The sequence below is a fragment of the Conger conger genome, chromosome 8 (genome assembly GCF_963514075.1).
Source record: "Conger conger chromosome 8, fConCon1.1, whole genome shotgun sequence".
Lineage (NCBI taxonomy): Eukaryota > Metazoa > Chordata > Actinopteri > Anguilliformes > Congridae > Conger > Conger conger.
The window spans coordinates 19744177-19816265 of record NC_083767.1 but is presented as its reverse complement, the minus strand read 5'-3'; positions in this window follow the sequence as shown (position 1 = coordinate 19816265).

The following is a 72089-nucleotide window of genomic DNA, read 5'->3' as shown; positions in this document are numbered from 1 at the left end:
CAAGTTGACACAAAGTGCTCGCTTTGCCATGTCATCCGGATCTTTGGGAGTATTCTGATGCTGCTCTACCTTCTCCTTTCAAAAGGGCTTTGCCTTAAAAAAAAAAGATCCAGTGCAACAAATTTTATCGAAAGCAAATGGAGAAAGAATCATGTTCCTACATTCATAATCTACAAAACAGTACAATTTAGGTTATGTTCACCTGTTTTACTATTCACTTTATAGTACATGATTATTACCTTCCGATTATCACCTTTCTAAATCACCATTATTACTTAATATATTATTAGACGCAATTACTGCTATGTCCCAGTAATTTTGGTTCAAAGGTAGCAATGGCATGAAGCAAATTTAAAATCAAACAAAAAGAGTCGACCGTAGCTAAGGAAACTAAAATTTTGAAGGCAACTGCTGTCGTTGATGAATGGAAAACTATTTATACAAAACCTGACGAGGGGCTCTGTTTAATGACAGCTTTCATGAAAGGGGTCTTTTTGTGTTGTACTAAGTCATTCTCCCTCTGGCACAGAAAGTTAATTTCTTCCAAACTTTGTGTGTGTTTATGTGGCAGAAATGCTATTTAAAATGTGTATAAAGGTATAAATTCATGGATTTTTTTGGTTTCATGGCTTAGTAATGCCTGTACCCAAAAATTAAATTTTTAAGTGTACATGTAAATCTATTCGGCAAATGTTAGTCTCCAGTGACTATATCCGGACTACATTTATAGCCAATGATCAAAGGAGATATTCATTTAAACTGTGAAGTTAAGCCTTTTCAGCCATATTTCCCTTTTTTATTTCCAATGTAAAGATTTTAACTGCTCACTGTATATAAGAGTTCTGATACACTTTATTCAGTACACCTGCACACCAGCATGTTGATTAAAATATCTAATCAGCCAATCATGTGGCAGCAACGAAATGCATAAAGGCATGCAGATGTAGTCAAGAGGTTTAGCTGTTTATCGGACCAAATGTCAGAATTGGGAAAATTTTTTATCTCAGTAACTACTTTGACCGTGAAATGAGTATTGGTGCCAGGCAGGGTGGTTTGAATATATCAGAAACTGCTGATCTCCTGGAATTGTCATGGACAAAAGTCTAGAGTTTGCAGAGAATAAAAAAAAACAAATAAGCAGCATTCTGCGGCAATAAATGCATTGTTAATGAGAGAGGAGAAGGGAGAGACATTTACATTTTTTTACATTTTTGTCATTTGGCAGACGCTTTTAATCCAAAGCGACTTCAGTTCATAGGTTCTACCACAAGTCAAAGCATCACATCCAGAACTAGGAAAATGCACATGGAATGCTGTTGTAAACATATAGTCGTCATCATAAGTGCTTTTTTTTTTTTTTTGGGGGGGGGGGTTTAGACAAGGATAGGGATATCAGAAAGGAGGGGCGGGGGAAATCAGGAGGGAGGACTAAGGTAGAGTTTGAACAGGTGTGTTTTGAGTCTGCGTCAAAATAGGGGGAGGGATTCTGCGGTCCTGACAGTGGTAGGCAAGTCATTCCACCACTGAGGAACCAGAACGGAAAACAGGAATGAACGTGCAGCTCGACCGCCAGGTGCACGTAGTGAGGGAACCATAAGGAGACCAGAGCTGGCAGACCGGAGTGGTCTAGCTGGGGAGTAGGGAGTGATCAAGGATTGTATGTAAGGTGGGGCAGTCCCCTTAGCAGCCTGAAATGCCAACACTAGGGCCTTGAAACGAATGCATGCGGCAATAGGAAGCCAGTGGAGGCCAATGAGAAGCGGAAGAGACTGGTCAAAGCTGACAGGAAGGTGACAGTAACGCAAATAACCAAGCATTACAACAGTGGTATGCAGAAGAGCATTGCTGAACACACAATGTGTCAAATCTCTAAGTGGATGGACTACAGCAGCAGAACACATAATATGTCTAAAAAATAGGTCTAATAAATACCTAGTCCTCAATGAGTGTATATTGTCTGCCAAACGGGTGTTTAAAAAAATATACAACATTTGTGTTTGAGAGCTCTTTGACAGAAGGTTACTGCCAAAGCCTGAATTGGACCACCATTTTATCTGTATGCAGACTCTCTATTCTTGATTGGTTGCTGTCTTTCTCCTTTTCAAAATAAAATCAAGAAACAATTAAAGCAGTTTTTTCTTCTTGGCCTTTGTTTTATGCTGCTGTCGGCTTTTACAGTTGTCTGCGCGTAATTTTGGTCGATGCTCAAGTATGTAACAACGTAGAGCCCCACCATATCTGTAATGAAGGCCAGCGACAGGAAGAGAAATAGGTGGTACAGAAGTGAAGCATCACGATACTGCAATGAGATAATGAGAGCACTAACACAGTGTGTTAAGACAAATGAAAAAGTATTAAAAAATAGTTCCTTTTAAATAGAGCATGAAGCTCCTTTATTGGACCCGCTTTCCTGTTGCTGAACAAGTCAAGACTGTGATTGCATACTTTCTGTTTCTGGATGGGACTAAGCAATAAGATGGCTGCCCTCTGGGCATACAGCAATACCATTACTCTTGATGGATTTCTGCTACTTCAGATATTCTCAGTAGATGTAAAATGCCACGAGGCCTGATTAATGTATGTCATGAGGCTTCAGGCTGCGGATGATGCTTTGCAACCAGAAAAGGATCTCTCTCTTTTTTAAAAGGATCTTTTTTTTTTTTCGCATGTCAGATTGACTGTTTGTCATCCAGTTCATACCACAGAAGGTATTCTACAATTCCATTGGTCATCTGACCATGACATGTTGACTGAGTGGATATACATAGAATGTACACAAATGCGATACTTCTCTGCCCAGACTGATGAATCAAGCAGATTGCCATCAATATTGTGTGCTGAGAGAGTCAGGTGCATTGTGCATCAATGTTAAAAATATCTTGAAAACATTTGAAATGTAAGATGAAACAAAGATGCCAATTTATTTTCTACTTTTACAACTGAAAGTGTTTCATTAAAATTGCACCCATGGTTTGCATTATCTTGACATGGTTTGCATTTCAAATTGCAACATACTTTATTGAACTATAATGCCTGTTCTTCATGTTTATACAAATATTATTTATTTATGTATTTAGCTTTTAGCTTCATTCAGTTTCAAGCTCACGTCCTCTTTGTGAGAATGCTATCCTTGAATAGATTTCACCAGAGAAAGCCAATAGAGACTATCCCCGGTAGTACACTGGTTTGGATCCATTCAATACATCTCGCAACCCACAACTAATTGTTTCAGCGAAGTGAAATCATTACAAATACCACGTTGATAGTAATAAATAAATACACAATTTGACAGACAAGTACTTATGTTTCTGCCCATCTGGCTGTCTTTCTTGCGTGTGTATTTTGTTTGCTGAGATCACTTTTTTTATCTGTCACCACCCACCAACACCCCACCCCCAACAAGACTAGTGCAAGTTTCTCTGGTGACTCTAATTGGAAAATAGCTTCAGGCTTTCCCTGGGCAGTAACCTCAAATGTCTCATGTTGATTAGTAGCAACTTGAAAAAGTTGAGAAGCAAGCAGAGGGCTCCAAGATTTATTGTTTCTCTGGAGGGTAATCCTTGTGTCTCTTTGATGTGTGAACATTGACCAGTATGCCAGAAGAGAGATTGGTTCCGTGACAATTAATGCCCACTACTCGTGTTTAAGTTCAGTGACTTTGAGTGATGAGGGATACAAGTTATTTTCAGTTACTGAGCATTACAGTACGTAAATGGGACGCCCAGTATTTTTGCTTAATGTTTAATCCAAGATGAGTAAAAGGCCTGCAATCATAAAGTATAATTGTTTCCAATTGACCTCCCCAGAATATAAACCCACAGTGGGGCACTCAGAAATATTGTTTTATGGTGAGCACACATTCAGTTACCATAGATGATCAAAGGTAAAACGATGCAAAGTACTATTCTTGAACATGTAATCTAAATATAGAATACTGTGGGTGTTTACACATGAAGACTGTTTTACATATACATTTTTACAATTGATGTTTCCTCTTGCAACACAGTGCTGCAAATAAAATTTTATGGAATTATTAAATCTGCACTCATTAATGACAACATCAGTTCCAAATTCATTTCAGGCTTGTCGTAATAGATTATAATGAATAGAATTGAAATAGTGTAGTTTATGCTTATTCCGCTTGTGTCTCTGCATCAAATGCCCATACGGCTTTGTTGTGAAACTGTGGATTTCTTGATTAATGTTCATTAGAGTAACCTGTCAATTATGTGTCTGACATATAATTACTTATACTAAATAACTTTATATTTCAACATATTGTCTGTAGCCTAATGAAGTACATATGTCAGCACTGGTGACATTTAGCATTTGTAGGGCCCATTTCTTAGATTAGTGACACTGATAGCCACTACACAACATATGGTAAGCTCTTGCTAATTGCTAACTGTCATTCCAATTTACATTTTAGGGATATTTATAGTAGATGGAGCCAACTCTGTATTTGCTCTAAAATATGTTTACATTCACAGTGGAGAAACTGTTCCGGTGATGTTTACCCTCTTGCAATTTTTCACAATAAGAAAGTCCTTTTTTTGTTGTACACACACAATAATACATTTTAAAAGCACCCTAAAATCTGAGCCTCTATTTACTACAGATGTTCTTTATCATTTGTACAAACTACGTAAACTAACAAAAGCAAACAACTGACATTGACAAGAATGATATTGATTGTTAAACAACACTTCGTAGCACACGCATTTTAGACATTTATATTTGCAGAATAAAGGATGAATTAGTGAGTGGGCTCGAATCTCATGTTGGAACTCTATATCAGTATGCTTTCCTCTGAGCATTAGTACAGAGAGTAACCTTCAGCGCAGTGACTAACAATGAACATTTTCTGCATTTTGTTATAAAAACGGGGGTTGTGCTGCATTGGGCATGTTTCTGGCGCTGATTCAGTAAGCACTTGCATCGATAATTATTTGTGTAGATAACTATTTGATGCAATCCTTACCATGGCAACATATTGTAAATAATGGGCTCTCAGCCAACAAAAGCACAATAATAGTGGGTTAATGTAAATTCTTTGTTGAATCCCAGCATTGTCTGAAAGCCTTAAGTGTAATCTTTGAAAATAAGTCTCTCCAATATTTAACGTGCTCAGAAACTGGTCAATGAATGGTCTGAAATAACTTTCTCTCATACATATCTTCCATAAGTATATATTTAAGTTTGTAATTTCAGAAAATGCACGATGCAGACTCAACACACACATACACACATGAATAAATAAATAAACACCTAGCTTACAGTATATGCTATACTTATGGTAATGTGTAAGTATCAAGCTTGCATAAGATGAAAAAAAAGGGACAAAGGGAACGTATTATTATTATTCAACACCATAAATCCCATAAATACCACCATCATCCACATTCATTCATTCATTCATCACACAAGGCTCATGTACGAACTATGCTCTGTGTATCGCAGTGCATTTTTTAATAAAATGTTTTATGTTGTTTTCTTTTTACATCAATGTCTCATGTACTTCCACTGATACAAGTGACATGGTGCTTGGCTGGGCCCATGCTGCTGTTGTCACGCTTTGGTGCCTAATGCCTACCCTGAGGTGTGCTGTTGTAGAGGCTTCGTTTTCGCAAAGGACAACATCAAACACCATCCCTGGCCTCCGCCTTGACTTTGCGGGTGAGCAAGTGGTGCGAATGGACTGTTATCAAACTCGATGTTCCCGCTGTTTTTTGCAACTGCTGCTTATTAGTCCATTGGTATCACTTTGTTTTGGGGCAGTCTGGTATTGATGTTTCACTCTGGCAGGTAAACAGATGAGAGATGTGAACAAAAGGCGGGAAGTTCATGGATCTGTTTCAGCGACCGATCTGATTAAAATCTTGGGGCTATCAACCTTATTTCCAAGGGCCCCTTGTTATTCATTGGAGGAGTAAATTAAATGCTCAAATCAATATGCTCACAACTCATTTAACTAATGAGATGTGCAGTGGCCGGTGGGGAAGACATTTGTAGGAGTTTTTTTTCCTTTTTTTGCATTTGTGTACAGTAGTCTTGAAGTTTGCTTTCATTTCTAATGAAGGAGTGCACAACAGCAAGCAAATTAGCAACAAGCAAATTAAACACAAATTAAAAACACACAACAGTAATGCACACTTGTAGGGAAAGCGGGCTCAAGAATGATTGGCACCCTTGATAAACATGCACATAAAATGCTGTAAACTCAAAAATAATAGTTATTGACATAAGCTTTCTTTTCCAACATGTGTAAAGCAGTCTCACAGTTTATTAACACTTTGCCCCCCCAGAGAACAATTCCCAGAGAGACTCGTACCATTCAGAAACTTGAGACAGTGTACACAAAAGTTATACTAAAATACAATACAAAAAAAGTGTTTGCAGTTCTGCAGACAGAAAAGGCTTGTTAATGAGAGACGTCAGAGGAGAATGTGTAGACTGGTCAAAGCTGACAGGAAGGTGACAGTAACGCAAATAACCACACATTACAACACTCTGAACACACAACACATCATAACACTAAGTGGATAGGTTACAGCAGTGGAAGTCTAAAAAATAAGTCTAATAAATACCTAATAAAGTGCTCACTGAGTGTAAATGAGAGCATGTTTTTTTTTAAAGCTAAGAATCTAAAGTGCTGTACTCGCAATGAGAGAGTATGTTTAATAATCGGGCATCACCGTCACAGTCATTATCTTTTAAATATGAACGCAACACTAATTTGGAACGTCGACGTCTCAACAGCATGATTGGGGTTAATGAGTTCATGGAATCAACCAAAGTCCTACATTTTTCAAATAAAAAAACTGGTTCCACAATTATTGGCACCCCTGGTTTAACACTTTGTGCAAACACCCCTGGCAAAGATGACGGCCATGAGTTTTTTCTTAGAATTTGCGATAAGGTTAGGGGCAGCCTGGAGCATTGTGGTTAAGGTAAATGACTGGGACACGCAAGGTTGGTGGTTCGATCCCCGGTGTAGCCACAATAAGATCCGCACAGCCGTTGGGCCCCTGAGCAAGGCCCTTAACCCTGCATTGCTCCAGGGGAGGATTGTCTCCTGCTTAGTCTAATCAACTGTACATCGCTCTGGATAATCTGCCAAATGCCAATAATGTAATGTAATGTAATGTAATGTAATGTAGAACACATTTGGAGGGATTTTTGACCATTCTAAAACTATAATGAAAAACCTTTCAAAAACATTGTTATCCTTGGGATACCCCCCTCTTCAGTTCAGGCCACTGGTTTAAGTCTGGAGACTGAGATATTGCAGAACATGATTATTGTTTTTACTTAACCATTCCTGTGTGGATTTTGATCTGTTTGGAGTCATTGTCCTGCTGGACAATCTACCTATGACCAAGACTCAGCATACTTGCAGAGGCAGCCAGATTTTCAGCCAAAATTCAACTTTGTTGAATAGTTGATATTAAATAGTGCCCCTGGACCACTGGCAGCAAAACATGTCCAAAAAATCAATGACCAACCACCATATTTGACAGTAGGTATGAGGAGCTTCTTGTATGCATTCCATTCAATGTTGGTCTCATCTGACCAAAGCAGTTCTCTTCCAGTCATAATTCCAATGAGCAAACTCAAGATGCTTGGTTTTGTTTATTGTGCTCAGTAATGGCTGTCTTCCTGCCTCCATACCAAGAGTTTGTTGGTATGGAGGTGACATTTCATGTTTTTGGTTTTTTTTGGTGACCCCAGGACACAACCAATCTCTGCAATTCTTAAACTGTGATCCCTGGGTCTCCCTCACCATCTACCTTACCATCCATGAGGATAATAAGCATGTACCTCCTCTTCCTGGAAAATGTGCGCACATTCCCTATGATTCACGCCTTTTTATTATTGCATTTATTGCCAAGTTGTATGTCTAACCGTTTATGTACTTTATTGTACCCATGACCTGGCTGTGTGAGTTATTTGGCTTTTCCCATGCTGATGGTTGACAACGGGATTTTGCATGCTTGTCATCTCATTTCTATCCTCTAATTGTTTTGCCAATTTCACATTGTTTGATTTTAAACTTTTAGGGGAGCCAATAATTTTGACACTGGTGGTTTTCAGAAAAAAATCATAAATAAAAAAACATTAAAACATGAGAGTAAATGTTCTGAAATTAAAGTATAATTTTCCTGTATGTTCGATCATAAAATATAGATCATTATACATTGTTTATTATATGCAGCCTTTTTCTAAATTTTTATTAAAGATGCCAATAATTCTGGAGCACACTGCATTTCTGGCTCTCCCAAACAGTTCATTTAGTTTCTATTTAATTTAGAATTGATAAATAATTACATTGATAGCATACGTATGGTTACTGAGCTGGTTTAGGACTGTAATTGGACATTATTTTGGTAATTAAGTAGAATACATCCCTATACTGTCGTATATACTATACATACTGCTTTGGAGAGCAATGATGCATTTAGGGAGATGCCCTCTCTCTTTCTCTGCAATCAAACAGTTTTGTGCAACAGCTAGTCTGGCTCATATTTTCAATGCTCATATGTGCACATATTATTGGACCAGTGTTACCCCTTGTTGATTCAAACAGGTTTAGTGCAGACATCAAAGTACCAAACTGGGCAGAGCAGAAAAAAAATTGCATTGGCACAGGATGAAATTCTAAATTCCACTCATGCCCAAAAGTGGATGATGTAATGATCCCCATTAGCTCTGCCTGTTTTAGACTCTTGATTACAGAAGCAATGCTTTGTTCTTTAAAAAAATTTCTTGAATTATATTGGAAATTTAGAGGGATAAAATGGTGACTGCAAGCTTTGGTGACTGCACGCTTTTACTCATATCTAGATAAATTAATCTTACAGATCTTATCAGTGAGTATATTTCTGTCAATTATATAATAATAATAATAATAATAATAATAATAATAATAATAATAATAATAATAATAATCATCATCATCATCATCATCATAATCATCATTTCAAAAAGTCAAGGGATCAAAAGTGATGGCATAGGGATCATCATGATGTGTTTTATCGTCTGACAGACGTATTTGGCCATTATACCACATCCTACACTTTTAAGTGGATAGGAGGAGGTTAGATGTGTGGAATAAAATTGCATTCCATCCCATCACCTCAGCAGAAATTGCATTGAGAGCGCAATCCCATCTTCTTGACATCTTGTGTCATTAGCAGGCCAGTTCACGCCGTAATGCCATCGCTGCGCTGTGATTACAGCAGGGGTTTACAGAGGCAATGGGATCAGGCTTAAAATGACCCTCCATCAAATGGAGAAGTTATTGACAAGCAGCTGCCATTGTGCTAAATGAGTTCCACCAAAACTAAGGGAGCAGGAAATATTTCAGGGACCATAAAATATTGATATCGGTGGGTGGCTCATATTATATATAAAAATAAATCTAAGGTTTACATTAATGATAAATAAAATAAAAAAATACAATGCATGGCCAATGGGTCTCTGTGATACACTATGCCTCAAACATGTTTTATTACGCAGATATTTATTTATTTATTTATTCAAGTCATTACATTTGACAAGCTGTCAGAATCAAAGCTTTTCTGAGCCCTGTTGCCTGGAGTGGCTAATAACCATCGCTCCCAGCGTTTGATATTCTTTTTCTTTTCTTAAAGAGCATGCGACTGTAATGGTATTTCACAGTCGGTCCTCTGGGTGCAGAAATATGTATTGTTCTTTTCAGCTATTTCATGAGAATGAGGTGTGGTACAGGGGTCTTCACCGGGGAGACCTTGTCTTTTGAAAGTACCTTCATGACAGGAATGTTAATGAGAAATTTGAGGACAAGCTACTATTCAGAACCACCTCTCACCTTCATTTGAGTCGGAAATATCTTGCCTAGTAATTAGTTGTGATCTATTCCAAATGCGGACCAGAGTCAATACTATAGTCGGCAGTTTACAATGTTGTCATTACTTATTACTAGATCCTCACACATTTTCAAGATACGTAACAGTGACAGCATAGGTGAAAACATTGTCATAACTTGCATACTGGAAGAGCATCTAAGATACAGTCCCCTCAAAAAGTATTGGAACAGCAAGGGAAATTATTTTGTTTTTGCTATATACTGAAGACAATTGAGTTTGAGGTCAAAAGACGGACATGAGATGACAGCTTAGAACATATCACCTTTTGTATCAGGCCACCCAATATTTCGGTGAGCAAAAGTATTGGAGCATGTGATTGACAGGTGTTTCTTGTTGCCCAGATGTATCCTGTTAGATTGATTGGTTAAACAATACATAGTTCTGAATGTCTACTCTTGGTTTTAGCCTTGGGTTTTACCTGTGAAGACTGCATTTGTGTTAGAAAAGATAAACAAACATGAAGACCAGAGAGCTGTCTTTGGGAGAATAGCTGCTGTACTGAGCAACAGACATCGAACAGGTTGACCAAGGAAGACAACAGCAGTTGATGGCAGAAACATTGTGAGAGATAAAAACCCACAAAACATCTGTCAGTCAGTGGCATCACAAACAATCTCCACAGGGCAGAGGATACGGTATCTCAATAAACTGTTCAAAGAAGACTCAAAGAACAGAAATATAGAGACTATACCACAAGATACAAACCGTAACAGGTAACAGTCGTAAGAATTGGAAGGCAAGATAATTGATGCAGTTATTGCAAGCAAGGGATATGCTACTGAATATTGGAATATTGTGTTATTTACTTTCATTTACTTAAATACTCTCTGTTCCAATACTTTTGCTCACCTAAAAATTTGGTGGTCTGATAAGGTGCTAAAGTAGTTTAACACATCCAGGAGTAAATAAAAGCTGAAATTCTGAATTCTTGTCTCTTGTTCATCTTTTTATCTCAACCCCAAATGTATTCAGTGCATTGCAAAAACAATTAATTGGCCGTGCTGTTCCAGTACATTTGGAGGGGACAGTATATCGGCAAGATTCATTGATTGCCTCCACCATTTCCCCTGTCTCAAGTAACACATAGTTATCCATTTTCTTTTGTTCATGAAAAACTTCCTGATGTCCATAGCGAGACACACTGTGAGTAGGCAAGTATGTAACATATACCACCTATATTACTTCAGGTGTGTTTGCAATGCAGAATGAAAATGTCATTTTTCAAGTTTATGCTAACAAATTCAACATAATTGAAACTGGACAAAGCACCAATTTAGGTTATTTAGGCAGCTTGAGTATCCTTTCGAATCAACAAAAATGTAACCTGTAGAAGTAGTAGAAAGAGATCACTTTCCCAAAACTGCAAATTAAAAACTGCATGATTACATCTAGATAGGTAAGATACAGAAAACAGTGTTAAATTAATACACATATATCGTTGTACTGTTTGCATTTCTATGGGAACCTTGGATGCACTATTTTAGAAATAATGGGTTAAATCCCTTGCTGCCACAGAGACACTCTGGACTCCTCAAAAGGTTGAGAAACATTATACAATTATACATGGTGCCAAAAGATGCTCACTGAGGGACAGTGTTTTTCTATAACTTTCTGCTGACATATAATGACTGAATCTACTTTTGTCAAAAATATTTTCAGAGAAAAATGTAAAACTTTTGTATTTATAAAGCTGACTGTATTCCATTGTAACCATAGCTAAAAGCTAAAAATGCTAAAAGCACCACCTTTTTTAAGTCACATGCTAAAAGCTGAGTAATTTTTGTTCAACTGAAAATTTGTTGAAATTTGGTATGTGAGGTTCTCTGACTTTGAGATTTTTTAAATTGACTGAGTGTCTGTCTGGAATTTACAAAATTAGGCTGGAGTGGACTGTTTGCAGTGATAACACTGTGATAATGCATGGTTGAATGGGCAGTTTGATTTGGAAACCATATGGCAGAAGTCATTTTGATGAGGCCCATCATTGAAGAGAAACATTGTATGACAGTGCAGCATTCAAAACAATAAATTAACTAACCACAACAAATATGAACATAGAGTGAGAATAAACAGAAGCAATGAACAAAAACAAAATAGGAATCTCTAAAAAAAATATTTACTTTACTGTCTTGACAAAGTTAATCCAACTGAAAGCACATAAAACAGATAAGTACCAAGCTTTCTCTGTACATATACTGTAGGTTCTGATAAGCTTAATGCTAGTCGATGGATCATTATTCTCTCATTTAAATAAGCCAGTCACCTCCGCATTGGCTCATCTCCTTTGTGTGAACACTATTAAAAATGGCATCACCCAATGTCTCCATCCTATTAATAAGGTGACAAACTGTTAGTCCTGAAAATAAATCTGTAAAGCTCTCTAAAACTTTTCTGTTTTTGAGTTAAGTCAAGTAAAAATATTATATTGATACATTATCATTATACAGGCATTGTAAAACAGGGAAAAATCTATTTAACAGATTTTCATAACAGCCAGTTAGTTTGTCCGTATGGTGCTACATAAAAAATACAAAATAAACTGTATCTGCTTAACTTTTCAGGTAGAAGAAAATGTTGTACAAGCTGTGTAAATGAAGTTGAACAGTTTCCACTTGAGCAAGTGTGGTGTTTTCCACCTGGGTGAGTCCTTTTGAGTAAACACAGGATAGCATGTCTGTTGTATATTATTTCTCACAAGAACTCATTGCTGACAAAAGTCGTAACATTGCAACTCTATGAACCTAATGGGCATCACTTCTATTCTGTGTAGTCCTGTTTTTGTTGTGTGGGCATAGCAACAAGACAAATTTGGATAGCTGATTTGTGTCACACACATATGGAAGCTCCATGCTGTCGAGGTCCCATGTTTTTGAACAAATGCCTCAGTTTGAAATGCATGTTTACAAAATCCAAAGCGGTGAACCTTTATGCTTTCGGCTTTATTATATATGTACCGATGGATTTTTAGAAATCTTATTAGTGTGGAGTCACAGCACTTTTTCAGTTGGACTGCTCACAAAGACCATGGTGATGAATGACAGTACAATATCATTATTTTACTCTTGGTAGGTGCATGCACCACTGTATCATTACCTGTGCATATTTTACAGAAGCTGTGTATAGTACATCCTCTTTAGTGTACAATAAAACAAATAAAAGAATGATGTGCCAGGCTGGCAATCAAATAATTCACTGCAGGATAAAGGAAATCTCATTGAATAAGTTAGCAATTTGTTCTGATGTTGTAAAACACAGTGAAGATTTTAAACAGTGCCTTGGGCTGGCTCTGTGAGCAATTAAAATCCATGACAACAAGCATTTATAAGAGTCATCGATTTGTAGCATGCTAAGCACTTCACTTTTCTTAATTTTCATATATGTGTGTGTGTGTGTGCGAGTGTGTGCAAGGCTGTGTCAAACTGAGTGGTATTGAGAGAGGCAGCATTATACTACCTGTCATTCAAAGTGCTGGAGGAAATGTCGTTTGAGGCCCATTTGGTGGATAACATTTGGACTGGAGGTGCTGCAGAGTAACCTGGGCCTCCCTGTTGGTATGACTAAGTGAACCATTGCCCCGCAGGCTGGTACTGAACTCCAAAATGCAGACCCTAACCCTGTGAGACCCAGACATTGATGTAACTGAAACAACAATATTGTATTCTCTAGTTGAAAAAGTCCTAAATACAGTATGTTGCTAAAATATAGATTTGGGCCTAAGAAGCTGGGAAATGTTGTCCAAAACTGATATAACAGATAATTGGCAAAAATGGTACCTGAAAAGAAATGTTGCAACACTGGGCCTCACAGGGCTAAGAGGCCATTGTATCTGGAGAGGAAGATAGGCGACCAGGGTCTCAGAAACCATGATCCAACCCGTAAACTGCCTATGCCATTTGCGGTACGTACCGCCACAAGTGTGCAGAAGCTTCGGGGTTGAGCGACAGGCCTTGGGAGGGGACAGCAAATCGGTACCACTTCTTTGATGAGCCAAGAAAGTGCCCGTAGCTCCATACCCCTTGACGGATTTCTTGTCTCGCCCGTGGCAAAAACTCAAAACAACAATAACAACAACAAAAAGAGAATAGGGCTGAATCAGTCACAGGCTCCTGTCCCTCTTGGGGATGACAAAACACCTGGAGCAGAACACGCTTTGTTTTCTTTTCACTTCAGTCAGACTACACCCCCACCCTCCTTCTCAAGTGGGCTGGTGATTTATGACTGAGGTAGCCCCTGTTGAGGTGAGGACCAAGCAACAGCCAAACAGAAGCACGGAACAGAGTTGCTGCAGCCTCGAACAAGGAGAGAATGAGCCGATGGGCTGAAAATCCAAGCCCTGCCGGAGTTACATGGTGTAGACTGAGGCTCAAACTGGGTTAACAGTAAAATGGCCAGTGTCATTTAAACTCTAACAGAGTACAAATGAGTCCAATAGGGACCATACAGTACGTACTCTGCAAGAGTTGATATACGACTAAACATTTTAATATCCTCTGGGGATCTACCGCAAGTTAAAATTTTGTATTGCATTTGCCTGGCTTTGCTTGTGAATTTGAGACTCGGAATGCATTCTGAATATGAAAATTCACTGAATTAAAGACTGTGCCCATTAAATGACCATTGAAAGATCATTATGTGTTTTTACCTCATACTGTAACTTACTTATTCTACATTCATAATCCAACAATCACAATCACTTTTTTATGGTTCCAAAACCATTTACCTTACAATATACCACTTGTTTTCAGGTAGAAAAGTCTAAATTCACTCATCATATATCCTATAGTGAAGACAAGGCAATTATGTTAGCTGACTATTAAAGACTAATATTCGAACACACTTTCTAGAACACAATATATATATATATATATATTATGTTCAAAATAACACATTCAAATGGAACATGAACAAGATGTTCAAATCTGGGGTCAAGGCAATCCACCTTACCTATAGATACAGTTGTGTTCAAATAAATAGCAGTGCGTTAAAAAAAAGTGAATAAAGTGCAAATATTTTTTAATAGCTTTTAGTTCAATATTTCAAAGGTAGTGGAAACATTACACATTCAATTCCAAATCAATTCCAAAATCAAGTCTGCGTTATTCTTTTACAGGAAGCAGAGAAAAGGAATATTAATCTGTTTGAAAAAAATGGCAGTGTCGACATTTTTCTCTTCAAACTGTATAAACTGAAGAAAATTACTGAACGAACATTTAGTTGCATAACCATTGTTGCATAACCACTGCTGCACGTCTGCGTTGCATCAAGTCAACCAACTTCTGGCACGTAGAACCAGGTATTTCAGCCCAGGATGAACATTCCACAGTTCCTTTTAATTTTTGGGTTTTGCTTCAGAAACTGCATTTTTACACACGTTTTCAATGGGTTGAGGTCAGGGGGATTGTCTGACGTCCTGTCGACGACCACTAGACCCAAAAAGAACAATTTTACTCTCATCAGTCCCCAGAATGTTACACCATTTCTGTTTGGGCACATGCCCTTTTTTCAACAATGGGCTTCTAAGTGATAGCTTAGTGATATCAAACGTCTAACGTGTAACAGCACTTACAGGTAATTGTAGATCAGCTTTGATCTTTCTGGAGCTGATGAACGGCTGAATCTTTGCCATTCTGACTATTCTTCAATCTGTTTTAACAGTAGTTGCTCATTTTCTTCCGCTTGTTTCTGGTTTTTGTTGCCATTTTAAAGCATTTGAGATCATTTCTGCTCTGCGTCCTATAATTTGCTGCACTTCTTTATACATTTTCCTCTCTCCAATCAACTTTTTAGAAGGAAATATATTTTATAACAATGTGTGAAACATTTGCTTCCCTTCTTCCTTAATAAAAGACACGTAATGACACCCATTTTTTTCACAGAATGAATGGTCTATTTAAACTTTAAATTTACACTGCAATTATGTTAAACACGCCCCTTTCAATGAATGAGTCAATTACTCCGAACAAGCAGTGAGTCATGACAGTTGGGTCTGTTGTTTTTCTATTACACTACTACATCTACAAGTAAAGTATTTGCCATGCAGAAATATCACTACTACTAACAATAATAATAATAATAATAATAACTACTGCACTGCTATTTTCTTGAACACAACTGTAGGTACCACCATGAGGAGCCATCTGTACATCGAAAAATGTCCTCGGCCACGTTTCCCGACAACGGTGTGTCTTAGAGTTTTAGAACGACTCAAAAGGTATACCTTACTAAAGTTGTTACTTTTCTAAGTATGTTCCCCAAACTATCACTTAGGCGGTTGCTTAAGGCATAGCTTCTACATGCGACGTTTACTAGGCCCATCGACTCGCTCTAAGATCAATTATGCACTCCATGCAGCGACTGCTTGACTGCATTATGAGAGAAAGTAGTGTTATTTATGAATAAAATAATGCAGGAATACTTAAATGCAATGTTTTATTACGACTGGTGGGAACGTATTCATATAATTAAAAACTTTCAAACAAAATTATCCAACTGAATATATAATTTGCCAAATGATACGGTTTGTGACTACGTAATCTAGCAATACGCCTTTTTTGGCATGTTATGTTTTATTTACATTGTTTTAATATCTTTGTCATCATGGTGCCTTAAATGACTTTGCAATCAGGGTTGATTTGTCAGAAGCACCATCACATTACTGGTGTAATTCACTATTTTCTCTGATTAGCTGATGTTTCTGATAAAGCGCACCAACAAGCAAAACGCCCACAGCTTCACCGCAAACGCAATAGAAATATTGTTAGACGTGGCACTGAATAAAGAAATCATCAGATTATGAATATCATTTAAAAGGCAATTAGGCAACATGTTCAATAAAGTGCAACATGCATCCTACATAATGTACAAAACAGTCCCACTAACAAAATTTTTGTCATATTATTAGCCAACTACAACTGTAGAATTATTAGTGTAGGGACTACAACTTCCACATTCCCACAGGAAAATTCTGCGACGTCCACTACGAATGACGTCTAACTTGGTTCAGCCAATCCCGTAATGGCGGGAGCAATAAATGGTCCCGTATAAGAGCAAGACACGTTCTTGGGATCTTTCTTCTGCTTTTTCTGCTTCTTCTGCTTCTTCTCTTCGACGCACCCTTTTTGGCCATTCGCTTCAGCTCATCTGCTCCGAGACTCGGACAGAGGCTGAATGCTGCACAGCGCACTACCAGGCCTACGGACACACCCAGTTACCTCGCGGTAACTACGTGGCCTATAGTGAGTGGAAATTGTTGTACGCGGAACGCTACATCAGTTTACCCCAATAAAGCTCAACAACGAAACAGCAACAAACTTTTACACCTGGAAAAGGACCAGCGGATCAGACGACAACGCGCTGCTAAGACGGGAACACCCCAGCCTGCGCATCTCTCCCGGACACCATTCACAGCACCATCGCCGCTTCTACAAGGACAGCATGTCTTTTGGATCCAGCAATGCGTATGGACTCAGTAAGAAAACAAACATTCAGGCATAGCCAGTGTTTAGTTTAGTCTTAACTGTTTTTGTGAATCTGTGTTTCAATATTTACCATCCTACCATTGTAATGTGTTTGGTTAGCTACATATATATGTACGTGAATTGATTCGCCGTCTTTTGTGCAGAGTAAAATATAGAGTAAACCTACGCCAGCAGTCCCTTCTCACAGCTAACTCTAACTCATTACCACACCCAGAACTCTAGCTTACTCAAGCTAGCTACTCCCACACACACACAAACATGCGCTAACTTAACCTACTAACTTCCCCTACTAATTCCCGTTAGTTCATCTGTTATGTGTTTGTATGTTTGTTTAATAAATATTTTATTAAACCCCAGTGTCCGTTTTGGAATCGCATAGACATGAGAGCCGAGTTAAAGCAGTCTTTCGAAGAACTTCCAACCTTCAGGTTATCGGTATGTTTAATCATTAATATTGGTTATTTTAATTATTAATTAAAGTACTAAATTTGTGGTTAGATATTTCTGATAATAGTAATTTTATGAGACTGATTACTTTTTGCAGTTAAACTGCTACACAACGTTTAACTGGCGCCCCGGTTTTGTAGAGAGAAAAATCCCTGCGTTATTTGGCCGCCCGTGCCAGGACCCTACATAATTTGGAGTCCCGTGCGAGGACCCCTACATTAGTGTACATACTACTTAACTGATTGCGATGTAACTAAGTGCAACAGCTGATTTCAGAGGCTTGCGGTCGTAACAGTGGTGGCCACTAGCGGAGTGAGCTGACAACATCGATAAAGTATAGCTAAGTGTGGTCCAGACCAACCTTATGAAAGTACGACCTACAGAGGTATATTTAGCCAAGAACTTTCGAGAAACACGCTGAAATGTTAAGGTACAGCTTAAGGTACAACTTACAAACAACGCAGCGTTAAGAAGGCTTCGGGAAATGCAGCCCTGTTATTTTTCTCAAAGCTCAATTGAAGGCTTAAACAAATATTTGACAACATCTATTTGCCAAGATTTGATTGACTCCCTTACCAGCCCCCAGCCCGGGTCTCCTGCCAAAGCAGTGTTTTGTGGCGAGATAAAACACGGGTCAAATTTGACCGGGACTAGATCTGTAAGAAACCCTGAACAATTATATACAGTGGTGTGAAAAAGTGTTTGCCCCCTTCCGATTTCTTCTTTTTTGGCATGTTTGTCACTCTTAAATGTTTCAGATCGTCAAACAAATTTAAATATTAGTCAAAGACAACACAAGTAAACACAAAATGCAGTTTTTAAATGAAGGTTTTTATTATTAAGGGAGAAAAAAAATCCAAACCTACATGGCCCTGTGTGAAAAAGTGATTGCCCCCCGTTAAAACATAACTGTGGTTTATCAAACCTGAGTTCAATTTCTCTAGCCACACCCAGGCCTGAATACTGCCACACCTGTTCTCAATCAAGAAATCACTTAAATAGGACCTGCCTGACAAAGTAGACCAAATGATCCTCAAAAGCTAGACATCATGCCGAGATCGAAAGAAATTCAGGAACAAATGAGAAAGAAAGTAATTGAGATCTATCAGTCTGGAAAAGGTTATAAAGCCATTTCTAAAGCTTTGGGACTCCAGCGAACCACAGTGAGAGCCATTATCCACAAATGGCGAAAACATGGAACAGTGGTGAACCTTCCCAGGAGTGGCCGGCCGACAAAAATTACCCCAAGAGCGCAGCGACGACTCATCCAAGAGGTCACAAAAGACCCCACAACAACATCCAAAGAACTGCAGGCCTCACTTGCCGCAGTTAAGGTCAGTGTTCATGACTCCACCATAAGAAAGAGACTGGGCAAAAATGGCCTGCATGGCAGAGTTCCAAGACGAAAACCACTGCTGAGCAACAAGAACATTAAGGCTCGTCTCAATTTTGCCAGAAAACATCTTGATGTTCCCCAAGACTTTTGGGAAAATACTCTGTGGTCTGACGAGACAAAAGTTGAACTTTTTGGAAGGTGTGTGTCCCATTACATCTGGCGTAAAAGTAACACCGCATTTCAGAAAAGAACATCATACCAACAGTAAAATATGGTGGTGGTAGTGTGATGGTCTGGGGCTGTTTTGCTGCTTGAGGACCTGGAAGACTTGTTGTGATAAATGGAACCATGAATTCTGCTGTCTACCAAAAAATCCTGAAGGAGAATGTCCGGCCATCTGTTTGTGACCTCAAGCTGAAACGAACTTGGGTTCTGCAGCAGGACAATGATCTAAAACACACCAGCAAGTCCACCTCTGAATGGCTGAAGAAAAACAAAATGAAGACTTTGGAGTGGCCTAGTCAAAGTCCTGACCTGAATCCTATTGAAATGCTGTGGCATGACCTTAAAAAGGACCTTAAAAAGGTTCATGCTCAAAAACCCTCCAATGTGGCTGAATTACAACAATTCTGCAAAGATGGGCCAAAATTCCTCCACAGCGCTGTAAGAGAGTCATTGCAAGTTATCGCAAATGCTTGATTGCAGTTGTTGCTGCTAAGGGTGGCCCAACCAGTTATTAGGTTTAGGGGACAATCACTTTTTCACACAGGGCCATGTAGGTTTGGATTTTTTTTCTCCCTTAATAATAAAAACCTTCATTTAAAAACTGCATTTTGTGTTTACTTGTGTTGTCTTTGACTAATATTTAAATTTGTTTGATCTGAAACATTTAAGTGTGACAAACATGCAAATAAAATAAAATAAAATAAAAATATCAGGAAGGGGGCAAACACTTTCACACCACTGTATATAACCAGACCAGATACAGGATTATCTTAGAAGAATCTCTTTACCATTGAAGAAGATATGTCTATTTCACCTTGTGTGTGTGGGTATGTGTGCACTCTCTCCTCCATATCATTGTCATGATCAAGGATATGATCAATAACCTCATAGACAGTGAGCTGGCTAAGGTGAGCTGTAACACCACAATAACATCAGTGCAGCTACTGGGCCCCTAACCCCCAAATTGCTGCAGGGGGCACTGGCCCCTGCTTGGTCGACTCAACTCTAAGGCGCTTCGGATAAAGACATCAGCGAAATAATTGTAATGTGCTTGTCTGCAAGAAAAATATATTCCCATGATGCTGTATGTGGGCATAATAGAAGAAGAGCTGCTGTGATGACAGAGCAAGGGGTATTCTTTATGAAGGACAAAGTCACTTGGATCATGTTTTTTCCCCATTATGATGGTTGATGTGAACATTACAATAAGTAGGTGTTATAAAGTAAACATGTTCCTAATAAAGTGCTCGGATAGTGTACTTTAAAATGCCAAATAATGTATTCAAAGGTGCACATAAAATTGGAAAAACATGGTAATTAGGGTCTCTGACTCCTTTCATATTTATGTGCATATGACCCATCGCAGAAGTCAAGTTAATTGTGTTGTACATACATGCTGAATTGAATGGGGCATGGGTATTCTGAAGCATCTGAAGATAAAGTCAGAGGGATAGCACCTTTATGCCATGAGTGACAGGCAAAGTCTTCAAATGCCACCACCCTTGTTAAACTAAGCAGCAGGAAACTGGAAAATTAATATATAAACATCTGAAAAAAAATGAGACGTATGCAAACAAATCAACAAGCTGACACTTGGTTTTCCAAACAATGTGCTGTCAGCCTAGGTTTTAAAAGATTAAAATGTATTTTCCTTGTATTCTGGCTCATTAAGAAATGTCTTCCATGGCTTATTATTGTGGCATATGTTTGAAATTGGTGTATTTCATTCTTGTTCATGGAAATTTGCATTTCCTTTTTTTGAGAAACGTCTTGTTCACCATGTCAGAATAAAGATGTGTTTCACCCACCCCCTCCTTTTTTACTTATTTATTTTCAAGGAAATGTTCCTTTAATTGTGCCATGTTGAAATGTTTATGCATTGAGTTATTGTTTCTCTGGGAATGAACTGAACACCCCGACCTACAATTATCATGTTCATGATGAAAAGTTGAGTCAAAAAAGGGATAAACATAAGGATGATTATCATGGCATCCTTTAATTTTGGTTTCTGGTTGTTGTATTTGCAGATCTCTATTCATACTCATACAGTGCAGATGGGTAAAAACGGAATTTGATGCCGCTCCTGGTTTTCTTTCATTTTAATGGGCCAACCATACTAGGAAGATTGGTAAAACTGCAGTTGAGGATATGGAAAATGGTAAAATTGATTTATCTAAAGTTACAATGAATGCCTCTCATGCACACACACACACACACACACACACACACACACACACACACACACACACACACACTGCAATGGCAATAGCCTTGGACTATTGGGGGTTCGGTGTCTTTCTAGGGGATCGAACCAGCAACCTTCCACCTGCCACACAACCGCTTTTGCTTCCTGAGATAATGGTGACCCCCAAGAGGTAATCTTACACCCTCTGTCATAAGCTTATGCATTCACAGTTGTGTATTATCTTGGTTTTACTTCCGGTTTGCCAGAGATTGGCAACTTTCATTTGCTGTTATTTTCTTTGGAAAGGCCCCCAGTCTTACTGATCTGGGTAGACTAGCACTTCAGAATTATTGATTGCTTTGTTGACTTTGTGTATATCCATATTTTTGTTTGACTGATTCCTCTCGCCTAGCCCTTTGATTTGTTTGCTGATCGGATTTTGACCATTGTTTGGTCCTTAACTACTTTCCTGCCCAGGCCTTTTTGTTCGCCCCAGTATATTACTTGTGTTTGACCCCGTTCACCCACCCTGATTTTGACTTTGTTTTGTTCCTCTGCTCACCGTATAGTGGCTCAGGTAATTTAGAGTGTTTCCAGCTGAATTGCATCCCTCCAACAGGACACTGTTACTTATTTTGCTTTATTATTTTTCCTTTATTTTATTGAATGCAACCACGGGAGGAGACCTGATCTCTGTTGGGGGTAACTACATTCTGCTTAGAGCCTGGTAAGCCTTCGAAGGCTAGCTGAGGTTTATTCAGGTTTGTTTGGCAGACAGGACCCTAGTTACTTGTCGGCCTGCAGTTTTTGTTTCATTCCCACTACCCGTTCTACATTCCATCTCCCAATCCTTTGAGCGAGTACTGCATTACTCGTATCCATTAAACCAATTAAATCATCCGTTACTCGTACTCGGAAGTATGTGTGACGTAACCTGGAAGTGGTGTCATTTAGTCCCCCATACTACATTGCAATTTGCAGTTCATTGAAACCAAGACTTTCACCTGAAACTACTACACTTTTGCACTCTTGTTATTCAGGTAAATCTCGATTAAATCTTTATCTGGTTAATCTTAACATTAATTTAAAAACTGAAATCATCTATATAAAACAATGTGTGTCCGTTTGTGAACACATAGCCGATGAAGCTTCCAACCACTAAAGTTACAATAACCAGCTTATTTCAATCCTGCTACTTCAACATTTTAGGAGCTAAAAATATATTCATTGTCACGATCATTAAAAAACTGTACTTTCAAGTATGACTGATTTATTTAACAACCCCGACCGGAGAATGCAGTACGTCTGACCCAAGTAGAAAGCCATACACAATGCCATTCATGCTTTGAAGTGTTTGGGGCATTATGGGTTTATTCAGCAGAGTAATCCTGCTTTGTGAAATTCCACCAGGTCACACTGCTAGCTAGCTAGAGCAGATGCTGTAGCTAAAATTGTATGCTGTGCTATACACTCAGTTTGCCCTTTATTAGGTATTTATTCAACTTGTTATTTAGACTTATTGGTCTTCTGCTGCTGTAGCCGATCCACTAAGAGGTTTGATGCGTTGTGTGTTCATATATGCTATTCTGCATACCACTGTTGTAATGTGTGGTTATTTGCGTTACAGTCTCCTTCCTGTCAGCTTTGACCAGTCTGGCCATTATCCTCGGACCTTTCCCATTAACAAGGTGTTTCTGTCTGCAGAACTGTTGCTCTCTGGACATTCTCTGCAAACTCTAGAGACTGTATTGTGTGAAATTCCAGAACATCAGCAGTTTCTGAGATACTCAAACCACCCTGTCTGCCACCAACAATCATTCCATGATCAAAGTCACTTAGATCAAACTTTTTCCCAATTGTGATGGTTGATGTGAACATTAACTGAAGCCCCTGACCCATATCTGCATTATTTTATCCATTGCATTGCTGCCACATAATTGGCAGATTTTGATAATAGAATAATAAGTAGGTGTTCCTAATAAAGTGCTCAGTGGGTGTACATGCATGTAGCAACAACAGCAATAAGCCAACAGGGTCCACCAAGATTAAGCGTTTAACGTTATCGTAGATTAACTCACATGAAGGATCAGAAACAGGTGTTGAGTAGTTAAACGTAGGCAAAGAATGCCTTCAGATCACAAGTAGTCTGACCAGAAAAATTGGTAGGACATAACAAGCAAGCTCACTAGCTAGCTACATTAACATTACAGCAATCTAGAAAATCGACTGCAAGCAACATGACCGCAAACAACATGACCGCAACAACAAACAAATCAAGCCGATGGTAATCGCCAACACGTGTCTGAACTAGGGTTGCCATATTTGATTTGTGAAAAACCAGGGGCCTCATTTATAAACGTTGCGTAGGCACAAAATAATGCGTACGCCACTTTCTAAGCAAACTTTGGCATTTATAAAAAACGAACTTGACGGGAAAATGTGCGGTCCTCCACGGAAACTCTGACCCATGCATACGCACATTAACTGGAGAAATGAGAAACTGTGCCTTTAATGCTCGTGACGTAAGACCAGGAAAACGGGAAGTGAAACAGGATGTAAAAAGGTATAAAGATTTGCCGGGAGTTGTGGCTGGGTATGGCTGCTGTAAGGACGTGCGTCGTCCCTGTTATACTTATTGAAGTGTTGTATTGTTGAATCACGCTATTCGGGTTCTCTCCCTTCCTAAGTGCAACACAACATTTGGCGACGAGAGAAGTCGAAAATGATACACAACAGATACCACTGTGTAAAATAAATCGAAATTGATTGTTGTTGATTGTACTCTTAAAGGGTTCTGATTTTCTGCATGTTTACACTAGGACTCGGAACTATACTGTCCTCTCAGGTCCTCTTTGCACTTGTTCTTGTGTTTAATTTGCACTTTGTACATCGCTCTGGATAAGAGCGTCTGCCATGCAATGTAATGTAATGTAATGAAATATTACCTCTCACGTATCATATACGAAGAGTTAATTTGCAAAAACGGACAAAAGCCTCTCTTACAACAAATAAACAAACAGCTGTTTGATTGATGCTCCCTGGAGTGCCCAAAAAATATGATTTAGGATGATAAATATAAACGGAGATGTTGTAGTAAAATAATCCCTCAAATATGTAGACGAATTGTTAAACAATACTTCATGTTATTAAATGTATTCTCATAAATAATATAGTGAACAGTCGGACAAATTGCGCTGCACTGATGCCGTCTACAATGCGTCAGTCGGGCAGATACGAGCATAGTTTCATATATTGTTATCATATTCATATATTATGTTTTATAATGTGTTTATTGTTATAAATTTTTGTTCGTTTTATCTCTTAATTTTGTAACTGTGTTTTCAATGGTGCTAGACAAATAACGTGTATTATTATTATTATTATTATTATCAGGATAATTCCCACACCTGTAGCTTTTCAGAGGCAATAAAATGGCTGAAATCCCTTTTCTTGGCCTTCTTTTCAGCGTTTGCCATTGTTGTCTTCGTGAAATGCATATTCATTAGGGGTGTTTCACTGCCTATTTATAGGCAACTGTGGGCGGGACATGAAGCTGGCAAAGTTGCGCCACATTTAGAGTTGATTGTGATTTATAAAGGAAAACTGGCGTGGGACGTGCGTATGCACTGTTTTATAAATCAGAATATTTTTTTGCGTAGGCACGTCCTAGGTTTCATGCTTACGCAACCTTTTGACGTGAATCCTAAGCACAGTTTTATAAATGAGGCCCCAGGACATTTGACGCGTGACCCGGGGCGTTAAACCATATTTGCAAATATACTATGTTAACAGTTGTAGGCCTCCCTATTGCCTCTCTTAGCTCTGTTTGTCCTGACGTAGATGCACTCTGTGGCAACCAGAGGGGGAATCAGGGAGATGTGCATATAATTTAGAGTGAGACACAAGACTGTTGCAGTTTTAAGCACTCAAGGGTGCGCTCACAAAAAGGAGGCTCAAACTAAAAAAAAAGAAACACAGGTTCTTCCCCTCTTCTGAGGGTATTAAGGCACCTATACATTTTATAAAACCGACAAAATAAGACCAAAATAAATCAGAAGTATTAGGGGATTACCTCGTAATTAGGCTAATTAGGCTAGTAGCTAGCTGAACTTTCCCACGGTGGGGTTGTTGAAGTGAATGCACGCGCCAGCCTGTGCAGCAGTTGCTAGGTGATAAGGTAAACTTTCAGATTTCAGCTACCAATGAAAAATAAGTATAGGCATATGGCCAATCGTCACTGTGTTTTACAAATTTGTACCTGTTTACAGACACGGGATTGGGTGTCTCAATGTAAAGAGGAAAAAACTGAATAGCAGTAGAAGAATCAGGTTTTATTTGGAACTCTGTCATTTAGAAGCACCAAAAACCGGGACAATTTGTGTCCCGGGAGAGAATAGTCATTTTCCGGGGCAGTCGCTCAAAAAAGAGAAAAACCAGAACGTATGGCAACCCTAATCACAACTACGTTCAGCGCAATCCCAGTACTGAGCTAGCTGGCTAGTAAACATGTTTAGAAGTGAATAGCTAAATAACAAGAATTGTGACTGCACCCTCCGTACTTACAATTAACATTTTCAATCCTGGATCATTTATGTCTAAAGTTAGCTCTGTACTGTTGCTTGTTTGAAGCACATGGCTGTGTGTTTACAACAGGTCACATCTTCCCCGTCGGCAGCCATTTCTGTTCACAGCGCACTACCTTTTCAAATTGTAACAGAAAAAAAGTTTGAATATGTTTGCTAATGTTTCCGATCTTGAATGCACCCCTGATCACACGATGACGAGATACTAGTTAAGTAGTTGTATCCTTAAACTACGACCAGAACCGGAAGTTAAAAACACAGTCACTTGACATGAGAGAAGCGAGGAAAATAACAGTAGGCAGTAGTTTTTACTGATCTAAGGGGGAGGAACCAGGGAGGATTTGGCCTATCAGAAAACAGTGCTAACGTTATGTACAGCTACTGCAGCCAATGTAAACATGAAATAAATAAAGCAGGCCAATTCTCCGATCACAGATAATGAATCCTATTACTCGTACAACATTTGTATTCTGAAAAAAGTCAATAATCGTTACGAGTACTCGTCTGAAACAAATAATCCTACCCCTACCTTACACTGTCACGGCCTGACCTTCGACTGGGTCATGGAAAATGCCCATTACCTCTCATATAAACATCAATGTACATTTACAGAACTAAGCAAATACCATCACATTTAATGTTGCATAAAAATTTCATTGTGTTACACTACAATTTATTTAGCAAGCACTTTTATCCAAAGTGACATAGTACATACTAAGGTCATTACTACAGAACTACAAAACAAGTCAGATGAGGTACAATTCACATCAAGACAGTTGTACAGCCATGAATATTATATTTCTAGTGTGTACATACGTAGAGTCCAGTATTCAGTCAACATCTCAATCAAAAATATTTGGAAACCGGAACTAAAACTAGCATGTTTTTTGTCTCCAGAGCAGAGGTGGGAGAAACATTCCACTCAACAGTCAATCAAAGCACCTATGGGGATAGCTGTTACAGTGCCACTTAAACAGCACTTAAGTTAATGCAAGCAATGCTTGAGGCAGTGCTCTCTAAATTGATGTCAGGGTCACAGTGTGAAAAGGCAGATATATACTGTATTTAAAAAATCCCTACGCTCAACCATAGCAGACCATGCTTTTTAAAGAGATTAATAAAGTATATCTTAGAGAATATATATGTCAAGTTTTGATCTCTCAACAGAATAACAGGAAATAGGTGGGATTTGTCAAAGTTAAATTTGTTCTGACATCCGGAAGTGTATTTTTTCACATGTAGAATTGCTAATGCATGAGACTGGTCATGCAGTAGAAGTAGACCTCAATATCAGGCTTGGATCATGTTGGGGAAGTGAAGTTTAAGGTGACATATGGTAACTTTCCGAATCCAGCAATTTTAACATTCAACGCTCTCATTTAACGTTTGGCACTCTAGATGCTAGGAGTGAGCTGAGTATTTGTTCTTCTCTCTTGTACATGTCAAGAGACTGTTGTGTGAACTTGTTCGGATTGTAGATTAAGGATATAATCAGGGGTGCATTCAAGATCGGAAACGTTAGTGAACATATTCAAACTTTTTTCTGTTACAATTTGAGAAGGTAGTGTGCTGCTAACATAAATGGGTGTGTGAACACACAGCCATGTGCTTCAAACAAGCTAAATTCAGACATAAATGATCCAGGATTAAAAATGCCGAAGTTAATTGTAAGGACAGAGGATGTGGTCACGATTTTGTGGACATTATTTTTGCTAGGTAGGTAGTACATTCAGTCAATTTAGATTGTTTCTGTTTTTTCCGCTTTTTGTTATTTAGTTACTCAGATTTAAACGTGTTTACTAGCCAGCTAGCTAGATACTGGGATTGTGGCGATTGCAATTGGCTTGATTTGTTTGTTCAAGTTGTAATGTTAATGTAGCTAGCTAGTGAGCTTGCTTGTGCGATTTTTCTGGCCAGATTACCTGTGATCTGAAGTGGTCTGAACACATTTTAATGTGTGAGGATGGCTGAGAATCCTTAATGTCTAGCCATTCTTACTCTACATTTAACTACTCAACACCTCTGTTTCTGGTCCTTCATGTAAATTAATCAGTTGGTCTACTACGACATTAAACGCTTATCTTGGTGGACCCTGTTGGTTTATTGCTGTGGTTGCTACATGCACACATACATGCTACAGCATTTTAGCTACAGTACCTGCTCGTATTTCACAAAGCAGGATTACTGCTCTGAATAAACCCATAACACCCAAAACATGCTGCATTCTCCAGTCAAGGTTGTTAAAGAAATCAATCGTACTTGTAAACAGTGTTTTAATGATCATGTCAATTAATACATTTTTAGCTCCTAGAGTAGTGAAGTAGCTGAATAGAAATAAGCCTGTTTATTGTAACCTTAGTGGTTGGTAGTCTAGCTGGCTACTTTAGGCTGACTGTACTGTAGTGTGGGTGATGGATAGACGTCATCTGAAAGCAAGGTATGGGGCAGTTGTGTTCCGACGTTACTTTGAAATGTACCGATAATCCAGGTAATGAGGTGTATTGCCTCCATTGCCTCTGTCACCGATTGCCATGAGAGTTAGCAGTCCAGGTATCTGGATGGGAGTGCGGTCGTTGGTGTTTGTGATTTATGTTATGTTATTTGAGTGCATCAAATAATTAGCTTTTTTTTTTTATGTGAGAAATTGTGGTGGATGTGTTGTTTAAGAGTATAGTGCTTTAGGGAAACGTGGATGTGTATTTAAAGGGCAACATGGACAGTGGTGTCAATATGAACGAGCAGGTGGCTTAGCCAAAAGTGTTCCTCGTAAAATTGTGTACACACATACACACATCATTTTATATAGATGGTTTTAGTTTTCAATACATGTTAAGATTAATCACATAAAGATTTAATCGAGATGTACCTACACAGTGCAAAACTGTAGTAGTTGTAACTTCACGTGAAAGTCTTGGTTCCAATGTACTTCAAAACGCAATGTAGTATGGGGCACTGTTTAAACAACACAAATTCTGGGTTACGACATGCCCACTTCTGAATACTTCTGAATGGATATGGAAACTGATACGAATAATGCAGTACTCTCTCTCCCTATTATTGTCACCCTTCCGTTGCATTACAATCTTCAGGACATCTTCGCATGGCATTAATGTTGTCATGTGAATGACATTCCTCACAACATGAAGAAATATATATATAAAAGATAACATATAATAAAGTTCACCATCCCCACCAATATCCCTGTCTCTGCCATATTGTTTAATGTGAATAGCCCCAACTATGATGATTCTTACCAGCCACCACTGTCCACAGGTTCTTACAGCCATAAGTGTAATAGTCAGTGAAAAATATTGTTTTTCAAAGAGTAGTTGCAGGTGCCATTTATGCACAAATTATGCACAAAGGGCGTACAAAAATACAATAAAAACTTGAGAAAACATAAGCAACCACAGTGAAAGAGGGTGTACTTTTATTAAAGTCTGTGACATTTACAACCTGGATTACTGCGAAGGACTCATTATTGAATCTGCAGAGCGAAGTTTGGGGGTGGCAACTTGCTTATCTCGGCCCTTGCATTGTCTCACATTAGATGACGTTTTATCTGCAATAAAGGGCTGGCACCCTTCAAAGACAAGTGATGAAAGGAGCACTGTTCAGCTAAAAGGAAAGTCATTATCTCCTGATAGAGATGGGATGTTTGAAAATGACATTGAATTATAATGTAGCACGAGTCAATTCCGAGTATAAAAAGACTTATGCAGTGATAATGCAAGACCAATTTACATTCAATTGAAAACGCTTATTTTTTCCTCCGCTTTTGTCCCATTGTCCCTGGTAATGGCTTGTTCCGAAGCATAAATGTTACACCCAGACAATTATAATGATGGCTTTGAAATATATGTTTAAAATTCTCATTTCTATGATTCCGTTTTGTGTATGCCCACTGGGTCACATTAGTAGGAAGTGAAAAAAGCACGACTAAGACAAAATTAACATGGTTGATGTAGATTAACATTTCTTTTGAAACTGATTACTATAGTTTTTTTTGTGTGTTGTTTCAGTTTATTTATTAAGAAGCATGTGCACAGAAATTTCACATACTTAATACTACTATGTCCAATTAACCCCTTAAGTCACCCCTTTTTTTAATGAAATGACATACCCAAAATTAAATGCCAACTATTCTTGAACCCTTTTGACAACAAGTATAATCCTGGTGTCTTCTGAAAGGTAACCCTTTGGGGTTTGTTTTTCAATTGTCAGAATTACTCCTAATTCCTCAATCAAATTGACAGAAGCTCAAACACAGTGGAAGTGCAAGATTTGTTTCTCACTGAAAATATTTTCTGTTTTTGAGTGGATATGGATTATTGTGGAGATGGCTGGCACCCTTAGAAACACAATGGAGTCACTGGACAACCAAAACACTGGAGAAATCCCCTTTCAAATTTGATGACTATATCACCAAAGGCATTCTTCATTGTTTTTTCTAAACTAAGCAGTTCAGAGACTCCAAAAGGATGCATGGAAACTATTTTATTCTGAAAAAGTGTTTGCATTCCCCCCTGCATGTCACCCTCCCCCTGCCTCTCCTTGTGCTCTCCATAGGTAGCAACAGGTCAAAATATTTTTTACAAAATAAGTACAATAATCACATCCTGCATACTAATATATTCATTGAGGTCCATTGATTGACATCAAATACCCAACCGCCATCAACAAGCCAAACACATTCCACAATTCACTAATTCATTAAATTCATAAGTCTTATCCTGAACAGGGTCGCAGGGGGGCTGGAGCCTATCCCAACATACATTGGGCGAAGGCAGGAATACACCCAGGACAAGTCGCCAGTCCATCGCAGGGCACACACACCATTCACTCACACGCAAACCCACACAAACACGGGGAGAACATGCAAACTCCACACAGAGAGGCCCCGGCCGACCGGGAACCCAGGACCTCCTTGCTGTGAGGCGGCAGTGCTACCCACTGCACCATCCATGCCGCCTCATACACATGCTATTTATTATTCAAAGGCAGGCTGGGAGCCATGGTGGCACAACAGGCTAAGATTCAGCAGACTTGCGGATGCAGTTTGTTGCAGTTGCACACCGAGGACTGGGGTTCAATTCCCGGCCCTGCCAAAAAGCCGAGTTTTGCCAGCTCTCATGGTGCAGTCTACAGACAGACTCTTAGCATACAGTGGTAGATATACCATAGTGGTATAAATTGATACTGGAACATCACAAAGCTATTGTGTATGTTGATCATGCCTAGGTCATGGCATATTGTAACAGTAGAAAATGTAGCTAGCCATAAGATGAAGTTCACCAACTTGAATAAATATGGAATGAATCATAATAAAGCATGTAAGCTAACAATATCATCCATCCATCCATCCATCATCACCCGCTTATCCGGAGTCGGGTCGCGGTGGCAGTAGGCAAAGCTGGGTATTCCAGGCGTCCCTCTCCCCAGCAACGCATTCTAGCGCTCCTCACCTCGGCTGCGCCTTGAGATCCTGTCCATGAATACCACAAACAGGACCCGTGACAAGGGGCAACCTTGAGTCCAACACCCACAGGAAACGTGCTTGACTTTGTGCCAAGAATGCAGACACCGCTCTCACTTTGGTTATACAGGGACCGGATGGCTCGTAACAAGGGCCCCGGTACCCCATACTCCCGCAGTACACCCCACAGGGTTCCCCAGGGGACACGGTCGAAAGCCTTCTCGAAGTCCACAAAGCACATGTGGACTGGATGGGCAAACTCCCATGACCCCGCCAGCATACCCCGATAATTGGAGCACACCCTCCGGTCCCCCTTCTTGAAAATGGGGACCACCACCCCGGTCTGCCACTCTGCAGGTACTGTCCCCGACCTCCACTCGACACTGAAGAGGCGTGTCAGCCAAGACAGCCCAACAATGTCCAGGGCCTTCAGCATCTCAGGCCGAATCTCATCTACACCCGGCAACTTGCCACTGAGGAACTTTTTCACTACCTCAGCAACTTCCGCCAGGGATATAGGTGCAGATTCCCCCGAGTCTTCGGGCTCTGCCTCTTCCACAGAGGACGTGTTGTTTGGGTTCAGGAGCTCCTTGAAGTGGCCGACAATATCCCCAGTCCGGGTCAGCAGTTCTCCTCCCCTGCTGAAAACAGCCTGAGACAAGCCCTGCTTTCCCTTTCTGAGTCGTCGGATGGTTTGCCAGAACTTCGATGCCAACCGAAAGTCCTTCTCCATAGCCTCCCCGAACTCCTCCCATACCCGGGTTTTTGCTTCAGCGACTGCCGAAGCCGCAGCCCTTCTGGCCACCCGGTACCTGTCTGCTGCTTCAGGGGACCCCCGGGCCAGCCAAGCCCGAAAGGCCTCCTTCTTCAGCTTGACGGCCTCCCTCACCGCTGGTGTCCACCAGCGGGTTCTTGGGTTGCCGCCCCGACAGGCACCGATGACCTTCTGGCTACAGCTCCTGTTTGCCGCCTCTGCAATGGAGGCTTTGAACATGGCCAACTCGGACTCCATGTCCCCAGCTTCCTCCGGGATGCGTGAGAAGTTCCTCCGGAGGTGGGAGTTGAAGACCTCACGAACAGGGGCCTCCGCCAGACGTTCCCAGTTCACCCTCACTACACATTTGGGTTTACCGGGTCTGTCCGGCAGCCTCCCCGGCCATTTGATCCAACTCACCACCAGGTGGTGATCTGTTGACAGCTCTGCTCCTCTCTTCACCCGAGTGTCCAAGACATACAGCCGCAGGTCTGATGATACGACCACAAAGTCGATCATCGATCTTTGGCCTAAGGTGCTCTGGTACCAAGTACACTTACCCTATGCTCGAACATGGTGTTTGTTATCGACAATCCATGACCAGCACAGAAGTCCAATAACAAAACACCGCTTGGGTTCAGATCAGGCAGGCCATTCCTCCCAATCACCCCCCTCCAGGTTTCTCCGTCATTGCCCACGTGAGCGTTGAAGTCGCCCAGCAGAACTATGGAGTCTCCGGGTGGCACCCTTTCCAGGATGCCGCCCAGTGACTCCAAGAAGGCCGGATACTTATGGTGCATAAGCACAAATGACAGTCAGAGCTTTCCCCCCAGCGACACGTAGTCGCAGAGAGGCGACCCTCTCATTCCCCGGGTGGAACTCCAACACAGTGGCGCTCAGCCGGTGGCTTGTGAGTATCCCCACACCCGCCCGGCACCTCTCACCTTGAACAACTTCAGAAAAGAACAGAGTCCAGCCCCTCTCCAGGAGTTTGGTTCCGGAACCAGTACTGTGCGTGGAGGTGAGCCGAACTATATCTAGTTGGTACTGCTCCGCCTCCCGCACTAGCTCCGGTTCCTTCCCCACCAGAGAGGTGACGTTCCACGTCCCCAGAAACAGTTTGCGCCGCTGAGGATCAGCAAGCCCGGATCCCCGCCTTTGCCTACTGCTCATTGGGCAAAGCACCCGACTCCGATGCCGACCCCTGCAAGTGGTGAGCCCACAGGGCGGCGACCCCACGTGACTAGTTCGGGCTGTGCCCGGCCAGGCCCCATGGGATAAGGCCCGGCCACCAGACGCTCGCCGACGAGCTCCCCTCCCGGGTCTGGCTCCAGCAGGGGGCCCCGGTTTCCCTTTTCCGGGCAAGGTAACTGGGTCATTGTGTGGCCGTATCATGGAGTCTTTGAATCGCTCTTAGTCCGGCCCCTCCCCCGGGACCAATTTGCCTTGGGAGACCCTACTGGGGGCTAACAGTGCCCCCGACAACCTAGCTCCCAGGATCACCGGGACACACAAACCCCTCCACCACGTTAAGGTGGCGATTCCTCGGAGGGGAAGCTAACAATATAATTCAGCATTATGGAACGAGAATCCGTGATGTATTCACATTGTGCCTAACCACCGTGCTAGCTGTGGCAATATCCACAATATACCACAGGTTCGAGTTTCATAACGCTTTTATACAACGGTTACCACATTTATCTTTCAAAATTTCACTAAAGAAAAACAAAACAAACTTTAAATGAGTGTATTATTAATGGATCTATGTTTTATGGTAAATGTATTCTTCCGCTGAACAGTAGTTTATTGGTTGCTAAGCGACGGTATTGTGAATGTTAGCTATCAATAATGTATCCCCACTCCACTATTGAAGCAACGGTAGTAACCTTAACTAACGTTAGTAGGAATAATGTATCCCCACTGCACTAACATTAGCAAAGCAATGCTATTGTAATAATGTATCCCCACTGCATTTACATTAGCTGGCTTGCTAGTATACATTACATCAGACGACACTGACACACACACAAGTCATTTGTTTTTGTTGTAGACTTATATAGGGACACTCCCAGATAAGGTGCAGGTTTTGAAATAACTGACATCTGTGTTGCTATGAGTCATCATTTGCTTCGCCAGGGTTTGGTGGTCTTACTGGTATTTTTCAAATCAAAGGACACTTTAAACTCACTCATCTTATTTTACTTTATTTCGGTAGGCTACACGAGGCGAGATGATGATAATGTTAAATTACGTTCATTTAGATTACAAAGTAGATAACGGTGATCTAGCCGTGCATATATCGTGGATATTGGCATGGCTGGAAAGCAAGTTGACCAATAGAAACAATGGACCGGACCTATCATTGTATAATTAATAATATTACACATTACATTTTTTAATTATTACTTTACTGGCATTGATGTGTCTGCTGTTGGGCTTGGCTGATATTTTTCATTGAATAGCGCTACTGCCCTCCAATATCACTGGTCTACCCTGCTCATGCACTCCTGTGTCTGTGATACATATAAAACCTCATCCTCCTCAAAAAAGAGACATAGAGAGCACAGGTGAGCAAGCAAGTTCACTAAGCTAACTAGCTTGCCAGCTAATACTGTTTACAGTTGGAACAGCAGTGACCCCCTTACCTACAAGAACAGCCCACCTAATGCAGTTCTTCGACAATCAGAAAGGGTAGAGGTGTATATCATTATGATGTATACCTCCACTAAATTTACAGCTGTCATTGCCAATATTTCTGTTCGGAGATTGCTTTGCTCAGTTATGCCTTCATTTTTTAAATGAGGTTAATGTGTTTTGTGGTGGAATTCCCCTTTAAAATATATCAGCAAACAAGCAAGTGATGCCTTACTTTTTTTATATTGGAATGTATACACTAACCCTAATCAGAACCTATTGTGCAAGTTTCTGCTCTGTGAACTAATTCTGTGTCTGCAGCACATTTTCTGAATTCAAATCAAATACTGAAAAATGAAAGATTAAGCTGTTCTACTAATTGCATGCCTAGAGGTACAGTAAGACTGTAAGTGTCATCTCATGGGTACATGGTTCAATTTATACCTTTAGGCCTTAGAAAGCATATTTATTTATGTATTTTTTTACACCCGATGCTTGAAACGGGGTAAATTTTGCCAGAAATAGGTTTGTTGCTGTGCCATTAATGGAATATTGAGCCTCACTAACAGAAATTACCATGGACGAGGCACACAGCCGATTGTCTGCATAAACCGAATGATTATGAATGTTGCAAGTTTGTGAAGGTCTTTATAGTGACAGTTTTGATCATTCCAAAATACTCTCATAGCATGATGTAAAACATACACCTCTTTTTAATCATGACAATGTTCCTTTCCAGAGGAAGAAGAGAAGAGACCTTTCCCCCCCTCTTTTCCCTCCTGTGGAAAGATTAAAAACATATTTTAAAACAGAGAGTGTCTAATAATCTTTGATGGTATCTGCTCTTGTTAAAAAGCTCCAATCCTCTCAAGGCAGTGGATGCCAGGTACCATACATCAAGGTGTAATGTGAGACAACATTTAAATAAGGTGAAGCCGATGCTCTCCGTGCAAAAACCGCTGGGCAAACGCGATACTCCCTTTGAACAATGGGTATGAAAGCCATAAAGATGGAGCAGGATCCAATTATTGCACCTGGAAAGGAATGGTTATAGCCCCATGATGTGTCATCTGCTCGCCCTGTACTGCAAATTGGGTTTCCAATTCTGTAGCGGATTGTCAGTGAGTAAATAGTGTAGATGGCTTTTAAAAATATATATATATTTATTTATTTATTTGCAGGGCCCACACCACTGTGCTGATAACCAGCTGTTTTTCTTCCAAATTAGAAAAAACGGGTCTGGGGTACATACAAACTGGAATTAAGAGTTTACCACCCTGCACCACCAACGGCCAAGTGTGTTTACATGAGTGGAACTCGTTTGACGAAAGTTGCAGTGTGCGAGCTGCGATCTCCCGGATGCGACAGATTTCTCCTGCATTTTTTGGAGCGTTTCACATAGAAATCACAATTGCATGTCGCAAGCGTGGTCATGTGGGCAATAAGTAAATCGGCTCTCGTTCTCATCCGCCTGCTTCCTTTTGGTTCAGCAGAGTGGGCTGGCCATGGGTGTCAGACGCCGATATGTCAAAGGGTATCCAAAGGTGTAAAAATCGTTGCAGATAAAAAATATCTACATTGTTTCATTTGAACTATTACATCTACCTTGTAGACCTAATTTCATATAGCCGACACTTTATAGTAATGTTGGGTGTTTTGTTATTTGTAATATCCAAATTAAAGCTAACACTGCCACCTAGACGCCAACCATCAGTAATATCACCTGTGACAAAGCAGTAACCCAAATCACTGTTGCTTCAAATGTAGCTGTTGTGTGTGCTCCCAATTTTTTAACCACAGTCGCATCACATAGGCTACAACTTTGATCAATTACCAATTTTACCCATTTCTACAACCAAGCATTCTCAGTCAGTGTTTTGATGGCTACCAATTGCACGAATGACTTTTGGGAGATCAAGTAGTGCTTAGAAAATTTACTTGACTACCGGTTTGGGCTCTGGAAACAGAATCAAGTTTTTACAATACGTTGGTACTATGCGGACACATCTGGATGGAAGCTGCTTACTCCATTGTCTGAAAACCCAAGAAAACGATTGCTCGGAGCTGTCAAACCTTGAAAAAAAAGATGATTAGAAAAATACTTTTTCTTAAATAAATCCCAGAGAGTACAGGCTATTTAGGCCTTGTACTTTCCAGAAGTAAATGGCTTAAGTATAAGTATAGCCTACCACTTTAGGATGCAGATGTTATAAGAAATTGTATTCTTTCTGGAGCCTCTGCTGCCTATCTGCACTGCATATTTATGATGGAGAAAATTGGTTGTGCGAGAGTTCTGTAGACGTCGCAGTTTCGTTTGCGATTCGCAAGTGTATTTTTGTGGAACGCGTTTTGATAAGTGAAAATCCTCGCAAATCGTTTTCATGAAACTGAAGCCCCTGAACTGCAGCTTGCAAAGTGAAACCTGACATGGTAATTAAGTTTGTGATCAGACTAGCTAACATGGTCTCAATAGTTTTTGGTGGATTGAGGACCCAGGAGCAGCAACAACTTAAATGTGTTTGCAGTTTTATTTTTTATTTTTTTATTCTTTTATTTTCAAAGGAAATTTCAGAAAGAAGTACTTACATTATATTTCTTATGGAAGCTTTTCTGAATGTTCTGTCAGGAAGATTTCTCAAGCAATAGTTTTGCAGCCAGTTAGTGCAAATGTTACCCTTTAAAAAGGTTATGCACTTATCCAATCTGCCTGTTCAGCAATCTTCATTTATCCCATCTTCCCTCTGCCACCAGATTTGGCCTCACAGTCAGGGGGGAGGGACACTATTTCCCCTCACTGTGCCTCCACTGAGCAGACAAGCAATCCCTGCTGTGAATCTGTGAAGGCAGGGCTGCCCCCAAACTTGTTTGCCGTAACGATGTATTCATACATGCCTAATTATATTTGGAGGGGTGTGGCTACGGGTGGGCAATGACCAAAAGGGCTTGTTTGCCCACCCTGGAGAGATCCCTAAGTCTGCCACAAATTGCTTCTACATCACAGGCAGGCAGAATTTAAGAAATATGCGTTATCCTGCTGTGAATTGACAGTCACGAATTAAGCAATGAAAATTGCAAACCCCCCTCTTACTGGTCGCGCAACCAGCAGTCTAGCATTCTGGTAAGGCCACTGAATGAAACTGGCCCACGTTGTAAATGTATCAGGTGAGGGTTAGGTGCTCTGTGGGCTGGCTTCTCCAGTCATGACCCAGGAGTTTTAGTTTTGTGCTGTTCCACCTCAGGTGTCACCTGATTACTGAATCTGATTGGGGAGAAATTGTAATCACTTCTGTTGAAAGGAGATGAGATTTGAGAGTTGAGATTTGATTCTGTTGCCAGATGAAAGGTTTTCTAGAATCTGCATAATCACTGCCCTTCAGGTCCCAAGATGGCTGCTCTGCATTATGTCATGTAAATATATGCTTTCTCAGGTGGAATCCTGTTTTTATTTCCCTTCCAATTGTGTATCAGGCAATGTCCAGCACAGAATGAAAACAGAGCACTGCAAATTTAAGCAAAATATTATACGGTAAATGGTTGGCATTTATATAGTTTTTGTTATCCACACACCAATGGCTATTGGTTGCCATGCAAGGCACCAACCAGCTCACCAGGGGCATTTGGGGGTTAGGTGTCTAGTTTAGGGACACACCTGCAGCGGGATCAAACCAGCAACCCTCCGACTGCCAGACAACTGCTCTTACCGCTTGAGCCAATGTCACCCCATATTATCCAAATTTATAACCGATGGATGAAAGGATAAGGACAATAAGTAAGAAGTCGCACCTCAGTTCAGCATCTGAAAAGTAAAGTTTGAGAAACACAACTTTTTCTCCCTTTAACCGCCCTCCAAGTCATATAAGGTGCTGCACTTGATAGCTGTCTTTGAAATATTCGCATAGAAAGACCTTTACCAGGTCATAGCCACACATTACAAAAAAAAGCATAAATTACATGAATTATTTCTACTCAGTAGGTCCTGGAAGCCCCATGTGATTTTATGTGAAGAAACAACCTCCACTTTTCCTTTTCTTTTTTTGGTTTAGCCAGAATGGAATGATCCGTGTCCATGCACAGTGTACAGTGACCCCATTTTCCTTACACCTGTCTCTTCCAAACTCCAAACTGAAGGACTGAACTCATGCTCATTTCAAGTATTTTATCCCTGTAGGGTACTTGACATTCAAGGAAATTATAAGACATTACTGACAAACATATATAAAGTCTCCTCCAAAAATCTTGCCACCCTTGATAAAAAATGAGCAAAGTCTGTATGAAATAACACAAGTATTTGCATGTTCAAGATATGGGAAGATTTATGATTTATAATTTTACTCAAGGAGTGAAGTAAATCAGGCGATGTTGAACCGCAGAAGAGGGAGCCTTCTCAAGGTCATTTATCAGAGCCTTGAGAGGCCTCAAGGGAACAGCTGGTCACCCCTGCTGAGTGATATATTAGGGATAGCAGAGAGGTCAGACTCCAGCACAGCTAATACCTTAACTTTACCATGTAAAACACCCATCACCATTTTGGTTCAATCAGAAAGGAGGATCAGTGACAATAAAAAAACTCAATTTTTCTTCAACCTAAAATATAAATGTAATTAATTCTAATTGTCAGGTAAGTTGAGCTGTAGCAGTGACATAAGAAAGCATTGAAACTCCATCTTGTTCTACAAGATGCAGCACCTCACAGCTATAACAATTACCGGTCTCATAATCAGATCTCATTATGCGACCACTTAAACCGATAATCACACAGTTTAATTTATATGTATTTCATTTACAAGAATAATTGGGTCGGTCTGACCGATTAAGATTTCACAAATGTGGCCCTGGTACCGTAACTCTTTTTTTTCTTTTCTTTTTTTTAGTTTTTTGAAATGGTGTCATGAAGCTTAGCACATTCTTGAAATAAGCCAAACTGACACTAATTAGGCATGTGCTTATCTGTTAACACAGTCACTGAAAGGAGTCCAAGGGAGAAACTGCCAGTCATTTATGTTTCTTTCTTTCTGCACGCAAAACAAGACCGAGGTTCCATGCTGTGCCCCCTGTGTGATCGACACAATATTAGAAGGTCAGTGTAGTGTGAAATTACTGTCCATACCCCATCTGGAAAGCAGCTCCAACAAGAGTACAGTGTGAAATATGTCTCCCAAAGGAACAATCATGACAAAACTGCGGACAAAACATTTTGCCATGCATACAGACAGACATCCCTTATGAAAAATCACAAAATCACAATTTCACATCTGCATAAAAAAAAATTGAAAATAAATTGTCCCATGTCAACTGGAATTTTCACATGCGATTTTCTTTTTGAAATGCATGAAAAGAAAATTGGTCACATTGAGTCATTTGGATCTGCACATTTTCACGTCGCTGGCTTTTTAAAATGTAAACTACAGTTTTCACGTGAAAACAAATCTTGAAAACTTGAAATACCTTTTTACCTTGTTAATGGGATTACTTAGTACATACACTTAGTGAGCAATTTATTAGGTAGACCTGTACACCAGCTTTTTGAAGCAAATATTTAATCAGGCAATCATGTAGCAGCAACTAAATGCATAAAAGCATGCAGACCAGGTCAAGAGGTTCAGCTGTTTTTCATTCCAAATGTCTGAATGAGGATGAAATGTGATCTTAGTAACTTTGACTGTGGAATGATTGTTGCTGCCAGAAAAGGTTTGAGTATCTCAGAAACTGCTAATCTCCTGGGATTTTCATGTACAACAGTTTGCAGAGAATGGTGAAAAACAAAAAATATCCAGTGAGCAGCAGTTCTACGGGCAGAAATGCGTTGTTATGAGAGAGGTCAGAGGAGAAGGGCCAGACTGGTCAAAGCAGACAGGAAGGTGACAGTAACGCAAATAACCACACATTACAACAGTGGTATGCAGAAGACCATCTCTGAACACCAAACATGTCAAATCTCTAAGTGGATAAACAGCAGCAGAAGACCAATGAGTCCTAAATACCTAATAAAGTGATAAATACCTGATAAAGTGCACACTGAGTGTAGTTCACTTATTGGGTGTTCACATTTTCATACTCTTTACATTTTGGGTGTTGGGTGTTTACATATACTCTGTACGTTGCTCTGGATAAGTGCGTCTGCCAAATGCCATTAATATAATGTAATGGGTGTTCCCATGTGGTTTTTTCATAAGGAATACAATGCAAGATGAAGATAATAACACATTATTCTATGTTTAGGGTGCAGGTCACCAACGTATTGATTTGATTTTGAGAGTCCAGACCATCAAATGATTCCATGTTTATTAACCTGATGGTTACTAATTAAGGTTAATGATGATCAGTCACTTGTTCATCTGAACTGTGTTTGATGTGCGCTGTGTTTGTATATCGCCTAAATGGTTTTGGAATGGTTTTGGTGTACAGGGGGCCTTCTGTGAGCATGTGGATTTATGTGCACAATGGACTGTAGGCAGATGAGGTTTTTGCTAACAAACCGGTAAACTGACACATTACAAATGAGGCAATCAAGATGCAAGTTTTGTAATTTGTTTGTATTTTAGTGTAACTTTTGTGTACACTGTATACATTTGTTCAGTCTCAAATTTCTGTACTTCTGTATTTCTGTATTTCTTCAAATAGTACAAACCTCTTCTTTAATTTAAGTCTTCAATCATGTGTGCAGTAAATCTTTTTGAGATATTGACACTTTTATCGGACTAATACAAAATAGGTGGAATTTTCCCTCTGGGGGGGCAAAAAGGGTTAAACTTCCATTTAAAATGAAAACAAAGTCAGATGCAAATCCCCATGAATGTATAATATGCCAACAGTGCCTTGGAGCTCAGTTCAAAACTCTGTGACACTTTAACCTATCAAAAACCCGAGGTGTAGCATGTGAACAAGACCACAGACACCTCGTTAAAAAAACGTGTCTCACACTACACGTCCCCACTGTCGCGGCATCCCTCAGTTCCTCTGTTAATGAGGACGAGTGCATCTGGCACAACTATCATTATCGTGCACACACCCTGAAGCTTTTCAGCTGAATGACTGTCAGTATGAGAAAAAAGAACTCCAGTTGCTCTTATAAATAAATAAATAAATAAATAAATAAATAAATAAATAAAGACGTAAGTAAATATTGGAAATGTTTGAGGCACAGGCCTGTGCTTTCCGTCTAGCACTTGTCGTGTTGTGAGCTGGTGGACTGGCGACTATCAAGAAGCTAATGTATGTCTCCTGTATTTGTCTGTGCTCCAGCTCAATCAATGGATCCTGTGTCAATTTCCACTGTATTGCCATGCACCTGGATGACATTTATTTTCACCATTCATTTGTTTATAATTGAAATATTAGAGTTGCACTCAGATTTGACGTGAGCAAAAGGAAGACAGATACTATCCCTCAGTTCTTTGGTCAAAAGATAAAATAAAATGGAGCGTAGTCAGAAATGAACAGAAAGGTTCAAATGGCCAGGGAGCCAGGGCAAGCTCAGTCCCCCCCCCCTCCCCCACCACCAATGGAGGAAGTTTTTTCTTTATTTTTTCCCCCATTAATTTCCACAGGGTTTCCTTATTGTAAGCTCGAGGCAGGATTCACACATTGCATTTCCATGAAATCACTCTGTGACTTCAGTACCCTTGTCAGATATTGGCAGACCAAAGCAGTCATCAAAGTGCTTGTCTTAATATGCCACAATACTTAAATGTTACAGTCATCACTCACCAAGACACAATAATGAAATTATTTTCCTTGAAGATGCATTAAAATCCCAAGATAGAGATACGCAGAGATCCCTTCATCCCACTGTGGAGAATAAAAGAACCACATCACAATAAATATGGATCTTAAACTATATGTTTGTGGTGGTCCCAAAACACACATACTGTAATCATTTTAAGCAATTCAATGAGAATTACAATGAAAAGCCTTTTCAACTGTTCTCTGTGAAATACTGTCAGTGTAGCTAGCATGTAGTAAATCTCGAAAATAACATCTCAAGTTATCTGAGAACATAAGGAATTTCACCACTAGGAAAGTGTTTAGTTACTTACAGTTCATTAAATTGTGTTTAACACGTTCTTATTCATTTATCGATTTGTTTGTTGTTTTGTTTTAATTACCACAGTGACATCAGCAAAAGAGTGTAAACTTTAAATGCATCAGGCAGAAAAGGGTGAACTGCTAACAGATGGTGTCAAAAATTACAAAACTTCATAATACATTTTCTGCTGTTGCTCATGTATAAGCTTGCATATTGCACAAACCAGAAATCAAAGTGGGTTGTCTGGCAAAGTTTCTTCCTCTGCCTAAATTAAACATGAATGAATAAATAAATAACAATATGACATTTAAAATGAGAAAACGTTTCATTGTCAGTAGCTTGAAAGCATGTACATGCAGTGTTATAGAGTGAGTGAAAGTAACAGCTTAAAGGAAATAAATAGATGACATGTAACTTTATAAGCGTCAAAACAAGCATTTTGCTGCAATTATAATATACATTGTAATTACATTCACATAGTTCAGGCTCTTCATTTTCAGAGTTTATTTTTTATTGACAAATTGAATTTTATACAGCATTTAAAAAAACACTAAAAATAGAATTTTTTTAAAAATGGGTGAAAATTTGACAATAATAATGATACATTTTAAACATTGTTCTTTCTTTTAACCGTAGGCTTTGTTAATGAAACTGCACATTTAATGACGTTCACATAGGAATCCTGTTTAATCCCTTAAATCGCACGGCCAGAGTGTGTTTGTCTGGGTTTGAAGAGTGCTTAGGCATTTGCTTCCTTTATTGCACCGAGGAAAATTATATGAACTCCCTTGTATGACTAGCTTTTATCTGTGACCATGCTCTCTTTAAAAACGCCACACAACAACTAAAAACTGCACTCACTCACCCAGTGGCCACACATACACACACGGACCATGATTCCCTCTCTTAAAACTACATACCCTCATTTACCAATGGAAATGATCCAGATAATCCATCCATCCATCCATTATCATAACCCGCTTATCCTGAACAGGGTTGCAGGGGGGCTGGAGCCTATCCCTGCATACATTGGGCGAAATGCAGGAATACACCCTGGACAGGTCGCCAGTCCATCACAGGGCACACACACCATTCACTCACACACTCATACCCACGGGCAATTTAGACTCTCCAATCAGCCTAACCTGCATGTCTTTGGACTGTGGGAGGAAACCAGAGTACCTGGAGGAAACCCACGCGAACACGGGGAGAACATGCAAACTCCACACAGAGAGGCCCTGGCCGACTGGGATTCAAACCCAGGACCTCCTTGCTATGAGGCGACAGTGCTACCCACTCCATGCTGCCCTTGATCCAGAGAATCAAATTCATAATAGATCTTAAACTAGACCAAAAACATTTCAAAGGTAGAGAAACATCAATAAGAAAATAAAAAGGCCAGGCAAAAATTGGTTTATTCCGCAATGTGCTTTAAAAAAACAATAATCTGGGAATGATGTTGACGAACCTTGCACATAGTAATTACAAAATAGAAAGCGTCATTATGTTTCATACACATTCACTTGCATTTTCATGTTCAGGGCCCAGTATTTCAAATTTTCTAGATTCACAGTATTTGGATCTGTCTCTATCTTTTGGTCAAAAAAATCCAACATTAAGACAAACATTTTTCCAAACATGTTGGAAAATGCTTAAATCAGTTTGCATATTAGTCCTTCATCTATTCATCTGCTTTAGTACACAATACATACATTGGCCAAAATCAGTTTCATGAAAAAGGCTTTCTTTAGATCACTTTTAGTGTTATGGGTTCTTCTAGAAGATATTTTACTTAGAATGGATATAGTTTTGGAAGGGTTTGTATTAATTAATGTGCAATCACTGGATAACAAATTTATTAAAGATGCGCCATGTGCTGAACATGTCCCTACATCAACCCATCCATCCTGAACCCACCCTTTCAGTGGGATCAAGATTATCCTGATTTTCAGTATCAAACCTATCCTAATCCCCACCTTAGAATTTTGAAATACCCAAAACCAGCATTTGATCTAGATTCTAGGTATGATTGGATTACAAAATCCTTATCCCAATTTTTAGGATCAGGATCACAGCTTCTAGTTTTGAAATACCCAATTTTGAGACTTAATCCTACCCGATTTCTGAAATCCTATCCAAAAAGGTTTTGAAATACTGGGCCAAGGTGATCATGTCAAGATCAAATCAAGGAAGTGTCAATACATTGTCTGTGTGCATTCAAAACAACTGCAATAATGCCGTAACACAAACTGCAGCATGGGACTCGAAAACTGTTAGTTTTTTCCTCTGCTACCTTTGCTGCACTTCAATATTGATTATAACCGCATTTTTTTTTCTGGAAATGTAGCAATCCTTTTGTACTGTAATGGGGTGACATTCAAGGTCAGGTTGAAAAGACTTTGCTCGGACTATCAAGTGCGGAAAGTCAGATGGATACCCCGCAGTTTCCTCTTCCCCTCCCCTTTGTTAGTGGAAGATACACCTCATAAGCAGCTGGGGATTTATTATTTGAGGGCCAGAGTTTAGGCAGTCAGTCAGAGGTCAGATAAACAAGTCCATCTGTGGGCACTGGACTGATGAGCATTTTGGCGAAAAGTACTGTTTTCGCTGTGCTTCCTGCACATTTTGGCTGCGTGATTATAAAAAAGGGCTGTTGTGGAGAGATGTAAGGGTGGAAGTGGAGGACCATGAGTAGAACGGTCAACTTTGATCTAAAAGTAATTGAGTGCAGGAGCTGTAAGAAAATGGCCTAGTATGGGTGTTCTGACCTATCCACCTCAAGAAAAAAGCTGAGGGGTAGTCCTTTTCCAGTTTCTAATGGCTCCATAGAACAGGTCCATGTTCAGCATATTTTTCCTGGCATGTTTAAACAGGGATGGACAGATGCACCTAATGAAGCATCTAAGAATGATAATACTTGAAATAAAATGTAGCAGATACTTCAATGGCTGAATTTAAAACATGAATGAGTTTCCCTCTGGTAAGGTACTGTGGTGAAAACAAAAAATACTTGCCAATTGTATTTTAATGTTGCAGCCTGTCAGTGAAGACTAGAACTTTGTTTTAGTATATGTTTTAAAATATGTCAAATTTGTGAAGCTTAGTGCTCAAAAAACGATGTGAGCATCCACACTGCTGAAAAATAACTTTCTTTAAATAGCCTCTCTGCTATGTCACCTGCCATTTTGCATGTGACGACCTGTAAATTTGGGTTTTAATTGACTTTCAGTGTTTCATGGAAGAAATCGCTCTGAACATGATCCCAACAATATTTAAAGTTATTGTTATAGTTATCGTTCTTGGTGTGGATGGGCCATAACGGCCATAAAGCCAGGCGGACTGGGTAGTAGGAGTTGTCCTTGATGTTAAACCTGCTGAATAAATATCTATGTGGGTTTTAAAATATCCTTAATATTTTAGGGCCTACTTTATCGTTAATAAAAATGAATGTCTATATAGTTTATGTGTTTCTGTTACTGTCCTTTCATAATAAACAATGGGCTCAATACTCCTATACATTTGTTCGTTAACAAATACATGAATTAATAAAATGTTGAAATGTTGATTTCATTATGCAGTTTTGTCAATGCCAGCGTCAAAAGCTAACAATTCATAGATTACTGTGTACTGTACTGTATCTTACAGGGAGTGTGACACGTGTGTATCAACATTTCCATCTGGTAATCCCATCACATAAAATTTGATCACCAATAAGGTATTGGAGTGATTGGTGCATTTTCTTTTACATTACATTATTGGCACTTGGCAGATGCTCTTATCCAGAGCGACGTACAGTTGATTAGAATGAGCAGGAGACAATCCTCCCCTGGAGCAATGCAGGGTTAAGGGCCTTGCTCAAGGGCCCAACAGCTGTTTCATCATGTCCAGGGATCTGATGCTTCGTTTACCGCTTTCCTTCTTCTGAGTTGAGATTCTCATCCTCATCCTGGTCTTCAATGCTGGATTTAGTGCTCTCTTCTGCTGCTCCCTGACAAGGTGAAGTCACAATGGACCTTTCTGAAGAAACTGCATTTGTGCTCTCTGTAGGAACATGCTGACCTGTCATGGGTTCTGTATCACTGTCAGCTTTTACCAGTAGGATGGCCAGAGAGCAGGAGATGAGAACATTCCTGCACAGCATCTTCGGGAAGTGAATGACTCTCACGTACTGCACAGTATACCACCCAATATCACACTGCTCTGGGTTTTAGGTTTCCTGAATTTGCAAGAAGTCTTTCCATGGAAGAATGGTTTTCACCCATTCAATCAACACTTATCTGTTCGGGTATTCCAGAATATCCCCCGAGGGCTATCAAAAAAGGTCACTTTCATGCAACTGCTTGAAGGAAATGCTACGCAGATGCTGTTGAATGGCTCATCATGCTGTTACACTGTGTTTCTGCGTATGGTACATCCCATAGTCTGATGTCAAATCCTATTGTGCCAGTGAGAACTTTAGCAATCAGACCTGACCAGCTTACCATCACGCCAGCCAAAATGTTGCTTATCCATCTGAGACGAATGAAAAAAATTCTTCACAGATTTTTATTTTCACAACCTACTGTGAAGATTACAGCACAGGCACAGCACTAAGTTCACAATGAAGTTAGATTGTTCGACAACAATTTACCCAGACAGTCCAAGATTCAATAAATTGTGCTCTGAATGAGGTTTTTGTTACAGAAATTCTTTCAATGCTCAGCACAACACAATTCTGCCAAATGGGAAGTTATTAACAGACTATAACCAAGGAATTCTCACTCATACTTGCACAAAGTTACTACAGTTATTTCAACTGCAAACATTCAAAGTGGTTGATCAGTGGACAGTGTACTGCAGTGGGGGTGTTTGGATTCTGAGTCAGCACAGCTGTGACCAGGTTGGGCTTTATGTGCTGGAGGAGATACTATTGGCAAGATGGCTCCACAGATGATGATGGATCAACAGGTCTATGATGCTGTTTTCCCAAAGCTGAACCGCAGTCTTTCCCAGCGTTTGGTGCCACACTGTCAGGTAACAATCCTGGCACGGAGACAGAAATGCTTTCTTGGTTGAGCGTTGTGATGGTTACGTTGATCCAGCAGGTTTCTAACCGGCTGTCTGCATCTCTGCTATGGTGTGAGTTCAAGGGAAAGTATGCCTCTTCTAACATTTAACACAATATCACTGCCTGCTCAGAACAAAACAAGAGATGCCACAAAAAGCTTTGTGATGTCTTCTCTAGTGATTGCTCCGTCAGTTCTGTCAGGGCCACGGTAGTGCTTATTGGGGGGGTGGGGGGGATTAAACGCTCTGGCGCTCACACTGCTGCCACCTATTGTGTTGTGCGACCCGAGGAAGACGGCAATCGCATGTTTCGGCTGTCACGTCACCCTTGGAAGGTCTCCAAGTGCTCAGATCTCCATTTCCAAGGCACTGTGGCTCCATAAATTCTGCTGATGCGTTCTGGTTGCTTCACTTTGGCTTTCATCAGGTTCCAGTAGAGTCGCTGAAATCTGACACCTGATTAGATGAAACCATCATTACCCTACCATTCCACACATGACTTGCACGATAGTGCCCTGTTATAGTTACACTTTATGCTGCGTATAATTCCCAGATTCAGAAATAGAATACGTCTAAATGTACCGTGTAATTCATTCTTGGCAACAGTGTTATTGTTTGTGTTCGAGAATTCTTTACCCATATTGCTCATTTCGTCTGAAGAACCATAAGAGGGGACACAAGTGATACATTCAACTGAGGTTCTTGTTCTTAGTGCAGGGAGGCATACTGTGTTCATTTCTTCCAGTTGTGGCACATACCTTCCCGGAGGGGGGAGTAGTTTGAATCCTCCATCTCATTGCTCAGTCTCCTCTGCACAGGTGCATAGCCAAAAAGCACATTTTAAAATCAATTTTGATAGAAGAAGATGGGTAGCCTAACTAATCAACTTTAGTTTTATATAAACACTTGTTTGTTTACTGTGTAATGTGTAAGCTTTTTTTTTAACTGCAGGGCTGTATGGAATCCTTGTTCGTTACATCACCACAGTGCTGCCTAATTTCAAACGGTAAAGTTGCCTGCTTAATAGCCTAACATAGACTCACTGTGTTAGTCTCACAATGGTTAGCTCACAAATAACTTCCATATCAGCTTTGATTTTTGTGTATGTAAAGTCAAATTTCTTTTTCATAAAAACTTGGTATGAGTCACGTACGCGATTTGTTTCAGCTTACAGTGACAATGTAATGGTGCTCCCCATGACAGTGGGGTGGGGCTCAGACGGCTCAGCCAAAAGTGTTCCTTGTAAAATTGTTCAGGCACATACACACATTGTTTTATACAGATGGTATCACCTTTTAATTAACCAGATAAAAATGTATCATATGTTCCGGCATAACTGTAGTTGTGCTTCAGATACTGTTAAGAACATTGTGAGCTGACATGGTCTTCCGAACACGGGGCAGTTGTGTAGTTATTTGTAGTAGTTATTTGTACCTCTATAATTATTGGTCCAATTCACATCAGTTAAAGTGTTTTAGTGTCTGGGATAGACAATAAGCGACCATAATCATAAACCAGATTCCTCTGGAAATAAACTACCATTGAACGGACATTAACTTCTGGTGGAAGCGGCCGCTTCCCAATGCTCTGTTCGGAACATAGTGAGTCCTGCATCCGTAGTATTCTGCTGCAGAAGGAAAGTCTTCCTTGTGAGGCATTCTTTTTTTCATTGTACCATTTGTTTTGCAACAGTCTGAATTACTCCATATATTACTGAAACAAAGTTACAGAAGCTCAGACACAGTGGAAGTAGAAGTTTCTTTCGTCACTGAAAAGATTTTCAGTTTTTGACTGGATACAGATGTGGTTTGTGCGCTTAGAAACACAATGGAGCCAAGTCACAACACTGGACAAATCCCCTTTCAAATTTGAGGACAATACCAACAAAAAACAGCATTGTTTTTTCGAATCTATGTCTAGGCCAGTGGTTCTTAACCTGGGTTTGATCGAACCCCAGGGGTTCGTTGAGACAGTGTGACGGCAGGACCCCTGAGACTGAGTCTAGAGTCTAGAGACTAGTCTAGAGACTAGTGTCTGTGTGTGTCTTGACCCCTGCCGAACCCCTGAGCCTGTATCAACGAACCCCTGGGGTTCGATCAAACCCAGGTTAAGAACCACTGGTCTAGGCAGTTTTCCAAAAAGGACATTATCCTCCCCTACCTTTCTGTCCCAAACTCCCTCTCCTTGCAGCTGTCCTCAGACAGCAACAGGTCATATAAAATAAGTGCAATAATCACAATAATGCCATTTTGTATACGAACATATTAATTGAGGTCCATTGATTGAAGTTTTTTGTCAACCCCCATCAACAAGTCAAACACATTCCATAATTTCACATGCTATTTATTATTCAAAAGCAGGCTGGCTCTTTATTTATAAGCATACTGAATAATATTAAAATATTTTGAGAATGTATTTAGATGTTCACCTATATAAAATTAAATGAAAATGCTCTGAAAATGCCCTCTATTGTGTTCTCAACTGTGTTTTCACTGTCTTCCTCTGAAATATTCACTCAGACAAGGGAATCCTTGGAACTTCTCCAAAGGAACTCCTCTATTTAGATGTAGGCATTGCAAAATAATTTTTTTGTTGTAGAACATCAACCTTTTTTGGCATAAAATCTCACGAACTGTTTTTGCCGAAGTCCGTGTGTGTATTGAAAATGCTACAGTTTTGTTATGCAGGCTAAACAATGCTGTGTTGTTTTATGCAAACCTAACAAACGTAATGTCATTAGCTAAAATCCTTTTAGTCATCACTTCAATAACATGCCCATAGTCGGTTCTTTTTAAAACTTCATTTTCTTACACACAGATGGAAGTAAGGCATTCTCTCTGCAACTGAATTACAAATACTGGTCAGTATTTGAAACAGAGCCAATACAAAATGTAGATAAAAGCATTCCTTTGTACAAGTACTTTTATCAAAGTATACAATGGCAAAACGGACAACAATGATAATTCCTCCAGAGAAATTATTAGTAAACAATAGACATTCGATCAACGTTTCTCCGAGTTAGCACATTTTTAGAATGAGAAACTATTATGCATTTTGTCCGCTGGACACTTGTCATGAAAAGAACACTGACATTACCTTATTTCTTGTAGTATGTGGATTTCCAAAATGCAGAGAAGGTGAGGTCACCCTGCACTTGTTATACCACCCACATGTTACAAAACTGTTGTCGCTAAAGCAATGACATGTTAAAATAGGTTACACAGAACTATGAGTTTTAACACTTTCAAACAGTATATCCTGTTACCATAGTTACTGAAAATTGCAGGCTGAAAAAAAGGAATGAATGCAAAAAAACCCTCACTGGCTTAAGGGGTTTACCTATAAAACATAATATCTAATACTTAAAATTATGTTGTCTACTCTACCACAAAAGGCATTAGCAGTTTTGTGAAAGTGATAGTATGTTCTACTGCTTCTGCAAGTTACATTTTTCTTGATTAAAAATGCTATTCAAACTGCCTCAGTTGGGTAGCCTATTTTACTCATAAGAGGGTAGTGACCTGTCAACTATACATCATTATAACTTACAAGACAGTGATTTAAATGATGTATATTTGCAGTCTGTGGCATTCACACATCATCAGTTAATCAGAAAACATTTTGGTGAAAAAATGGTGCTAAAACACAGATTTGTGAATAACTCCTGATTAAATTGCTATAATACAAGCCCATCATTGTTGCGCAAATTAAACTATATAAAATCTATACATTCCATACATACTATCTATCTTGGCCAGTGACTCTCATTGTCCAGTAGAGAACAAGGGGTGTGGCTTTATTCTGTACCAGTTGCAGCTTAGGCAGGTATCAGGTTTGTTCAGCATTTCCAGTGATTCAGCTCCATTGGAGGCCTGCACCATGAACATTGTCAGTCTCACACACAGTGCTCTCTTTCTTCTTAATGACATTCCAAGCAATTGGTAAGCCTATTGTTTCGCCTATGCCTCTGACTGTTTTTGTCTTATTTCTCATTTTACATAATGGCTTCATTGACTGCCATTGGCTCAACTGTCCTCATGTTGAAAACACAATAGCAGTCAAAAGCCAATAATCAAGACCGGACACTGAAAGCTGTCTTTTACCTGCACTAAAGAAGCAACTGAATAAACCAGAAACAGATTAAATGTGACAGTCACCTCATATTAATTGTTTAATTTCAAATCCAATTTGAGTCAAAAGAACAGAAAGTGTACCACTGTCCACTGTGCATGCATGCTGTGTACCTGGGTTGACTACTGTAGATCTTTGTTTGCCTCACAACATAGTTCTAATACCTCATGGCAAAGCTTAACTTGCTGTCAGTTTAAAAATACACGAAACACATGTTCAAATGAATACTCCTGTGAGTGACATACCGGTAAAGAGATGTTGATTGTAGATGTCCATCATCGATGCTTTTTCAAATCCTTCCACCCCACCTCTCTACCTCAGGCGTAATTCACTCTGCTACCTCCTCCACATTAGGCATCATGTCTGCTCCTCTGTACCTCTGCCTCAGGCAGAGTACCTCCTCCTAACACATCCTCCCCTCTCTTCTGTACTCCTTGTTATGTTGATATAGATAAACACAGTCAAATCAGATTATGAGTCTTGAGCAGTTTCCCTTTAATTAATCAAATGCCACATTTCATGTTAACTATCAGATCTTATTACTGTTACACAATTTACATCGGGGAGACCTGGGACTTTTAGGTTTTCGCCTAATTAAAAAATATATACACACATTAGTGCAAATATCTTTCATACAGAAAGAAGATACATATCTTTGCTATGACTATAGACCATTGGTACAGTCCTAGTATATTCCTGCCAATGACAGTTCAGTTGAAATCAGTGTGGGGAAACTTCCAATGTGCTACGGTAATGGGGCAAGTTTAAACTGCGTCCAAAATGTTGGAAAACAGAAGAGGAAAAGCTTTGTGAATCCAACATTTCTATTTTTCATCTCAAAATTGTCTTGTAGAAATTAATTATAATGTTCTGTGTGAACCACATATGTCACCATTTATATGAAATTAATGTCTGGGAAGAAATTGATAAGAACGAGAGCTAAATCGCACTGAATACGTGCATAGTGTACGTGGAATATACAATATATATTAAAAGTTATTGTGGCTGATGCATTTATAACAGGCGGGGGCATGTTGGAACACAGTGTTCCAACATGCCCTGGCTGCCTTAGTTGTACTCCTGGAAGGCTCACAGTTTTTGCTTGCTTGTGACATGTGTCGAATCAATCTTATAACCAGGGATTTAAATGATGTATATTTGGAGTATGTGGCGGTCACATATCATCAGCTATTCTAAAAATACTTTGGTGAAATAACATTGCTTTCATGGTGGTAAAACACAGATTAGTTAATAACTCTGATGATGTTTTCAAATTGTCCAACCACTCACACATGAGAAGTGCATTGCTACAATTAGTGAAAACAAACCCATCATTCTTGCGCAAATGCGACTACACAAAATCCCTGTTTCTACCAGCCCGTGTTTGTTTGTGTCTTGGTCTCCCCTACTTTACTTCTTGCCTTATAATATACATGACGGTTCATTTGTGGAAATATGCTGATATTGGTTATCAGTTTTGGGGAAACAATGGAAATGAAGGACAAGGAAAATAAACTACACATTAAGTGTATGAATTTTGGGCAAGTAGGGATATTTATTTTTCTTGGACCTTGCACATCTAACGATGCACTATTTTCATAAAACAGCAGGTGATTTAGTTTCAGGTTGGTATACCCCAACACGAGAGTAGCAAATGTAGGAATGAAATGGAAATGTATTATTAATAATAAATGAAGTCATACCCAATAAAGACATTAAAGTGCCCATTCTTGACCTTTCGGTGTTCATGAATATGTAAAAATGATTTTTTATATATATATAAATAAATGCATAGTGAAAATAACTGTAAAAAATTATTGCTGTTGTGGAAGGGAGCTCTTTTAAAAATCTCATTTAAAACTATTTAATGACATGGAACCTTCTGATAATCAATTTGTGATATTCAGTGTTCACAGACTTAAATCCAATTCTGAAGCATTCATTTTCATAAATGGAGATGTACATTGTTTCTCAGCCAATTGTCGTCAACCAATTGAATATTTTTGTTGAAAGTAAAATAGATCTGTGGCATTACTTGAGAGATTGCATTTATGGTTGTCCCTTAGAGTACATCTAAAATATCCATTACTCGTGAAACTCCAACATTCTCATTATATTCACATAATTTTCATCTGTTCTCAAGAGATAGAAAAATAAGACTGCAATACTAGATGCAGTGCTTGTAATTGTATGGAGACAAAACAGAACTAGTTGCCCAAATCGCACAAACATTAATGCAGGGATACTGTATTTTTACATAGCAATGCATACACCCTATGGTCCTAAGAGATAACTCTGAACATGAGTTTAAGTACATTATAACACAATTTAATAATTGTGATTATCTGGGGACCGGCTATTAGTAGGAGCTGTGTGGATTTTGCATTGTTTCTAGAAATAATTTCACTCCTGTTTCCGGTTAATTTGATCTGATGGGCAAAACAGCAAGGAAACTACTATTGTTTATTATCACAATATGCTTCAGAGTTTAGAAATTTGTTTAAGATACTATATGGGGATGGCATTATTACCATATGCTAAGTTTGGGGTTGGTGGAGCATAATATAGTTATTCAGCCCCAAAAGCTTCACTTTAAAAAGAAAATTGTGTCTAGGCTGCCTTAAAATTCTAAGTTAAGTGAACTGTTGACTTGGAATCAGTGTACACTTGTCTTCTCAAGTTCACTTAACTTACAATGTTAAGGCAGCCCAGACATTTAATTTTTTAAGTTGAAACAATAACACACACGTGTATGTATATATATATATATATATATATATATATATATATATATATATATATATATCCATCCATCCATCCATCCATCCATTATCTTAACCCGCTTATCCTGAACAGGGTCGCAGGGGGGCTGGAGCCTATCCCAGCATACATTGGGCGAAAGGCAGGAATACACCCTGGACAGGTCGCCAGTCCATCACAGGGCACACACACCATTCACTCACACACTCATACCTATGGGCAATTTAGACTAATCAGCCTAACCTGCATGTCTTTGGACTGTGGGAGGAAACCGGAGTACCCGGAGGAAACCCACGCAGACACGGGGAGAACATGCAAACTCCGCACAGAGAGGCCCTGGCCAACGGCGATTCGAACCCAGGACCTCCTTGCTGTGAGGCAGCAGTGCTACCCACTGCACCATCCGTGCCGCCTATATATATGTATATATATATATATATATATATATATATATATATATGTATATATATATATATATATATATATATATATATATATATATATATATATATATATATATATATATATATATATATATATATATATATATTAAGCTTTTCATTAAATGTGTACTGTATGTGTATTAGTAGTATTTCCATCTTTTCTGTTCTCGTTGAAAAAAAAAAAAAAAAAAAAGGCCAGTGTTTTTTTTTTTACCAGGGAACGGAAATTAAACAAATGAACAAATGATACAGGGACCAACCTATTGGCTAGTAAACATCTGTTCTGTGAATGGACCAAATTGATGAAAAAACATGTCACCAATGCTATCAAATAGCTTGTTATGGCAAATGATCTCTGAAAGTTTGTGAAAACATGAAAAATACATGTGAAAACTGTCTAAGTTGTTAACGTTTCCGTATATTGGGTCTCATTCATGAAACGTTAGTAAGTCTATGTGCAGATTTGCACATAAACGTCCACGCTACTAAAAACCTACTCCGGATTCATGAACGCCGCAGGAAACCCAGATCTGATCGTAAACACATGTGTATGATCATGAATGCCAATCCATCGTAAAGTGGAAGCGCGCTCCCGGTATTCAGCAATTAGTATAAATCCCCGCCCATGAATAGACAATGATTGCCATATAAGGAGGTGTAGACGCATCCAGTCGACCTGTCAGTCATGGCACAAACAAGGAAAGAGAGAGAAAAAAATATATATAAAAATCCTTTTCCGAAGCGGAGATCGAAATTATCTTGGGTGAAATATATTTTATTGGGTAAAAAATATTTCATTTTCTTCTATCAGTAGTGGTGTTGTGACAGGGACAGGCAAAGCCAAGGCCTGGAAGGAGGTGACAGATGCTGTTAATGTTGCCTCTGTAGACAATAGAACCATATCCGAGGTTAAACGTAAATGGTTTGACATGAAACTGGAGGCAAAGAAACGCATAAGCGCACAAAAAAAACATGCATCAGCCACAGGAGGAGGAGGCTCACAGGCACAAATATCACCTGCTGACGAGCGCATCGCTGGCATTATTGGGGAGACCTCTCTGTTAGGAATTATACCTGACGGAGACACCGACATGCCTCCACTGGAAACAACATCAAACCCAGATGGTAAGGTGATAATTGTTGTATCATAATACATTCTGAAAACCAACACTGATAGCTTAGTGGTTAGTGTAGTTTAACCTAGGTCGTACAGTCCCACCAAACAAACAGAACATTTGTGGGGGTTTCTCTTCGGATTGAATGAAGTGGAAACGGGAAACCAGTCATGTTATATTGTGCGATATGGTGCGTAATGGATATCAGTGTCGGAATGTAGAGCTATTTAACATTCATTTCAAGAAAGGATACGGATAACGTATAGCCCACTGCAGTTTTGTATGCATCGTCTTCAAATTATTTGAATCTTAATAGCCTAAAGCTCTTTTTTATACTGTACAGCTCCAAACAACTCTTCAAGGGTTCTGAATTTCTGTATGTTTACACTAGGACTCGGAACTGTACTGTCCCCTCAGGTCCACTTTTGCACGTGTTCTTGTGTTTGATTTGCACTTTGTTGTACGTCGCTCTGGATAAGAGCGTCTGCTAAATGCCACGTAATGTAATGTAAAAATAAGTCAGTCTGCAGCCAACGTAAATTAAACATTTTTCAAATAAGATTTATTTAATGTTTCTTTCAAATGAAAAAAGAGCCACACATTAAACAAAAAAAAACAAACGTTGTGTCATATTTCTAGCTGGCGAGTGCTCCTCCCATGATGTGGCTCCACCACCTGCTGCCGCCGCTGCTGCTCCTGCTGCACCCAGGTACCGAGGCCGAAGAGGTGATCCGGCTGTCCTTACGGATGAGGTCCTGAGGAATCAAGAAAGTCTACTTACAGCAGTCAACCAAATCAACACGTCCCTCCAAGAAATTAACACCAGCTTGAAGGAAATCTGCAAGGCACTTTTGCGTCCTCAACAATAAAGTGTTATGTTGTCAGTATTGTGTGATGTGTCACGTTTCAGGTCTGTCTCGCCATGTTTTATGTTTATTCATTTTGTCTTAGTCTTGTATTGTCTTATCATGTATTATGTTAGTCTAGGTTCGTCATGTTGTTTAGTTTATTTCTTGTTACGATTTATTTTCTCGTCATGTCCAGTTATGTTTCGTTACGATTATATTACCTTGTTATGTTGAATGGTTATCGTCTTAGTTTCGTTTTGTGTTATGTTTTGATTTATGTTTATTGTTACGTAGACTGGCTACTGTTTAAACATACACTTTTACATGTCTTTCCGCAAACCTTGCGTTCCGCCTTTTCTCTCTCTCTCTTTCTGTCATTCACTCCCTAATTGTTTCCATTTGTCTATTTACTAAAACTACTAACGCTAGATCAGGATTGGGTAGAAACTAACAAACTAATCATGTGTTCATGTTACCTTACGTTTCTCGTGCATGTCATTTACTAATTTACTAATGCTAGGGCAGGATAGGTTTATTACTAACGATTACTAATCACCTTGTTAAACTTGTCATCCATCGCACCTGTTTTCCATTTCCTTGCTACGCTCTAACTAATTGTCTACACCTGTCTACACCTGCATTTATATCCCAGTCGCACTACTGTTCACTGCGAAATTGTCTGCCTCTAGTCTTACTACGCAACTCTTGAGCATTATTTCTGATTGATTCACGTTAAGATCCAAGCCTGTTTACCGACTATTGTTTATTGATTTCTGTTTCGTTTACCATCGTTTTGTTTTTTGACCACGTCCTCGCCTACCGTCTTTGTACTTTTGCCTCGCTGATTGTTTTATGGTTTCGACTTCCACATCGCCCTCGACTACGACTCTGCCTGCCGTCCGCCTGTACATCTGCCCCGCTGACAGCTCTCCTGCTACCGGACCTCCCTGCACGTTTACCGACTACGAGTTTGCCTCTTCCCTCGGCACCATGCTTTTTGTTTGTTTATCGTTTGTTTGGCTGGATCTACGTGTATGGACTTTGCTTGTTGTGACTACACTCCTGGGATTCGTCCCAAATAAAGCCCTGACGGGACTTTATTCCATTATTGTTTCTGAGTCGTGCATTTTGGGTCCAACCCCCACGCACCCGTCTCATGATGTCTGTGTTTATCCTGGGAAAACACTTATTTACTACAAGATAATCAAGCTACTCTCTTTTACTCTGATAATTAAATATAGCCTATTTGTATACATTTTAAAGAGCATGACCTGAAAATGAACTGAGGTAGCCTACTGAAACAGTATGTTGTATATAAATATAAAACAAAATACAAATGAAACTAACTTTTTGCAAAGCTTGTCAGCCTAAAATGTGCACAGCTTATTCAGTCTTAGCAACACTTACCTTAAAATTGCTCTACAAGTCGCTGGCGTGTCTGTATAGCAGCCGCATTTCAAGGCCCAAGAGCTGGTTCCGGAGGCAGTCGTTCCTCTGCATTGGGGACTTCAGGCAGGGGAAGGCCCTGTTTAATGGCCACATTGTGCAGGACACAGCAGGCTAATATTATTTTGCACACCTTCACGGGTGCATAAAGAAGGGTACCACCTTTATTGTCCAGGCAGATCCATCTTGCCTTCAAGACCCCGTTTGTGCGCTCCACAACGGCCTGAGTAGCAACGTGTGCCTCACAGATCAGTTGCACATTAACGGAATGAAAGTTTTTCCGGTTTATGTAAGCAAATGCATCACAAAGAATGTGTAATCTATTGAGTTGATTTTCATAGATAATTCACAATCATGAACCTAATCTGGATCTTAAACCTGCTAATTGCCAACTAATTTAACAAAATGTATTATTATTAGTATTATTTTAATTGTCATGTTCATATCACGTGTTTCAAAGGCATCTGCATATTGTTTACATAACAGAGCGCAATATGAATAAAAACGTAAATTTCCAATAGTGACAAGCATTATTTATGTGCATTCTTGAATTTACACAAGCACTACGCGTAGTCAGCAGCAGGTGTAGGTTTTGTTAGTAGCTACGAAAAGATCGGAGCTACTAAAATATTGATGAATGCCAAAAACCCGTAAATTTCCTTCTACTCGCATTTTACACCCAAATTCGTTCAGCTCACGTTTCATGAATGAGACCCATTGTTTCTGTGTATAGTGCACACCGTAGTCTGTTTCCTGGTTGTTTCATTTTCTTTCATTCATTTGTTTAATCTGTGTCTCATTTTGTGTCTCCGCCTTCCCACTCCTTATATGTACTTCCCTTCTTTCTACTGTCATTATTCCCACCTTTGTCTAGTTTGAATTCTAATTAGTTACATGTATTTAAACTGCTTTGTTTCCGTCTTTTGTTGCCATATTATTATGTGTCCCGACAATACTCTCTAGCATTATTTTCTGATTGACTTCTGTTTTGACCTGTTTTGTTTTAGACCTCCGTCTCTGGATTTACCTGTTTGTTCCGATTTGACCCATCGTTTTTGGACTGTTTGGTTATTCGGTTTTTGGTTTTGGATTCTCCTTTTGTTTGGACTGCCTGTGTGTTATCGACCCTTTGCTTGTTACATCGACCATGTATTTGATTATCCCTAACATATCTGTTTGCTGGTGTTCCGACCCATTGCCTCAGTTAACAAGTTAATGTTACTGGTATATTTCTTTTATGGTGTCAGTGCAGAATATGGAAAGTTGAAGAGGTTGTGTATTTGTATCGTGCCCCGGAATACTTGGATGTTGTCATTTTCAACTGGGAAATTGTGACCTCTGACTCTTGTGTAGTTCTTGTAACGGTTAGTAAATCTGTGCGTAAAACACATGGTTAACATTCTAGTCACATTGTAGGTTAGCTACTGTGCTACCATGTATAAATTGACATAGCTTTCACAGAAACCAAGATATTTAAAGAAAAGGTTTAATGGTAGGCAATTAAACAACAAAAACAAAATGAGCACACAGCTTCAATGACATGCACTTCAAAGGTTTCTTGTTATGCTTTGAAATAGAGTACTCACATTTGCCACCTGGCCAATGTAAGTAATCTCATGCAAACTCCGGCAAACCACATTATCATGCCACACAATAAGTCATCAAACTTTGGTTAGGTTTGTTTCTTTGGTGTGTTTTTTCTTTTTCTTTCTTATCTTATTATAATGCTTATGATTATTTTCCTTAATTTGTTGCTGATTACATAATTACAAAGTGAATCACCTGATTATTAATTCTGCTCATGGCCTTCCTTGCCAAGATCATGTGCTTCTGTTTATAAAAACAGCAGTTTATACAAGCCAGTCCATATGTCACACAGGACTGTACTCCCAACTAACCTACAACTAACGATACTGTATATGTGATGCCAATTATGTAAAACATAATTGATGGATGTTACTCATGTCTGGAATAGAAAATTCTAACTAAATTTCCTAATTTGTTTACAAATGGCAAAGACTCCAAAGGCAACCAAAAGCCTAGGATCAAGACGAGATACTATTTCTTACGTATACAGAAACAACTGAGAAGCCAACTTTTAGTCCCGTAAAATGGAGAGACTATGTATAAAAAAGGTTTGTAATTCCTAAACGGATCACCTGATATGGATGTAAATACCCTCCAAATACCATATTTTGATTGACACATTTAAAATACAATGTGCTGGAGTACAGAGCCGAAATTGTACCACTCTCCAAATATTGAGTGCACTGTACACTACGAGCACTTTATTAGGAACATTTTTACTTTATTACACCTACTTATTCATGAGATTATCTCATCAGCAAATTGTGCGGCAGTAGTGCAATGCATACAATCATGTAGATACGGTCAGGAGCTTCGGTTAATGTTCACATCAACCATCAGAATGTGGAAAAAAAAATCTAAATCACTTTGACCATGGAATGATTGTTGGTGGCAGACAGGGTGGTTTGAGAATCTCTAGAGTTCGGAAACAATAGTGCAACAAAAAGAAACCCCCCCCCAAAAAAAACAGTGAGCAGCAGTTCTGCAGACAGAAATGCCTTGTTAATGAGAGACATCAGAGGAGAATGGCCAGTTTGTTCAAAGCTGACAGGAAGGTGAAAGTAACACAAATAACCACACATTACAACAGTGGTATGCAGAAGAGCATCGCTGAACACATAACACATCATAACTCTAAGTGGATAGGCTACAGCAGTAGAAGTCTAAAAAAGAAGTCTAATAAATACCTACTAAAGTGCTCATTGAGTGTATATTCCATACAATTTCATATGGACCCCAGACTTCATCACAAAATTAATGAGGGAGGGCAGAAACACTTAAAATGTAATATAATATCATAGTCATGATGAACAGTAAGACTTGAGAATTGAGATTGAGCTGCATTGCTAAAGGAATGGCCGCCTGTAGCAGCACATTTCAGAGCAGTTGAACAAGTGCTTGTCTGTGCTCTTCAGAATTGACTGAAAGATCATGGTGATGAGACTGGCATACAAATCAAATTTTGAGCAAAGGGGTAACATGATATGGTATAGGTTTAAAAAATGAATAGATAGATAGACTAAAAAATGAATCATTGCCATGTTCTGCAATGCTATTTTTAAGTATGCAATTCTAAAAAAAAAAACACAATACATATAGAATTATTGGCACCCTTGATAAATATGCAAAAATACTGTAAACTAAAAAATAATAGTTGACACACATTATTACACGTGCTGGACTTTTCAGAATTATTGATATCCTTGGGTTTGTGTTCATGGTGTTTAAGTAGAGACTGTGATGGCTATTGCAGAACATGGATGTTGTTTTACTTTAAGATATCCGTGTGGATTTTGATGTGTCATAGTCCTGCTGGGCAATCTACCTTCCTAGCAGCTTCCTAGTAGAGACAACCAGATTCTCTGCCAAAACATCCTGGCACTTTGTTGAATTCACTGTGCCATTAAATAATATCACCACTGGCAGCAAAACATCTCTTAATCAATAATCTACCTCCATATTTGACCGTTGGTATGAGGTGCTTCTCTGTGTGTATGGCCAGGAAATTCAATTTTGGTCACAATTGATCACAGCACTCTCTTTCAGTCATAATTCCAATGAAGTTTGGCAAATTCAAAATGCTTGGTCTATTCTGCTCAGTAAGGGTTGTCTTTGTGCCACCCTTCCAAACAGTTTGTTGATATGGAGGTGCCAGTAATAATAATATGTTTATTTTATATATCGCCTTTATCAGATCCAAGGTTGTTTTAATAAAATATAAAATGGGCAAAATGCATGTACGTGCAGATAAAAAACACAGAACCAAGAAAAAAACTGGTAAAATAAGGTACACATATAGGCAATAAAATAGCATGGAATCACAGAAACAGCAGAAGACTAGAGATGAAAGTTGAAGGAGGGAAAAGGTGTGATGGCAGTGTTAAGAAAGGGTATTAAAATATGGTAGTGCTGGGGGAAGAGGTATATCTTGAGTTTGGTTTTGAAGGAGGAGAGACTAGTACATTCATGGAGGTGTTGGGGTAAAGTGTTGCAAAGATTGGGGGCAGTGGCACAAAATGATCTCGCTCCCATGTTGGACAGACATGTGCGAGGGACAGCCAACAAATCAATGCCAGATGATCTAAGTGAGCGGGATGGTGTGTAAAGAGTTCAGAGAGGTAGGAAGCACAGGTCCATTTTGTGCTTTGTATGTGGTGATGAGAAGTTTGAATTGAATGTGGGTGGATATAGGGAGCCAGTGTAGCTAGTGAAGAACAAGCGTGATATGAGCAGATTTCCTTGTATGTGTAACCGGGCAGTTGAGTTTTGGATATACTGAAGCTTATTGAGAGATATGACTGAAAGAAGTGAGTTGCAGTAATCTAAATGTGAGGTAATGAATGAATGAATGAATGAACTAGAGTTTCAGCATCATGAGGACTGAGGCAGGAGCAGAGACAGGCAATGCTGCGTAGGTGAAATAATGCTGTTTTGGTGATGGAGTTAATGTGTGTCATGTCTGAAAAGAGAGTGTGGGGTCAAAAGTAACTCCAAAAAGGCAGTCTGTAGTGGAGGGGGTAACTGTAATGTAATCTATGACAAGACGGAGATCACCGACCTTTGCAAGTGTAGCCTTGGACCCAACCAGCATGACTGTCTTGTCACAGTTTAGCTTAAGGAAATTTGATGCCAACCAATGTTTCATCTCCTGAAGTTAATCAGTGAGGAGGGTGGGAGAGGAGCATTAGGTTTGGTTCTGAGGTGTCACCTGCATAAAAATGAAATTGCAAGCCATGCTGATGGATGATTGAGCCAAGGGGGATCATATAAATAATAATAAACAAAAGGGGGCCAAGGCAGAGCCCTGTGGGACACCTTGAGTGACTGGAGCAGGATAAGATTTGTATTAGCCAATGGAGATAAAATTTTGTCAATATCACAGATATTTAGAGCAATATCACAGATATGTAGGTGAGATTGGCGGTGAGAAAGTAGGATGTTGATATTAACTGTATCAAAAGCAGCACTGAGATCTACGAGGAGTATGATGTTAATCAGACCAGAATCAGCAGAGCGGGGGAGGTCATTGACTAATCTGCGGAGGGCAGTTTCCATGCTGTGGTGAGAGCGGAAAGCTGACTGGAAAGGCTCATACAGGTCATTACTGTGTGCCATCTGTGTGCCTTCAAGCAGCCATTTGTGGAGCAAGACATGCTCTTCCATCTATGAAGTTATTTTAAAAAACATTAAATAGTGACAAGTCTATTTAACTATATACTCAACATTCAATTCTCACGAATGGAGGGAGCATCAGAATGCCCAAGAGTATGATGAGATAACTGCAGTGGGACATGAACAAGTCTCTGACCCATAGCATAGTACTATAGTGCACAGTGATGCTGAAGGCCCATCAGTGATAACTCAGTATAGCACCGATCAATTAACTGACCAGCTTCAGCACTTCAGCTTCAGTTCTCTTTTTGAAGATGCAAGACTTACTGCATGCATCAGAAAGAGCATCTAATAATAGAGCATTTAGAGCAAATTATTTCAGCTGGCAGAGCCTGTGATTAAAGCCGCTGTCAGAAAGATACTCACTGAACACCAGTGCAATGTTAGTGAGTCCGCCATTGATGCAATTGTCCTGGAAGGAAGGCCTCTGAAGTAAACAAGGGATCAGAAGCACATATTAGAAATGATGTTGGGGACAATCTACAACTATAAGGCATACCCAAGACTGCAGAGAACAAGCAAGTGACTGGCTCGAAAACGGGTTGTGATGGCTGGAAAAAATCAGCTAGAATTTAAAATGGGTAATTACAGGAGCAAACTGAGAACAGAGGGAATGCCAGAGGTTGCAGTGAACAGTGGCAAACGGAGCAGGAGCAGCCCAGATGGAGAACCCTCCCGTGGCAACATTAAACAGCCAAGACGAGCTGAGATTAACTTTCTCCCAAACTTTCCTCAAGGCTTATATACCACAAGCCTGGAAATGGTGTAAGAACTAAAGAAAAAAAGAAACACCTTGATAAACATGATGATAAACCACCATATCTAAAGGACATTTGCACTCAGATGTCAGGAAATTGTGCAATCCAGTCCCCCGATAGAGGACTTGAGTCAAGATGGCCGGCACTGTTCCTTGAAGCTCAGGTAAGTACTCTAATAGGCATACATATCAGGTTAGGTAATTGTCCTGTTAGTGCCTTAAGAGTGAAGTGAAGACTTCAGACGCAAAAAACTCCACCTGACATCTTTTCTTTTACATTTTTATTAGGTTTCTATGCTCAGGTTCACTAATTTCACTTTAATTACAATAAGAAAGTTATTCGTCACTGAATAAAATGTCATATTTTCCAAAAATGTTACTTTATTCAATCACATTTGTTTGCCTTTTGCTGCAAAACCCTCTTTGTCCATCTGTGTTCTATTTGCAGAAATCTTTAAGTCTACCTCTTTGAGCAATGCAAAATCACCAAAGATGCAACTGGAAACATAAACAAATTTATAATGGATGAAACAAGGAAATATCCATGAATGTACCAAAGTTTTACAGATGAGAGTATATGATCTCTATCTCCCAAAAGTTTCCAAATATGTGACTTTTTAACCCTTATGCGCCTGGATTATGTAGAAAATTTTCTTTGCTCCATCCAATAAAAAATGACAAGTAAGAGTATCACATCAGGTTCTGGCTTAAAAAAAAGACCCTTATCTTATGCAGCAGAGTATTATGGGTTAAGTTGGGTATTACCACATGTATTTTAAATATTCATGATACCTCATATAAATAAGACCGCTTGGAAGTTGCTGTAAGGTGTATTTCTTCACTTTGAAGGAAGATGGCTACTGACTCCAATAGGCTTCAAGTCTTTATGCTTAGCTAACGTCATGCTAACATGGAAACTGAGCCAGTGAATGCACAAAACTGAAAATGAAATCGAACATCTCGTCTAAGTCTGGGTAATTCAAGTTGGTGCATTGCTTTAACTCTGTCCCATTTAGAGTTCAGGTTTGCTTTTGATCACATACAGACTCATTGTAATAGACATTTAAACAGTTTGCACCTCACTGTATGTGTGTATATATATTTATATGTGTGTATATGTTTAAACCAAAAGGGGATCAAATATATAGTTTCCTAACTTTTAAATAAAGTGGACCAACTACCAGATCAGCAATTAAAGTAACTCCTGCATGCACCATCTTAATTTAGCAGTGCGTGTAGCATCTCTCAAATGGGTTGTTAATTATACAGTGATGTCTAGACCTCTAGCTCTCTGGTGAGAATTTCTAGCAATTTAAATTAGGTACAAATCACAACACAAGCATTTGTGGCATTACCATGTTTGAAGTAAACTTCTTACTAATGTAAGAAGGAAAAGTAAAGTGAAGTGTACTTTTAATTTGAGTTGCATAAAAATCCCAAACCACTACGGAAACAAAGGGTGACAAAGGGTACGAATACCTAGCCTGAGATCTTCAAGACATGCTTTATTTTAATACATGTTCACTCTTTTTTTCCCTCAATTGTTTACACTGGAAAATACCAGCTGCCAACTGGTTTCATCCACAACTCATCTCTACAAAAAACTGCTTTACTTTTCCATTATCTGTCAGAGCTTTGGCACAAACAGTGCCACAACAGTGTTGGAAGTAGCCTATTACATCTAATACAGCATATAAGCTAATGACTTGATCTTCCGAGCATCACACTCCACCTCATATCTCTACACCTGTTGCAGCTCATGTCAAGTTTAAAACATTGATACTATCCTATTGTGTAGCAGATGTGTCAGCTTCACCATACCTCAAATCCCCCAAACACTACATTTCACCATGCCTTGATTAGTCCTTACAACAGTGTCAATCTGCTTGCATTTGGACATACCACCATATTAGAGAGCCAATAGCAATCTACATTACATTCCATTATTGGCATTTGGTAGACGCTCTTATCCAGAGTGACGTACAGTTGATTAGACTAAGCAGGAGACAATCCTCCCCTGGAGCAATGTAGGGTTAAGGGCCTTGCTCAAGGGCCCAACGGCCGTGCAGATCTTATTGTGGTTACACCAGGATTAGAACCACTGACCCAGTCATTTACCTTAACCACTACGCTACAGGCCACTAGACAGATCTACATCAGGGCTGCCCAATCCAGTTCCTGGAGATCTACCATCCTCTTATGTTTTCACTTCAACCCTAATGTGACGCACCTGATTCTACTAATTAGGAGCTCAACAAGCTGGTGAATATGATGTGCTTTATTCGGGTTGGAATGAAAACCTACAGGGTTTCCAGAAATGGGGTTGGGCAGCCCTGGTATAAATGATATCTAATTGACTGTCAAAATAAGTAAGATTATGATTACTGATTCATGTTTATATTTTAGCAGGGACTGTGATTGGACAGTTTAATCCTAATGTTTGCACAATTCACACAGATAATTATAACAATGAGGATTAGGGTTATGACAACAACAACAACAATAATAATAATAAAAATAATAATAATAATAAATAATAATTTTATACTGCTGAATATTTACTGGGTAAGGAAATTCCCGTAAAAGGTTGGACAGCGGGCCTTATTGTTTGCAGCACGGCTGCCCAATCCCATTTCTGGAGATCTACCGTCCTGTAGGTTTTCATTTCAACCCTAATAAAGCACATCATATTCACCAGCTTGTTGAGCTCCTAATTAGTAGAATCAGGTTTGTCACATTAGAGTTGAAGTGAAAACATAGAGGATGGTAGATCTCCAGGAACTGGATTGAACAGCCCTGATCTACATATATTTTTTTAAACAATATCTCAACTTTGCTAAAAAATTAGGTATTCCATTCTAAACAAATTGGCAATTCTCAAAAATAGGGTAATTATAAATGTAAGGAAAAATATGTGGGCAGAGTAGATCTTAAATATGAGAGTCTTCCTCAACAGTGTGTAGGCTTGATTTAAAAAAAAAAAAACTTTCAAAACATATAGCAGCAAGGTTTAGAGAGTAAGCATTTTGTAAGCATTATAGGTAGTTTTTCAAATGAGCACACAGCAATTACAACTAAAAGCAACTTCTTGCTCTCGCAGAAAAATGCAATGAACTCACACTTTGTGAAGGGCTCATTCACGGCTTTGTTCACTACTTAAATAATTGGTCATACAGCCATTTTTTTCCCCCTTCAAACAGGGACATACTCTTTATTTCTATGGGTACATTTCAATTCTTTGAGGATGGCTGTTTGTGCAGTGCTTTGAAGGTTTTCCTTTAGCTGTTTAACATTTGCAATAGATTCCACATATTCACTGCAAGACATGTCCAGCAACTCCTTGGTAAAACTGAATCTGGGATGAAGAATAGTACCACTGATAGAGCAAGCTCTTCGTTGACAGTCTTGTACTGTGGTGCATTTGCAGTCTGTCAAGGATTGACTTTGAGAGAGCACGCTCCATGAAAAATGGCACCGTGCCACTTTAATGTGTCTTAGAATAGAATAAGTGGTAGACTGCTAAGTGTCCTGTTGGCTGGTTTTGAAGTGTGAACTGATCACAGAACCACAGCCATTATCACCACAGTTGTAATTACTATTATATTTGCCTAAATTCAAATGACTGTGGTGAGAACTGCTATGCTCAGTCATAATCTATGGAAGACCTAAAAAAGTATTATTTCGAATATAATTATATAGCTAACATAAACAAGTTTAATATGTTGGTATTCATAAATGCCCTACTAGTATCACAACTTGAGTCAGTCTCACCATGAGGCACTTATTCTTAAACAATAACTTCATGCAAGTGTTAGTTTCCCCCTTCCGAATACATTGGGAACACCCATTAAAATATAATTGAAAATAGTTTATGTACATTTTTACATATTATTAGTCCTTCTCAACACCCAAGCTTAATCCATGCAAGATAGCATCTTTTATTTAGATTTTATAATTACAAATAGTGTAGGTTTTTAATCTCATCGCATTTTCTTCTTCTTCTATTTTTGTGTGTGTGGCAGCAGGCTATAAATGAATCTCTTTTTGCCTTGAAGAAAACATCTAGACTGTTCTCTCAAGAGAGACATCACCTAATTTGTTTTTAAATGGAGTGGAGGAAGTCAAAGAGAGCCGTCATGCAACTCAAGCTAATCTCTGCTGACTTAAGGACCATTGAGAAGAGCAGACGAGCACGCTCAGCCCATAGCGAAATGACAATTTAGATTTAATTTGCTTCTAACATATTATGGATACGCTTAATGATTTTACAGTTTTCCTCTTTCAGGTTTTGTTTATTTTATTCTTCTGCTCTGCTGTAATGTTTTATGTCACACTAATGACAGTCAGTGCAGCTCCAGTTAAAAGCATTGGGAGCTCTTGGGAGTTCTAAAATGGACCAGCTGACAAAAGCTTCTGCGATGTGGCCTACCATTCTCAGTTGTATCTGTTGAGATGGTGTCCACTCACAATTCTCTAGACACCCGCAGCACCCGTTGAGATAGCCCAAGATATTATATAACACAGCTGATGAAATACATTATTAATAACATAAATTATATAGATTTGTATTTGCCTGTATTCATCGGCATTGGGGATTGCCGATGAAAACTGCACTTGCTAGAGGGAAGAATGAAATCACAAACCATGTCCAATATGTACTTTGGAAATAAAAAACATGTTCAAGAGAAGCTGTAACAGGCCTAAATTATGTTTATAATAGGTGTTCCTTGAAGATAATTAGTGTTTTTTTCTAGGTAATTTGAAATGGTTGAGATGATTCAAGTGTCTTTGCTATGTAATGTATCAAATTACAAATAATGTTTTAAAGTGTTCATTGGCAACTGCAGTTGACATCCTGAATTGGCATTCTGATAACATCATACCCCTTGAGAGAAGAGTGTGATGTGCTTGTCTCTAATAAGTAGCAATTCAAAGTTTGCACGCTCCTGCTTATTTACAACGATACCATCGTCAGGGGAAGGGAGTGGATTGAAAGCGAGGAATGCCATTAACAAGAATAAATGATGGAGGGAAGCCAATAACACATAGTGCTGTTTCATCCTGATAATAGCACACACTGAAAATGCGTTTTCTGTGTGTAAGTGTGTATCACAAGCTAAGGTAAATGTTCTTAAGAGCAACTTGCAATTCAGTTCCTTCATCACCACATTTTCACCACCACATTGTCTAGCCCTGGAGCACAAAGTTGAAACGCATATTAATTGGCCATGGGGTTTTGTCTACTACAGGTCTACTTCTGATACACAACATCCCCCCACCCCTGCTATACAGTGTTGTCTTATAAGAGGCTAGGAGGGAGGTCAATGGACAAGTGTTCACATTTCATGTGAGCACATTGCACTTTTGTTTCTTTCAACTGAGAAGATGGGAGTGAAATGCAACTTGCATCATTTTAGTGTAAAAAGCACTGAAGCCCTGAAATATAAAGACAAAGCATCTTAAAAAAATAAAATAAAAACATAACTCCAGGGGTTATAACTTCATCAAACTATTTTCACAGTGCTGTACTTGTTGGTTAGTCCCCACAAGCTTTAGCCTAAACGTGAAAGCAAAATATTGCTATTATACACAGATGTAACATGACAATGTAAGCTCGAAACAAATTACATGGTCAGTTTTCTTTTTTATCGACACTGAGAGATTGTACATTTCAACATTAAGAATTGTGAAACTAAGCATTTTACACCAAAACAATAACAACCACTTGATGGCATTGCACATAAAATCTTTTAGTGTTGACCTCAGGATGCAGAAGAAGGCAATACATTTTAACAGCGGATTGAAATGCTTGCTTTTTATTGTATTATTTATTTATGTATTTTTAGAGAAGCCATTCTGCAAAAGCCATGTAATTGCACTTGGCGTCGTTGCATGGAACAGACCATGTTTGACATTGTGCTGATACCAATTGTTATTTTGTGAAATCTTGTTCGGCCTTTTTTTTCATTGCTTTAGCTCAGACTAGGCTTCAGTTGGGGCTATAATAACCAGTTAGTGGGCTGGACTGCCATGCACTGGTATGTTTGAACCAAATTTCCCCAGCAATACCCTAAGTGCTTCAAATCATTGAGCCTCAGATGATACAGATTAATAATGCTTCACATGTGCTGAGATTAGTTTCTCTGCATCCCCAACAGAATGGTCAGCGGACTCTCCTTACGCAAACACTAAGTAAAATATGTGATGTCGTGCTGTAGGGTTAATCATCGCGCAGCTCTCAATTTTACAGAATACTAAAATTTTTGTAAAAAATAGCAGTTTTGGAAGCTCAAAATACCGGTCACATTTTCTGTCGGTCCTCCATGTTTTTCTTTGCGAGTACATGAGCTGTAGCTATGCAAATGAAGTGGTGATCAAAATGACATATATGTTATGAGCGTTCCTAAGCCCTGCCCACTCTAGTGACCTTGGTCAGAACATTCCTTCAAGATGGCACTCCCATACCATTAAGCCAGCTACCGCAAGAAATAATAGATTGTTGCAGGAAATCAGAAACCATTTCTTCAAGCCGACAGCACACGGAAAAGACCCCAGCTTTGCTCATCTCCCCAGGTCATCGATTCACGACTCCAACATTCCAGGCATAGCCAGTGTTTAGCTTAGTCTTAACTGATATTGTGAGTCTGTGTTTTTCTCTTTGTCTTTGTTTTATCATTTTAATGCGTTCTGATAGCTGTATAAGTCCGTAAATCAGTTTGTGCAAACGTATAGAGTGAAGCTACACAAGTAACCTCTCTCTATTAACAAAACTGGTAGTTGTGAATAACCCATTAACCATGTCTTGTAATATTTTGACTTGAAGCTACTCGAGTGATACCCATAGTGTTAGTTTATTCCGCCATGCAGGCCTACTATACCTTTACCCTTTCCTTCCTCTGTTCAGACAAAGGACATATGTGCTTACAAGCAAACTCTGGCAAAGTCATACCTTATCTTTCATAACTTTCCGTTAGCTCAGCCCTTTTATGTTCTGTGTTTGTACGTCTGTTTAATACATTTATTTTATTATACCAGGTATCTGTCACAGGAACATGAGAGCCGAGTCAAATGAGTCTTTCGAAGAACTTCCAACCTTCAGGTTATCTGAATATATTTGATCATTAATATTCGTAAATTTTATTATTAATGAAATTTCCACATTTTTGGTTGCAGTTATACTGAAGCACCACATAATTACCGCCATACATGAGGATTATTATGACGGAAATGTC